The 65,905-nt window shown below is 49.1% G+C and overlaps 1 protein-coding gene across 1 annotated transcript; it reads right to left on the reverse strand.

The window, feature by feature from the left end:
- Positions 1–26,222: 26,222 nt before the first annotated feature.
- On the reverse strand, positions 26,223–55,246 carry LOC139230325 (tapasin-like). The gene is made up of 9 exons (XM_070862153.1): positions 54,967–55,246; positions 48,729–48,947; positions 47,361–47,633; positions 45,472–45,813; positions 43,376–43,699; positions 38,737–38,838; positions 34,700–34,737; positions 31,586–31,640; positions 26,223–27,141 (listed from the first exon to the last, which is right to left on the reverse strand). The coding sequence occupies exons 1-8, from the start codon at positions 55,025–55,027 to the stop codon at positions 31,626–31,628; spliced, it is 1,374 nt and encodes a 457-aa protein (XP_070718254.1). The 5' UTR covers positions 55,028–55,246; the 3' UTR covers positions 26,223–27,141; positions 31,586–31,625.
- Positions 55,247–65,905: the final 10,659 nt, after the last annotated feature.

The following is a 65,905-nucleotide window of genomic DNA, read 5'->3' on the forward strand; positions in this document are numbered from 1 at the left end:
AACAGCTGGGGCCCCAGCACAGAACCTTGCGGTACCCCACTAGTCACTGCCTACCATTCTGAAAAGTCCCCATTTACTCCTACTCTTTGCTTCCTGTCTGACAACCAGTTCTCAATCCATGTCAGCACACTACCCCCAATCCCATGTGCTTTAACTTTGCACATTAATCTCTTGTGTGGGACCTTGTCGAAAGCCTTCTGAAAGTCCAAATACACCACATCAACTGGTTCTCCCTTGTCCACTCTACTGGAAACATCCTCAAAAAATCCCAGAAGATTTGTCAAGCATGATTTCCCTTTCACAAATCCAAGCTGACTTGGACCTATCATGTCACCTCTTTCCAAATGTGCTGTTGCTATGACATCCTTAATAATTGATTCCATCATTTTACCCACTGCCGGTGTCAGGCTGACCGGTCTATAATTCCCTGTTTTCTCTCTCCCTCCTTTTTTAAAAAGTGGGGTTAAATTGGGTACCCTCCACTCCGTAGGAACTGATCCAGAGTCTATGGAATGTTGGAAAATGACTATCAATGCATCCGCTATTTCCAAGGCCACCTCCTAAAGTACTCTGGGATGCAGACCATCAGGCTCTGGGGATTTATCGGCCTTCAATCCCATCAATTTCCCCAACACAATTTCCCGACTAATAAGGAATTCCCTCCGTTCCTCCTTCTTACTAGACCCTCTGACCCCTTTTATATCCTATAGGCAGGTGTCTGCTACTTCACTGTAGCTGCTGATACATTACTATAAAGAAGGACATGATCAGGGCCCAGGAGAGGCGTGAGTTCGGGGCCCAGAAGAGGCGAGGGCCCAGATGCAGCATGGGCCAGCCCTCACTGCAATATGTGTGCGCACTAGGTCCATGCAGCAGAGCTGGTCTCCAGTCGTCTTGGTTAATCCTTGCCACTGGACCAAGACCTAGCTTTGTCAAGCCCGTGTGGTGACTGGTGTGCAACGGCCACCACACGTTAAAAAAATCCACGCACAGGCATCTTCCACCCTTCAGCATGTAGTTCAGGACCTGGAATATCAGGTCCTTCATCGAAACACCTGTGAACTCATCCTTTTTTGACGTAGAAGCAAGTCATCCTCGTTTCGAGGGTCTGCCTATGATGATGAGTATGTACAGATTTATAGTCGTGATTGGAAGTCCCAAGTGTTATGTTGAAACTCTGCTGCCAGGGTGAATGACATCCTGAAATGGTGGAACATCAGGAACAGTGGTAGACCATTCAGCCCTTCAAACCTGCTCTGCCATTCAATTAGATCATGGCTACTCTGCACCCCAACTCCATTTTCTCACCTTTGCTCCATATTTCTTAATTGATGTATACAAAATCTATTGGTGACTTTCACTGAAACCGAGGCAGAAATACCTTCCTGGACAGCTGGGAAAGGAAGCTATTTAAACATTTGCTTTCTGCCTGATTTGCTCAAGATGTTTTCACTTGAGTTTAGGGGCTTCAGGAAGCTATGTGCAGAGGTGTACACTGCTTTCTTAGGCCAACTAGCTTGACCCATGTAGCTACACTTTATCCTACCCATTCACTATTCTGCCTTGGTTTCATAGAAAAAACTATAAAAGCAAATATATATTCTCCAACCATTTAGCTAACAAAAATTGATCTCCAATTATCTCAACATCCACAACCTTTTAGGGATATTTTACGCTTTCTATTACGCTTTGAGTGAAAAAGTGCTTCCTGATTTCACAATTAAATGGCATCGCTCTAATTTTAAGATTTTGTCGTGTTCTTGATTCCCCAACTAAAGAAAATAGTTTTGCTCTACCTAACTGAGCAAATCCTTTTAACATTATAAACGCTAATTAGTTCACCGTTCAATCTCCTAAATTAAAGGGAATTCAAGCCAAGTTTATAGAAATATAGAAACATAGAAAATAGGTGCAGGAGCAGGCCATTCGGCCCTTTGAGCCTGCACCGCCATTCAATATGATCATGGCTGATCATTCAACCTCAGTACCCCTTTCCTGCTTTCTCTCCATACCCCTTGATCCCTTTAGCCGTAAGGGTCATATCTAACTCCCTTTTGAATATATCTAACGAACTGGCCTCAACAACTTTCTGCGGTAGAGAATTTCACAGATTAACCACTCTCTAAGTGAAGAAGTTTCTCCTCATCTCGGTCCTAAATGGCTTACCCCTTATCCTTAGACTGTGACCCCTGGTTCTGGACTTCCCCAACATCGGGAACATTCTTCCTGCATCTAACCTGTCCAGTCCCGTCAGAATTTTATATGTTTCTATGAGATCCCCTCTCATTCTTCTAAACTCCAGTGGATACAAGCCCAGTTGATCCAGTCTCTCCTCATATGTCAGTCCTGCCATCCCGGGAATCAATCTGGTGAACCTTCGCTGTACTCCCTCAATAGCAAGAACATCCTTCCTCAGATTAGGAGACCAAAACTGAACACAATATTCCAGGTGTGGCCTCACCAAGGCCCTGTACAACTGCAGTAAAACCTCCCTGCTCCTATACTCAAATCCTCGAGCTATGAAGGCCAACATGCCATTTGCCTTCTTCACCGCCTGCTGTACCTGCATACCAAACTTCAATGACTGAAGTACAATGACACCCAGGTCTCGTTGCATCTCCCCTTTTCCTAATCTGCCGCCATTCAGATAATATTCTGTCTTCCTGTTTTTGCCACCAAAGTGGATAACCTCACATTTATCTACATTATACACCTGCCATGCATTTGCCCACTTACCTAACCTGTCCAAGTCACCCTGCAGCCTCTTAGCATCCTCCTCACAGCTCACACTGCCACCCAGCTCAGTGTCATCCGCAAACTTGGAGATATTACACTCAATTCCTTCATCTAAATCATTGATGTATATTGTAAATAGCTGGGGTCCCAGCACTGAACCCTGCGGCACCCCACTGGTTACTGCCTGTCATTCTGAAAAGGACCCATTTATTCCGACTCTCTGCTTCCTGTCTGCCAACCAGTTCTCTATCTGTTCTGCACACTAATCTCTTGTGTAGGACCTTGTCAAAAGCCTTTTGAAAGTCCAAATACACCGCATCCACTGGTTCTCCCTTGTCCACTCTACTAGTTACATCCTCAAAAAATTCCAGAAGATTTGTCGAGCATGATTTTCCTTTCATAAATCCATGCTGACTTGGACCGATCCTGTCACTGCTTTCCAAATGCGCTGCTATTACATCTTTAATAATTGATTTCAACATTTTCCCCACTTTATGCAACCTGTCCTGATAATGTAACCCTTTTAACTGTTCTGCCTTGTTTAGCCCCTGTATCATTCAAGGTCACTATATCCTTACTGAGGTGCAGTGCCTAGAACTGAATGCAGTACTGAAGATTGGGTTTGACCATGTAATCTCATGGCTTCAGGTCAAGCTTGGGCAAGGAAACCGCCTGCTGATTACCACCTACTGCCCTCCCTCAGCTGATGAATCAGTATCATCATAGGCAGTCCCTCGGAATCGAGGAAGACTTGCTTCCACTCTTAAAATGAGTTCTCAGGTGGCTGAACAGTCCAATACGAGAACCACAGACCCTGTCACAGGTGGGACAGATAGTCGTTGAGGGAAGGGGAGGGTGGGACTGGTTTGCCGCACACTCCTTCCGCTGCCTGTGCTTGATTTCTGCATGCTCTCGGCAATGAGACTCGAGGTGCTCAGCGCCCTTCCGGATGCACTTCCTCCACTTAGGGCAGTCTTTGGCCAGGGACTCCCAGGTGTCGGTGGGAATGTTGCACTTTATCAGGGAGGCTTTGAGAGTGTCCCTGTAACGTTTCCTCTGCCCACCTTTGACTCGTTTGCCGTGAAGGAGTTCCGAGTAGAGCGCTTGCTTTGGGAGTCTCGTGTCTGGCATACGAACAATGTGGCCTGCCCAGCAGAGCTGATCAAGTGCCAGTATGCCTCCAAATTGAACACCACTTGGAAGAAGCACTGAGAGTAGAAAGGGCACAGAATGTACTGTGGGTGGGGGACTTCAATGTCTATTTCCAAGAGTGGCCCGGTAGCACAACTACTAACTGAGGTGGCTGAGTTCTGAAGGATATAGCTGCCAGACTGGGCCTGAGGCAGATGGTGAGAGAACCAACATGAGGGAAAAAAACCTACTTGACCGCGTCCTCATCAATCAACCTGTCGCAGATGCATTTGTCCATGGCAGCATTGATAGCAGCGACCACCACACAGTCATTGTGGAGACGAAGTCTTGTCGTCACACTGAGGATACCCTCAATTGTGTTGTGTGGCACTACCATCATGCTAAATGGGATAGATTCAGAACAGATCTAGCAGTTAAAGAGTGGGCATCCGTGAGGTGCTGTGGGCCATCAGCAGCAGCAGAATTGTATTCCACCACAATCTGTAACCTCATGGCCTGGCATATCTCTCACGATACAATTACCATCACCAGGAGACCAACCCTGCTTCAGTAAGGAGTGTAGAAGAGCATGTCAGGAGTAGCACCAGGCATATCCAAAAATGAGATGCCAACTTGGAAAGCTGAAACACAGGGTTCATCATTATAGGCAGTCCCTCGGAATCGAGGAAGACTTGCTTCCACTCTTAAAATGACTTCTTAGGTGGCTGAATAGTCCAATACAAGAACCACAGTCTCTGTCACAGGTGGGACAGATAGTCGTTGATGGAAAGGGTGGGTGGGACAGGTTTGCTGCATGCTCCTTCCGCTGCCTGCACTTGGTTTCTGCATGCTCTCGGCGACGAGACTCGAGGTGCTCAATGCCCTCCCGGATGCATTTCCTCCACTTAGGGCGATCTTTGGCCAGGGACTCCCAGGTGTCAGTGGGGATGTTGCACTTTATCAGGGAAGTTTTGAGGGTGTCCTTGTAATGTTTCCTCTGCCCATCTTTAGCTCATTTGCCGTGAAGGAGTTCCGAGTAGAGCGGTTGCTTTGGGAGTCTTGTGTCTGACATGCGGAGCTGATCAAGTGTGGTCAGTGCTTCAATGCTGGGAATGTTGGCCTGGTCGAGGACGCTAATGTTGGTGCGTCTGTCCTCCCAGGGGATTTGTAGGATCTTGCGGAGACATCGTTGGTGGTATTTCTCCAGTGACTTGAGGTGTCTCCTGTACATGGTTCATGTCTCTGAGCCATAGAGGAGGGCGGGTATTACTACAGCCTTGAAGACCATGAGCTTGGTGGCAGTTTTGAGGACCTGGTCTTCAAACACTCTTCCTCAGGAGGCAGAAGGCTGCACTGGCGCACTGGAGGCGGTGTTGAATCTCATTGTCAATGCCTGCTCTTGTTGATAAGAGGCTTCCAAGGTATGGGAAGTGGTCCACGTTGTCCAGGCCGCGCTGTGGATTTTGGTGACTGGGGGGCAGTGCTGTGTGGTCAGGACAGGCTAATGGAGGACCTTTGTCCTCCGGATGTTTAGCATAAGGCCCATGTTTTCATACGCCTCAGTAAATACGTCGACTATGTCCTGGAGTTCAGCCTCTTTATATGCGCAGATGAAGGCGTCATCCGTGTACTGTAGCTCGCGACAGAGGTTGGGGTGGTCTTGGACCTGGCCTGGAGATGGCGAAGGTTGAACAGGTTCCCACTGGTTGTGTAGTTTAGTTCCACTCCAGCGGGGAGCTTGTTGACTGTGAGGTGGAGCATGGCAGTGAGGAAGATTGAGAAGAAGGTTGGGGCGATGATGCAGCCCTGTTTGACCCTGATCCAGATGTGGATTAGGTCTATGTTGGATCCGTTGGTAAGGATCGTGGCCTGCATGTCATCGTAGAGCAGGCGGAGGATGGTGACGAACTTTTGGAGGCACCTGAAACGGAGGAGGTCACTCCATAGACCCTCGTGGTTGACAGTGTCAAACGTCTTTGTAAGGTCGAAGAAGGCCATGTATAAGGGCTGGCGCTGTTCCCTGCATTCTTCCTGCAACTATCGCACAGCAAAAATCATGTCCGTTGTGCCCCGTAGGGGATGAAATCTATACTGTGACTCCGGGAGGAGCTCCTCGGCCACAGGGAGAAGACGGTTGAGGAGGACTCTAGCAACGACTTTCCCAGTGGCTGATAGCAGGGAGATTCCTCTGTAGTTGCCGCAGTCGGACTTGTCCCCTTTTAAAAAATTATAATAATGAATTGTCAGCATAGATTTCAAAAAGGAAAGTCTTGCTTGACCAACCTCATTGAATTTTTTGAAGAGGTAACAAAGTTAATGTAGTACTTGTAATTTATCTCGATTTTCAAAAGGCCTGTGATAAGGTACCCCATAATAGACTGATGAACAAGATCAAAGCCTGCAGAGTCAGGGGACAAGTAGCAAATTGCATAGCTAGCTGGCTTTAGACAGAAAGCAAAGAGTACATAAGGACATAAGAAATAGGAGCAGGAGTAGGCAAGAGCCTGTTCCACCATTTAATAAGATCATGGCTGATCTGATTTTGGGCTCAGCTCCACTTCCCTGCCCACTCCCCATAACCCTTCACTCCCTTATCGTTCAAATATATGTCTGTCTCCATCTTAAATATATTCAATGGCCCAGTCTCCACAGGTCTCGGGGGCAGAGAACTCCACAGATTTATGACCCTCTAAGAAGAAATTCCTCATCTCAGTTCTAACTGGGCAGCCCTTTATTCTGAAACTATGCCCCCTAGTTCTAGATTCCCCTATGAGTGGAAACATCCTCTCTCCATCCACCTTGTCGAGCCCCCTCAGTATCATATGTTTCAATAAGATTATCTCTCATTCTTCTAAACTCCAATGAGTATAGGCCCAACCTGCTCAACCATTCTTCATAAGTCAATCCCCCTCATCTCCGGAATCAATCTCGTGAACCTTCTCTGAACTGCCTCTAATGCAAGTATATCCTTCCTTAAATAAAGAGACCAAAATTGTACACAGTACTCCAGGTGTGGCCTCACCAATACCGTGTACAGTTGTAGCAGGACTTCTCTGCTTTTATACTCCATCCCCCTTGCAATAAAGGCCAACATTCCATTGGCCTTCCTGATCACTTGCTGCACCTGCATACTAACGTTTTGTGTTTCATGCACAAGGACCCCCAGGTCCCTCTGTACTGCGGCACTTAGTAATCTCTCTCCATTTAAATAATAATTTTCTTTTTTCTTTTTCCTGCCTAAGTGGATACCCTCACACTTTCTCACGTTATACTCCATCTGTCAAATGTTTTCCCACTCACTGAGCCTGCCTATATTCCTTTATAGATTCTTTGTGAATTCCTCACAGTTTTGCTCCTTCTGGAAAGCTGCAAGGACAGAGATCTTCAGCTGCAAAAAGGTCAGACTTTTCCCAGTGCCCCCGCAAGGTATTTGAGGCGGTGCTTGAACGGGACACCGCTGGAGTGTTGCCGCGATTGGGGCCCTTCAGCAGGGAAATAGTTTTATTAATTTTAGTGTTTTTATTTCAGGTTCCAGCATCCACTGTATTTATCTTTCAATAGTTTTATTAATTATTAGTGTTTTTATTTAAGATTACATCATCCACTGTATTCATCTTTTCATAGTTTTATTAATTATTTATGTTTTTATTTAAGAACACATCATCCACTGTATTTATCTTTTCATACAATTTGATAAATTGTTTTGGCTCCATTCCAACTGCTGAGTGCTGCTCAGAGGTTTGCACATACCCCTGTACTTTTGTACAACTTTCAGGTCTGACTCTTTAGTGGAGTCCTGTGGGCTGCAGAGACCTGCTCAGCAGGGTTCACCTTGAGGATGGGAGGAGTGTTGGGAGGGTGACACCTGGTGCACCTGTTCAGCAGCAGGGCAGCACGCAGGACAAGGCATCGCCGTCAGCACCGTGCAGACAGGCAGCGGGCAAGGGAGGCAGCAGCCACGATTCGTTCATTCTGAGACAGACCAGTGTGCCCATCGTCTTGACCAAATCAGGATTGTGGTTGGCTGCTTGGGAACAAGGGCTATCCCCTGTACACTTGGCTGCTCACTCCACTGCAGAACCCCAGGACAACGTCAGAGCATGCCGACAATGATGCTCATTGTGCCTCAGGTGCATCATCGAGCAGTGCATAGGCATCCTTAAGCAGAGGTTCCGGTGCCTGGACCGCTCTGGTGGCAACTTGTAGTGCTCTCCTCAACGTGTCTCCATCATCATCATGGTCTGCTGCATGCTGCACAACCTGGCCCTCATGAGGTGACAGGCTCTGGAGGTTGAGCCAGCAGTATCACCTGAGGAGGAGGAGGAGGAGGAGGCGGAGGAACATAAGTGTTGTGTTTGGAGAAAGAGTCAGACTGAACACTGTGAGCTCAAAGTAAAGAGTGCCTCTCCAACCTGTGAAGCCTTCTTAAGTACCTGTGCTCTCAAGGGATTATGGGATCCCTTGGGACTCCGGGGGATGAGCCCTCTGGTAGCTGTACAGAGTAAATACAAGTCCACATATATAACAACATCCCCTCCCCCCAAAGTCAACAGTGTAACTATTTACAATGTGAGTCGATCTGGGGCCCCTCTTGCCCTGGTTGATCGTCTCGGTGTGAAAGCTGGTGTTGTTGAATCATTTGTTGGGCCCTCGCTGGGCTGCTGTGCAGCTGGCCTTGCTGGGCTGCCTGGTGTGTTGTGCCCTGCAGGGCTGCTGTGGATGATGGGTTCTGCTTCATGGTCAACCGTGGTGCTGGTTGCTACTGGTGTGTATGTTGGGGGATCAAAAAAGTTGGGGTCCAAGGTGGTTTGATCAGGATAGTCTGTAAATCTGAGTTTGATTTGGACCAAATGTTTCCGGTGAATGAGTCCATTTGAAAGTTTGACCAGAAACACCCTGCTTCTCTCTTTGGCCACAACAGTGCCGGGAAGCCACTTGGGACCTTGTCCATAATCTAAGACAAATACAGTATCATTGATTTCAATATCACGTGACACATTTGCGCTATCATGGTATGCACTTTGTGAAAGCCGCCTGCTCTCTCCACCTGTTTATGTAGATCAGGGTGAACTAACGAGAGCCTTGTCTTAAGAGCTCTTTTCATGAGCAGTTCAGCAGGTGGGATCCCAGTGAGTGAGTGGGGTCTCGTGTGGTAGCTAAGCAGGACTCGGGATAGGCGAGTCTGCAGTGAGCCTTCAGTTACTCTCGTCAAGCCTTGCTTGATGGTTTGCATTGCTCTCTCTGCCTGACCATTGGACGCTGGTTTAAAGGGGGCAGATGTGACATGTTTGATCCTGTTACGGGTCATGAATTCTTTGAACTCAGCACTGGTAAAACATGGCTCGTTGTCGCTCACCAGGACATCGGGTAATTTGTGGGTAAACATGGCCCGCAGGCTTTCAGTAGTGGCAGCGGACGTGCTAGCCGACATTATCTCACATTCAATCCACTTGGAGTACGTGTCTACAACCACAAGGAATATTTTACCCAAGAACGAGCCTGCATAGTCGACGTGTACCCTAGACCACGGTTTGGAGGGCCAAGACCATAAACTTAGCGGCGCCTCCCTGGGTGCATTGCTTAACTGCGAGCATGTATTACATCTGTGAACGCAGGAATATCAGTCCGCATCGATAACCGGGCTACCACCACACATGGAACCTGGCTATCGCTTTCATCATTACGATGCCTGGGTGAGTACTGTGGAGGTCATTGATGAAGGTGTCTCTGCCCTTATTGGGGACCACTACTCGATTGCCCCACAGAAGGCAGTCTGCCTGTATAGACATTTCATCTTTGCGCCACTGGAACAGCTTTATCTCTTCCTGCATTTCCACTAGGACACTGGACCGGCTCCCGTAAAGCACACAACTTTTGACTAGGGATAATAAGGGGACCTGACTTGTCCAGGTTTTGATCTGCCGGACACTGATGGGTGATTGCTCACTCTCAAATGCTTCCATAACCATGACTAGATCTGCGGGCTGCACCATTTCCATCCCCGTGGTGGGCAATGGCAGCCTACTGAGAGCATCGGCGCAGTTTTCTGTGCCTGGCCTGTGGCGGATGGCGTAGTTGTATGCGGACAACATGAGCGCCCATCTCTGGATGCAGGCCGATGCGTTGGTATTTATCCCTTTACTTTCGGAAAATAGGGATCTAAGTGGCTTATGGTCAGTTTCCAATTCGAATTTTAGCCCAAACAGGTATTGATGCATTTTCTTTACTCCATAGACACACGCTAATGCTTCTTTTTCAATCATGCTGTAGGCTCTCTCAGCCTTAGACAGACTCCTGGATGCATAAGCAACCGGTTGCAGTTTCCCAAAATCATTAGCTTGTTGCAATACACATCCAACGCTCTATGTGACACATCACATTATAGTACCAAACACTTACATGGATCATACATCAAGCAATTTGTTTGAACATAACAATTTTCTCGCTTTTGCAAAAGCATTTTCTTGGCTTTTGCCCCAAACCCATTCGTCCCCTTTTCATAGTAAGACATGCAGTGGTTCTAACAGTGTGCTGAGACCCGGTAAGAAGTTACCAAAGTAGTTCAAGCGTCCCAGAAATGACCATAGCTCCGTCACGTTCTGTGGCCTCGGTGCGTTCTCACTTGCCTCCGTCTTCGCGTTGGTGGGCCTGATGCCGTCCGCCACAATTCTCCTTCCCAGGAACTCCACTTCAGGCTACAGGAAAACGCACTTCAAGCGTTTTAACCTGAGCCCCACGCGGTTGAGTCGACTAAGAACCTCCTCCAGGTTCTGCAGGTGCTCGACTGTGTTCCGACCTGTGACCAAGATATCGTCCTGGAAGACCACGGTATGTGGGACCAACTTCAGTAAGCTTTCCATGTTTCTCTGGAATATCGCCGCCGCGGATCGGATTCCAAACAGGCATCTGTTATAAACAAAAAGACCTTTGTGCGTGTTGATGCAGGTGAGGGCCTTCGATGATTTCACCAGTTCCTGCGTCATGTAGGCTGAAGTCAGATCCAGCTACGTGAACATCCTTCCTCCCGCCAACGTTGCAAAGAGGTCGTTGGCTTTTGGTAGTGGGTATTGGTCCTGCAGGGAGAAGCAATTGATAATTACTTTGTAATCGCTACAGATTCTGACAGTGCCATCTCCCTTGAGGACTGGGACAATAGGACTGGCCCACTCGCTGAACTCGCTCGGTGAAATGATGCCCTCTCATTGCAGCCGGTCTAGCTCGATATCTACCCTTTCTCTCATCATGTACGGTACTGCTCTCGCCTTGTGATGGATGGGTCACGCCCCCAGAATTAGGTGGATCTGCACTTTTGCTTCTTGAAATTTCCCGATGCCTGGTTCGAACAGGGCACACAAAGTGTCATCAGCGGGCGATAGCGCTCGGATGTCGTCCCAGTTCCAGCGTATCTTTCCCAGCCAGCTCCTGCCGAGCAGCGTGGGACCATCGCCCAGTACCACCCAGAGTGGTAGCTTGTGCACCGCTCCATCGTAGGGGAGCTTTATGGTAGCACTGCCGATTACAGGAATCAGTTATTTTGTGCAAGTTCTTAGTTTCGTGCGAATTGGAGTTAAGACTGGCCTTGAGGCCTTGTTGCACCACAACCTTTCGAAAGTCTTTGCCCATGATGGACTGGCTCACGCCTGTGTCCAGCTCCATTGACACCGGGAGTCCATTTAGTTCAACATTCAGCATTATCAGGGGACAATTCGTGTGTACCCCATGTACCTCTGCCTCTATCTGAGGCTCTGGTTCGTCGTGATCCTCCTCTGCAACATAGTGGTTTTCAGGTTTAACAGGCTTAGCAGCTCGCCTGCACACTCATTGGAGGTGCCCCATTGTTCCACAGCCCTTGCAAACGTATTCTTTGAATCGGCATGAATCTAAATGATGATCACCCCCGCAGCGCCAACAAGGTGTTAAAGGCCTTGCATTCATCACCCTTGATGGTGGACTCAGACATCTGCAGACGTGTAGCTGCAGGTATGTGTGACCTGCCCTGTACTTTACGATTCGAAAACAACATCACTTTGTTCACAGTACTTGTAGCAGCACTTGTGTGCTGAGAGATTTGCTTCGTATTGTCACTGGTAGCTATGAACGCCTGGGCTATTGCTATGGCCTTACTCAAGGTTGGGGTCTCTACAGTCAAACGTTTGCGAAATATGGTTTCGTGGCCATTGCCAAGTATGAAAAAGTCTCTGAGCATGTGCTCCAAATGTCCTTCAAATTCGCAATGTCCTGCAAGGAGTCTTAGCTCGGCGACATAACTCGCCACTTCCTGGCCTTCAGACCTATTGTAGGTGTAGAACCGGTACCTCGCCATCAGAACGGAGCAGTGTGTACAAATCGTTGTACGATTTCTCCGTGGGTTTTGCTGGAGTGAGTAGATTCTTCATGAGGCCATACGTTGGTGCCCCACAGACGGTGAGGAGGATCGCCCTTCGTTTGGCAGCGCTCTCTTCCCCATTTAGCTCGTTGGCCACGAAGTATTGGTCAAGTCGCTCCACAAAAGTTTCCCAATCATCTCCCTCCAAAAATTTCTCCAGGATGCCCACTGTTCTCTGCATCTTTGGATTTGCTATCTGTATTACGTCGCCAGTTGTTGTGTATGGAGAAAGAGTCAGACTGAACACTGTAAGCTCAAAGTAAAGTGTGACCTTCGTCTTTTATTGCAGATCTCCAGAGTGCCTCTCCAACCTGTGAAGCCTTCTTAAGTACCTGTGCTCCCAAGGGATTATGGGATCCCTTCAGGCTCCAGGGGATGAGCCCTCTGATGGCTATACAGAGTAAATACAAGTCCACATATTTAACAAGAACATAAGAATTAGGAGCAGGAGTAGGCCATTTGGGCCCTCGAGCCTGCTCCGCCATTCAATAAGATCATGGCTGATCTGATCATGGACTCAGCGCCACTTCCCTGCCCGTCCCCTTAACCCTTCACTCTTTTATCGCTCAAAAATATGTATCTCCACCTTAAATATATTCAATGACCCAGCCTCCACAGCTCTCTGGAGCAGAGAATTCTACAGATTTACAACCCTCTGAGAGAAGAAATTTCTCCTCATCTCAGTATTAAATGGGCGGCCCCTTATTCTAACACTATATCCCCTAATTTTAGTTTCCCCTGAGTGGAAAATATCTTCTCTGCATCCACCTTGTCAATCCCCCTCATTATCTTATAAGTTTCAATAAGATCACCTCTCATTCTTCTGAACTCCAAAGTGTATACTCCCAACCTGTCCTCATATGTCAACCCCCTCATCTCCAGAATCAACCGAGTGAAACTTCTCTGAACAGCCTCCAATGCAAGTATATCCTTCCTTAAATACGGAGACCAAAACTGCACGCAGTACTCCAGGTGTGATTTCACCAATACGCTGTAGAGTTGTAGCAGGACTTCTCTGCTTTTATACTTTATCCCCCTTTGCAATAAAGGCCAACATTCCATTTGCCTTCCTGATCACTTGCTGTACCTGCATACTAACTTTTTGTGTTTCATGCACAAGTACCCCCAGGTCCCTCTGTACTGAAGCACTTTGCAATTTTTCTCCATTTAAATTATAATTTGCTTTTCTATTATTGCTGCCAAAGTGAATAACCTCACATTTTCCCACATTATACTCCACCTGCCAAATATTTGCCCACTCACTTAGCCTGTCCATATGCCTTTGCAGATTTTTTGTGTCCTCCTCACACATTGCTTTTCCTCCCATCTTTGTACCATCAGCAAACTTGGCTACCTCACACTCAGTCCCTTCTTCCAAGTCGTTAATATAGATTGTAAATAGTTGAGAACCCAGCATCAATCCTTGCGGCACCCCACTAATTACTGTTTGCCAACCAGAAAAAAAAACATTTATCCTGACTCTCTTTTTTCTGTTAGTTAGCCAATCTTCTATCCATGCTAATATAGTACCCCATCCCCATGAACTTTTACCTTGTGCAGTAACCTCTTATGTGGCATCTTATCGAATGCCTTCTGGAAATCCAAATACACCACATCCACTGGTTCCCCCTTATCCAACCTGCTTGTTACTGTTATGTATTGAATAAAGAGTCTGACCAGATACTGTGAGTTCAAAGTAAGGTGTGACTGCAGTCCTTTATTACAGGTCTCCAGAGTGCCACTCCAGCCTGTGAGGCCTCCTTAAGTACAGGTGCTCCCAAGGGATTGTGGGATCCCTTGGGACTCCAGAGGATGAGCCCTCTGGTGGTTAAACAAGGTATTTACAGGTTTACATATATAACAACACTCCCCCCCCCCCCCCCCCACCAAAGTCAATAGTGTAACTATTTACAATGTGAGTCAATCTGGGGCCTTTCTTTCCCTGGTTGATCATCTCGGTGCAAATGCTGGTTTTGGTGAGTCATTTATTGGGCCCTCGCTGGGCTGCTGTGCAGCTCGCCTTGCTGAGATACCTGGCGTGGTGAGTCCTGCTGGGCTGCTGAGGGTGATGGGTTCTGCTTCGTGGTCAACCGCTAGGTCGGTTGCCACTGGTGTGTGTGTTGCAGGGTCAAAAAAGGTAGAATCTATTGTGGCTTGCTCTGGATAGTCTGTGAATCTGAGTTTGGTTTGGTCCAAGTATTTCCTGTAGGTCCATTTGAAAGTTTGACCAGAAACGCCCTACTCCCCTCTTTGACCACGACAGTGCCGTGAAGCCACTTGAGACCTTGTCCATAGTTCAACACAAATACAGGATTATTAATCTCGATTTTGCGTGACACATTTGAGCGATCATGATATGTATTCTGTTGAAGCGCTTGCTCTCTACCTGTTCATATAAATCAGGGTGGACTAACGAGAGCCTTGTCTTAAGTTCCCTTTTCATGAGCAGTTCAGCGGGGGGAACCCAAGTGAGCGAATGGGGTCTTGTGCGGTAACTAAGCAGGACTCGGGATAGGCGAGTCTGCAGTGAGCCTTCAGTTACCATCTTCAAGCTCTGCTTGATTGTATCCACTGTTCTCTCTGCCTGACCATTGGATGCTGGTTTAAACGGGGCAGATGTGACATGTTTGATCCCATTACGTGTCATGAGCTCTTTGAACTCGGCACTAGTGAAGCACGGCCCATTGTCACTCACAAGGACGTCAGGCAGGCCGTGCGTGGCAAACATGGCCCGCAGGCTTTCAATGGTGGCAGCCGACGTGCTTGCCGACATTATCTCACATTTCATCCATTTGGAGTACGCATCTACAACGACGAGGAACATTTTTCCCAAGAACGGGCCTGCATAGTCGATATGGACCCTACACCACGGTTTGGAGGGCCAAGACCATAAACTTAGTGGCGCCTCCCTGGGTGCATTGCTTAACTGTGAACATGTGTTACATTTGTGAACGCAGGACACTTAAGTCTGCATCGATACCGGGCCACCACACGTGGGATCTGGCTATCGCTTTCATCATTACAATGCCTGGGTGGGTGCTGTGGAGATCACTAATGAAAGTGTCCCTGCCCTTTTTTGGTACCACTACCCGATTACCCCATAGGAGGCAGTCTGCCTGTATAGACATTTCATCTCTGCGCCGCTGGTACGGCTTTATTTCTTCCTGCATTTCTAACGGGACACTAGACCAACTCCCGTGGAGCACACAGTCTTTTACGAAGGACAGTAAGGGGTCCTGGCTCGTCCAGGTTCTAATCTGTCAGGCGGTAACAGGTGATTGCTCATTCTCGAATGCTTCCATTACCATAACTAAATCTGCGGGCTGTGCCATCTCCACCCCTGTGGTGGGCAATAGCAGCCTACTGAGAGCATTGGCACAGTTTTCTGTGTCTGGCTCGTGGCGGATGGTGTAGTTGTATGCGGACAACGTGAGCGCCCATCTCTGGATGCGGGCCGATGCATTCATATTTATCCCCTTACTTTTAGAAAAGAGTGATATCAGTGGCTTACGCTTCTTTTTCAATCATGCTGTAGGCCCTCTCAGCCGTAGACAGACTTCTGGATGCATAAGCAACCGGTTGCAATTTCCCAGATTCATTAGCTTGTTGCAATACACACCCGACATCGTATGACGACGCACCACATGCTAGTACCAAACGCTTACATGGATCATACACCACAAGCAATTTGTTTGAGCACAACAGTTTTCTAGTTTTTACAAAGGCATTTTCTTGGCTTTTACCCCATACCCATTCATCTCCTTTATGCAGTAAAGAATGCAGTGTGCGAAGACCCGGTAAGAAGTTACCAATGTAGTTCAGGGGTCCCAGAAATGACTGCAGCTCCGTCAGGTTCTGTGGCCTTCGTGCATTCTCGATTGCCTCCGTTTTCGAATCGGTGGGCCTGATGCCATCCGTCTCCCTAGGAACTCCACTTCAGGTGCTAGGAAAACACACTTCAAGCGTTTTAACCTGAGCCCCACGCGATTAAGCCAACTAAGAACCTCCTCCAGGTTCTGCAGATGCTCGACGGCTCGACCTGTAACCAAGATATCGTCCTGGAAGACCACAGTGCGCGGGACCGACTTCAGTAAGCTTTCCATCTTCCTCTAGAATATCGCCGTGGCCGATCGAATCCCAAATGGGCATCTGTTGTAAATGAAGAGACCTTTGTGCGTGTTGATGAAGGTGAGGCCCTTCGATGATTCCTACAGCTCCTGTGTCATGTAGGCCAAGGTCAAGTCCAGCTTCGTGAACGTTTTTCCTGTCGCCAGCATCGCAAATAGGTCATCTGGCTTTGGTAGCAGGTATTGATCCTGCAGGGAGAAACGATTGATAGTTACTTTGTAATCTACTCAGATTCTGACAGTGCCGTCTTCCTTGAGGACTGGAACAATCGGACTGGCCCACTCATTGAATCGATCAGTGAAATGATGCCCTCTCGTTGTTGCCAGTCCAACTCGATCTCCACCCTCTCTCTCATGTACCGTACTGCTCTCGCCTTGTGATGGATGGGTCGGGCCCCCGGAATCAGGTGGATCTGCACTTTTGCTCCTTGGAACTTCCCGATGCCTGGTTTGAACAGCGAGGAGAACTTGTTTAGGACCTGGGCACATGAAGTGTCGTCGACGGACAAGAGCGCTTGGACGTCATCCCAGTTCCAGAGTATCTTTCCCAGCCAGCTCCTACCGAACAGTGTGGGGCCATCGCCCAGTACCACCCAGAGTGGTAACCTGTGCACCGCTCCATTGTAGGAGATCTTTACAGTAGCACTGCCGATTACGGGAACCAGTTCCTTTGTGTACGTTCTCAGTTTAGTACGAATGGGAGTCAGGACTGGCCTTGAGGCTTTGCACACAATTTATCAATAGTCTTTTTGCTCATTATGGACTGGCTTGTGCCCGTGTCCAGCTCCATTGACACCGGGAGTCCATTTAATTCAACCTTCAGCATTATCGGGGGACATTTTGTGGTAAATGTGTGCACCCCAAATACCACTGACTCCTCGACCTAAGGCTCTGGTTCATCATGATCCACCGTGGATCTGTTCTCCTCTGCAACATGGTGGTTTGCAGGATTAGCAGAGTTTGCAGCTCCCCTTTGCATGCATTGAAGATGTCCCATTGTTCCACAGCCCTTGCGAATGTATCCTTTGAAGCGGCATGAATGCAAACGATGGTCTCCCTCGCAGCGCCATCAAGGTTGTGAATGACCTTGCATTGAAATAGCAGTGACAGGATCGGTCCAAGTCAGCATGGATTTATGAAAGGGAAATCATGCTTGACAAATCTTCTGGAATTTTTTGAGGATGTAACTAGAAGAGTGGACAAGGGAGAACCAGTGGATGTGGTGTATTTGGACTTTCAAAAAGATTTTGACAAGGTCCCACACAAGAGATTAATGTGAAAAATCAAAGCACATGGTGTTGGGGGTAATGTGGATAGAGAACTGGTTGGCAGACAGGAAGCAAAGAGTCGGGATAAACGGGTCCTTTTCAGAATGGCACACAGTGACTAGTGGAGGCCGCAGGGCTCAGTGCTGGGACCCCAGCTCTTTACTATATACATTAATGATTTGGACGAAGGAATTGAATGTAGTATCTCCAAATTTGCAGATGACATTAAACTGGGTGGCGGTGTGAGCTGTGAGGAGGATGCTAAGAGGCTGCAGGGTGATTTGGACAGCTCAGGTGAGTGGGCAAACGCATGGCAGATGCAGTATAATGTGGATAAATGTGAGGTTATCCACTTTGGGGGCAAAAACGCAAAGGCAGAATATTATCTGAATGGCAGCAGATTAGGAAAAGGGGAGGTGCAATGAGACCTGGGTGTCATGGTACATCAGTCATTGAAAGTTGGCATGCAGGTACAACAGGCGGTGAAGAAGGCAAATGGTATGTTGGCCTTCATAGCTAGGGGATTTGAGTATAGGAGCAGGGAGGTCTTCTTGCAGTTGTACAGGGCCTTAGTGAGGCCTCACCTGGAATATTGTGTGCAGTTTTGGTCTCCTAATCTGAGGAAGGACGTTCTTGCTATTGAGGGAGTGCAGCAAAGGTGCACCAGACTTATTTCCGGGATGGCTGGACTGACATATGAGGAGAGACTGGATCGACTGAGCCTGTATTCACTGGAGTTTAGAAGGATTAGAGGGGATCTCATAGAAACATATAAAATTCTTGACAGGACTGGACAGGTTAGATGCAGGAAGAATGTTCCCGATGTTGGGGAAGTTCCGAACCAGGGGACACAGTCTTAGGATAAGGGGTAAGCCATTTAGGACCGAGATGAGGAGAAACTTCTTCACTCAGCGAGTTGTTAACCTGTGGAATTCCCTGCCGCAGAAAGTTGTTGATGCCAGTTCATTGGATATATTCAAGAGGGAGTTAGATATGGCCCTTACAGCTAAGGGAATCAAGGGGTATGGAGAGAAAGCAGGAAAGGGGTACCGAAGGAATGATCAGTCATGATCTTATTGAATGGTGGTGCAGGCTCGAAGGGCTGAACGGCCTACTCCTGCACCTATTTTCTATGTTTCTATCTTTTCCAGCATTATCGGAGGACTTTTGTAAGAATGTACCCCATACACTTCTTCATCCTGTACCTCAGGTTGAGTTGCCTGTGCCGCTTGATCCACGCTGGATCGATCATTCTCAGCCACGTGGTGTGTCGCAGCACGCTTGCTCAGTTACGGACACATTCGCTGAAGGTGCCCCATTGTTGCACAGCCTTTGCACACGTATTGCTTGAATCAGCATTGATGGGCCCGATGATAGCCCCCACAACGCCAACAAGACGAGATTTGATTCACCCTTGATGCCAGACTTTGAGGTCATGATGTTAAGAGTGGAAGCAAGTCTTCCTCGTTAAGAGTGGAAGCAAGTCTTTCTCGATTCCGAGGGACTGTCACATCATCATCATCATCATAGGCAGTCCCTCAGAATTGAGGAAGACTTGCTTCCACTCTTAGTATGAGTTCTTAGGTGGCTGAACAGTCCAATACGAGAGCCACAGTCCCTGTCACAAGTGGGACAGACAGTGGTTGAGGGAAGGGGTGGGTGGGACTGGTTTGCCGCACGCTCCTTCCGCTGCCTGCGCTTGGTTTCTGCATGCTCTCGGCGACGAGACTCAAGGTGCTCAGTGCCCTCCTGGATGCACTTCCTCCACTTAGGGTGGTCTTTGACCAGGGACTCCCAGGTGTCAGTGGGGATGTCGCACTTTATCAGGGAGGCTTTGAGGGTGTCCTTGTAACATTTCCTCTGCCCGCCTATGATATTATCCTTAGACGAGGTGCAATGCAGATTCACCAGAATGATAGCTACCAGTGCCATGTGCTGGTCAGAGTAGGAATCGCAGGACAGCACAGATGAATACGTGGCTTGAGGAGTGATGCACAAGGCAGGGATTCAAATTCCTGGGACATTGGAACCGGTTCTGGGGGAGGTGGGACCAGTATAAACCGGACGGTCTGCACCTGGGCAGGACCGGAACCAATGTCCGAGGGGGACTGCTTGCTAATGCTGTTGGGGATGAGTTAAACTAATATGGCAGGGGGCTGGGAACCTATGCAGGGAGAGAGAGGGAAGTAGAATGGGAGCAGAAGCAAAAGATAGAAAGAAGAAAAGTAAAAGTGCAGGGCAGAGAAACCCAAGACAAAAAGCAAAAAGGGCCACGTTACAGCAAAATTCTAAAGGGGCAAAGTGTGTCAAAAGACAAGCCTGAAGGCTCTGTGCCTCAATACGAGGAGTATTCAGAATAAGTTGGAGAATTAACTGCGCAGACAGCAGTTAATGGGTATGATGTAATTGGCATCATGGAGACGTGGCTCCAGGGTGACCAAGGCTGGGAACTCAATATCCAGGGGTGTTCAACATTTAGGAAGGATAGACAGAAAGGAAAAGAAGGTGGGGTGGCGTTGCTGGTTAAAGAGGAAATTATTGCAATAGTAAGGAAGGACATTAGCTTGGATGATGTGGAATCGGTATGGGCGGAGCTACAGAATACCAAAGGGCAGAAAACTCTAGTGGGAGTTGTGTACAGACCACCAAACAGTAGTAGTGAAGTTGGGGACAGCATCAAACAAGAAATTAGGGAAGCGTGCAATAAAAGTACAGCAGTTATCATGGGTGACTTTAATCTACATATTGATTTGGCTAACCAAACTGGTAGCAATGCGGTGGATGAGGATTTCCTGGAGTATATTAGGAATGGTTTTCAAGACCAGTATGTCGAGTAACCAACTAGAGGGCTAGCCATCCTAGACTGGGTGATGTGTAATAAGAAAGGGCTAATTAGCAATCTTGTTGTGCGAGGCCTTTTGGGGAAGAGTGACCATAATATGGTAGAACTCTTTATTAAGATGGAGAGTGACACAGTTAATTCAGAGACTAGGGCCCTGAACTTAAGGAAAGGTAACTTTGATGGTATGAGACGTGAATTGGCTAGAATAGACTGGCGAGTGATACTTAAAGGGTTGACGGTGGATAGGCAATGGTAAACTTTTAGAGATCACATGGATGAACTTCAACAATTGGACATCCCTGTCTGGAGTAAAAATAAAACAGGGAAGGTGGCTCAACTGTGGCTAACAAGGGAAATTAAGGATAGTGTTAAATCCAAGGAAGAGGCATATAAATTGGACAGAAAAAGCAGCAAACCTGAGGACTGGGAGAATTTTAAAATACAGCAGAGGAGGACAAAGGGTTTAATTAGGAGGGGGAAAATAGAGTATGAGAGGAAGCTTGCTGGGAATGTAAAAACTGACTGCAAAAGCTTCTATAAATATGTGAAGAGAAAAAGATTAGTGAAAACAAACATAGGTCCCTTGCAGTCAAATTCAGGTGAATTTATAATGGGTAACAAAGAAATGGCAGACCAGTTAAACAAATACTTTGGTTCTCTCTTCACGAAGGAAGACACAAATAACCTTCCGGAAATATTAGGGGACCGAGGGGCTAGTGAGAAGGAGGAACCGAAGATGCAGGAAATCCTAATTAGGCGGGAAATTGTGTTAGGGAAATTGATGGGATTGAAGGCCGATAAATCCCCAGGGCCTGATAGTCTGTATCCCAGAGTACTCAAGGAAGTAACCCTAGAAATAGTGGATGCATTGGTGATCATTTTCCGAATGTCTATCAACTTTGGATCAGTTCCTATGGACTGGAGGGTAGCTAATGTAACACCACTTTTTAAGAAAGGAGGGAAAGAGAAAACAGGTAATTATAGACCGGTTAGCCTTACGTCAGTAGTGGGGAAAATGTTGGAATCAATTATTAAAGATGAAATAGCAGCACATTTGGAAAGCAGTAACGGAATCGATCCAAGTCGGCATGGATTTATGAAAGGGAAATCCTGCTTTACAAATCTTCTAGAATTTTTTGAAGATGTAACTGGTAGAGTGGACAAGGGAGAACCAGTGGATGTGGTGTATTTGGACTTTCAAAAGGTTTTTGACAAGGTCCCACACAAGAGATTGGTGTGCAAAATTAAAGCACATGGTATTGGGGGTACTATATTGACGTGGATAGAGAACTGGTTGGCAGACAGGAAGCAGAGAGTCGGGATAAACGGGTCCTTTTCAGAATGGCACAAAGTGACTAGTGGGGTGCTGCAGGGCTCAGTGCTGGGACCCCAGCTATTTACAATATACATTAATGATTTGGATGAGGGAATTGAGTGTAATATCTCCAAGTTTGCAGATGACACTAAACTGGGTGGCGGTGTGAGCTGTGAGGAGGATGCTAAAAGGCTGCAAGTTGACTTAGACAGCTCAGGTGAGTGGGCAAACGCATGGCAGATGCAGTATAATGTAGATAAATGTGAGGTTATCCACTTTGAGGGCAAAAACACAAAGGCAGAATATTATCTGAATGGTGGCAGATTAGGAAAAGGGGAGGTGCAACGAGACCTGGGTGTCATGGTACATCAGTCATTGAAAGTTGGCATGCAGGTACAACAGGCGGTGAAGAAAGCAAATGGTATGTTGGCCTTCATAGCTAGGGGATTTGAGTATAGGAGCAGGGAGGTCTTCCTGCAGTTGTACAGGGCCTTGGTGAGGACTCACCTGGAATATTGTGTTCAGTTTTGGTCACCTAATCTGAGGAAGGATGTTCTTGCTATTGAGGGAGTGCAGCGAAGGTTCACCAGACTGATTCCCGGGATGGCAGGACTGACATGTGAGGAGAGACTGGATCGACTGGGCCTGTATTCACTGGAGTTTAGAAGGATAAGAGGGGATCTCATAGAAATATATAAAATTCTTGACGAGACTGGACAGGTTAGATGCAGGAAGAATGTTCCCGATATTAGGGAAATCCAGAACCAGGGGACACAATCTAAGGATAAGCGGTAAGCCATTTAGGACTGAGATGAGGAGAAATCTCTTCGCTCAGAGAGTTGTTAACTTGTGGAATTCCCTACAGCAGAGAGTTGTTGATGCCAGTTCATTGGATATATTCAAGAGGGAGTTAGATGTGGCCCTTACGGCTAAAGGGATCAAGCGGTATGGAGAGAAAGCAGGAAAGGGGTACCGAATGGCCTACTCCTGCATCTATTTTCTATGTTTCTATGTTGTTATACCGTAGCTTAGAGGGTTGAATTCTGAGGACAGATTGCATCGACTAAGCTTACATTCCCTTGAGTATAGAACATGAAAGGGTGATCTAATTGAGGTGTTTAATAAAGTTAAAGAAGTTGATAGGGTAAATAGAGAGTAACTATTTCCTCTGGTGGGGTGGGGGGAGTCCAGAATAAGGGGGCAGAACCTTAAAATTCGAGCGAGGCCGTTCAGAGTGATGTCAAGAAGCACTTCTTCACACAAAGGGTAGTGGGAATCTGTAACTCTCTCCCCCAAAAGGCTGGGGGTCTCCATTGACAATTTAAAAACGAATTGATAGTTTTATTGGGTAAGATATTAAAGGTTATGGAAGAAGGTGGGTTAATGTAAGATACAGATCAGCCGTGATCTAAATGAAAGGTGGAACAGGCCTGAGGGGCTGAATGGCTTCCTCCTCTTCCTATATTCCTATTATTCAAGGCAAGGTAGTGGAGAACTTAGAGAGATAATACATGAATTAAACTGTCACCAATCTAAAGATAATTCGTTGCACAAGTCACTTGCGAAAGTATCTCTCAAACACACAGCCATGTCTCAGGCTGTTGTAACCATCAGGCGAGGGAGATTGAGCAAGAGAGTGCAAAGTAATAAAGTTAAGAACTCTCACTACACAATTCCCTCAGCACTACCACCTACTGGTCACCAGTTCTTACCCAAACTTCAGTCATAAGACTTACCGGTCTCTCGCTCTTTGCTAAACCCTCAGTCATAAGATACTGGTTGAAAATTGTTATCCAAGTATTTTGTCGTTACACCTAATGCTTCCTTTTATGTTATGCTGATCTTATCGAAACGTATAAGATTATGAGGGGGGCTTGACAAGGTGGGTGCAGAGAGGATGTTTCCACTGATGGGGGAGACTAGAACTAGAGGGCACAACCTTAGAATAAGGGGCCGCCCATTTAAAACCGAGATGAGGAGAAATTTATTTTCTCAGAGGATTGTAAATCTGTGGAAGTCGCAGGCTCGGAAAGCTGTGGAAGCTGGGATATCAAATAAATTTACTACAGAAATAGACAGTTGCTTAATTGATAAGGATTTAAGGGGTTATGGGGAGCGGGCAGGGAAGTGGAGGTGAGTCCATGATCAGATCAGCCATGATCGTATTAAATGGCGGAGCAGGCTCGAGGGGCCACATGGCCTACTCCTGCTCCTATTTCTTATGTTCCTTTTATCTTACCCATAATGCACATATGAATAACTCCACAAGGCAATGTGTTGTACTCAAACTGTGGTGACCTTGGTCCTTTATTCATAACTCCAGAGTGAGGCACAAGCATGGTGGGCAGCCTTTTATACTGGGCCCTGCACACCTATGCAGGTGACCCTCAGGTCTCCCACCGCAGTGCCCTCTGGTGGACAGTCTCTGCCACAGGAGCAGGAAACCCCGGTCTCCACCAGTTGACCCTCTCGTGGTGCCAGCATAGTATATACACAGTGTAAACCTTATTGATAGTACATCAGGTAACAAGTCTCCATCTTATGCAACTATACAGTGACTGCACAGAGTGTATATCTACAATTTGCATATATAACACAAACACCCCACCACCCCCACCCAAAACAATCCTGCCTTGGACACTGTTCTTACACCTGAGCCCTTCATTGCTGCCATAATTTTTGTCATGTATGTAATAACTCGATAGACTGAATATTGTAAACTAACACAGATACAAACCTGGCTCTGCTTTATTAGGGTCCAAAGTGATTACATTACATGATGGCTTGCCTTTTATACCTGGGTCCACGCACACGTGCGTACAGCCCAATGACCTCCGACAGTGGCGCCATCTGGTGGCTAGTAACTCCAAGCATACATACATGACAGTTTTCTCCCTACCTATCCGAGCGCTGCCAAGAGTGAGAATCCTTCGGAGTGTCTTAGCAACCAGTCGCCTGCAGATCACAAGACACAGAGACAGGTGGAGGGAGAAGCAAACCTTTATTTTTTTTTTTTAAAAACATACTTTCTTGTTGCTTGATTTACATGTTTGAAATTTCTCCACAGCTGACTTAAAAACCACCAAAGAGGGACGTAAAAAAAAAAATTATTGCAAAGGTTGGGAATCTAAAATAAGCATAAAACGACATGAACATCTTCTGGACACTCAGCAACCTCGCTTCGGAGCATAGCCTTTAGTACCTTGAAACTTTACCTGTTTAACCCTCCCCTGGCCTGCTGGCCTCCACATAATGTGGGTAATCCATATCCCTTAATACATTTACCTAAAAAAAATCCATCTATCTCCGTCTTGAAAGCTCCAATTGACCCCCAGCACCGACAGCCTGTTGGAGGAGCGAGCGAGCATGCTGAAATACCAGTTCGACCCCTGCCACCTACTTGCTCTCCCCCTCTCAGCTTAAGGGTACTTCATCGATGCTGGTACAAGATCTGATTGGGGGAGAGGATTGTCTCTGGTCACCACTGGTTACTAACATTAAAGACAGTAGCCAACAAGTATCTTGTGCTTGAGACCTCCAGTACAATCAGAATAGTGAAAGAAAGAGAGGGCTAGTATTTATACCGCACATTATCATGTTCTCTGGGTATCCCAACCAATGGATTACTAATAGTGCAGTGTTCTAAGTAAAACTGTCCCTGATCCTGATTTCACTCAAAAGAATGACTTGACAAAAATCCCCCCACTATGTTTACAGTGTCACGAACACACAGACACACAACATCATCATCATTATAGGTGCTCCCTCGAACGAGGATGACTTGCTTCCATGAGAGTTCACAGATGTTTCAATGGAGGGCCCGATATTCCAGTCCTGAACTCCAATTGAAGGGTGGAAGATGCCTGAGCCTGGATTGTTTTAACGTGTGGTGACCGTCACACATCAGCCACCACACGGGGCTTGACAGAGCTCGGCCTTTATCCATTGGCAAGGGTTAACCAGGACGGCTGGAGACCTGCACTGCTGCTGGGACCCAGTGTGCTCACATATCGCAGTGTGGGCTGGGCCCGTGCTGCCCCTGGGCCCTCGGCTCTTTATATTTACAGTGTCATTAACTCACACACACACACACACCCCCCAGAGGGAATCTCCCCACTGTGTTTACAGTGTCACTAACACACACACCCCCCCCCCCCCAGAGGGAATCTCCCCCGTGTTTACAGTGTTACTAAAACACACTCACACACACACACGAGGGAATCTCCCCCCGAGTTTACAGTGTCACTAACACACACACACACACTCACAACCCCCCCAGAGGGAATCTTCCCCCCCCCGTGTTTACAGTGTCACTAACACACACACACACCACCCCCCCGAGGGAATCTCCCCCCTGTGTTTACAGTGTCACTAACACACACACACACCACCCCCCCGAGGGAATCTCCCCCCCGTGTTTACAGTGTCACTAACACACACACACACCCCCCCCAGAGGGAATCTCCCCCCTGTGTTTACAGTGTTACTAACACACACTCACCCCCCAGAGGGAATCTCCCCCCCGTGTTTACAGTGTCACTAACACACACACACACACACACACAACCCCCCCAGAGGGAATCTCCCAGTGTTTACAGTGTCACTAACACACACACACACACACACCCCCCAGAGGGAATCTCCCCCCCGTGTTTACAGTGTCACTAACACAGACACACACACACACACACACACACACAACCCCCCCAGAGGGAATCTCCCCCTGTGTTTACAGTGTTACTAACACACACTCACCCCCCAGAGGGAATCTCCCCCCCGTGTTTACAGTGTCACTAACACACACACACACACACACACACACACACAACCCCCCCAGAGGGAATCTCCCCAGTGTTTACAGTGTCACTAACACACACCCCCCCCAGAGGGAATCTCCCCCTGTGTTTACAGTGTTACTAAAACACACACACACACGAGGGAATCTCCCCCTGTGTTTACAGTGTTACTAAAACACACACACACACGAGGGAATCTCCCACTTGTGTTTACAGTGTCACTAACACAAAGAGACTGGGAGAACTGCCTTCCCAACATTTTGAATTTTCAGCAACTAAGCCTAAAACAGTACAGAGCAATGTGGCGCAGAGCAGTTTCAATCACAATTATTTCAAGTTTTCAACACAATCTTCAGAGAGTTATTTACATGATCCAATCAGAAAGCAACTGCACCCAATGTAAATGTTTTATAAATCCAAGCCACACACAAGCAAGTGGAAAGAGACAAAAACCAAGATACAGTGAGTCTTGCTTCTGTACAGAAAAGCATCGGGCTGGGACTGAGGAGTTGAGTGGCCCCATTGCAGCTCCAGCTGGACCTGTAAAAGGAACAAACATTGCTTACTACTGAGGTTCAAGTAGAAGGCCCACCACCACATTCTCCAGAGCAAGTAGGGACTACAATAAATGTGGCCATCCCAGCGATGAACATAAAAACAGAAGAAATAGGAGCAGGAGTAGGCCATGCGGCCCCTCGAGCCTGCTCCATTTAATACGATCATTGCTGATCCGATCATAGACTCAGCTCCACTTCCCTGCCTGCTCCCCATAACCCCTTTATTCCCTTATACCTGTTGATGAATGCATCATAACAAAGCTGGTCTATTTACATCACTGCTGTACACTGATCACAGAGAACACATCTTGGTGGTGAGGGGCATACAGACCTGCATTCCTCAGTCTATCTCACACTGTCCCTTCTGCACACAGTAAGTATACAGCCCACAGTGAGCTTGGTCTAGTATAGACCCACAGTGAGCTACTACAGAGATCAACTAATGCAAATTACTTGATAAAGCGACTGAAGATATGGGTGAGGGGTGAGGCATTGATAAAAATCATTACTGTCACCAATCTAAAGATAATTCGTTACACAAGTCACTTGCGAAAGTATCTCTCAAACACACAGCCATGTCTCAGGCTGTTGTAACCATCAGGTGAGGGAGATTGAGCAAGAGAGTGCATTATATTGGTAACAGAGTGAAGAACTCTCACTACACAATTCCCTCAGCACTACCACCTACTGGTCACCAGTTCTTACCCAAACCTCAGTCATAAGACTTACCAGTTTCTCGTTCTTGGCTAAACCCTCAGTCATAAGATACTCAGCCCTAAGTCGTTAGGCTCGAGGGGCCGTATGGCCCAATCCTGCTCCTATTTCTTATGTTCTTACCTAATGCTTCCTTTTATCTTACCCAAGACCAAGAAACAAGTCTTTTATTGGATCAAGTGGCAGTTCACTGCATGTAGAAGCCAGTGATGTTGACCAAACACTGAGGATATTAACCTCTTTTGTCCAGTCTGGAAAGCTCATATCCAAACACCCGCCATCCCAACAAGTCCAGTCTAGTATCGAGTTCTGCTTGTGCTCGGCTTCGCTCTCTCTCTCTCTGTCTCTCTCTCTCTCTGTCTGTCTGTCTGTCTGCCTCTCTCTCTCTCTCTCTCTCTCTCCGTCTCTGCCTCTCTCTGCCTCTCCAGTGGTGTACATTTAAGGAGATATTTCACAACTCTCAAGAAAAATATATTACAGTGAGGAGGAAAGGGTGTAAGAGAAAAGATAGCCATCCGTGGCTAACTAAAGAAATAAAGGACAGTATCCAATTAAAAACAAGGGCATACAAAGTGACCAAAACTAGTGGGAGGACAGAGGGGAGTTAGATGTGGCCCTTACGGCCAAAGGAATCAAGGGGTATGGAGAGAAAGCAGGAAAGGGATACTGAAGAAATGATCAGCCATAATCTTATTGAATGGTGGTGCAGGCTCAAAGGGCCGAATGGCCTACTCCTGCACCTATTTTCTATGTTTCTATGTTTTTATGTAGCTTTTAAAAGCCAGCAAAGAACAATTAAAAAAATGATTAAGAAAGGGAAGATAGCCTATGAAAGTAAACTAGCACAAGATATAAAAACAGATAGCAAGAGTTTCTATAGGTATATAAAAAGGAAAAGAGTGGCTAAAGTAAATGTTGGTCCCTTAGAGGATGAGACCGGGGAATTAGTAATGCGGAACATGGAGATGGTAGAAACTCTGAACAAATATTTTGTATTAGTCTTTACGGTAGAGGACACGAATAATATTCCGACAGTGGATAGTCAAGGGGCTATAGGGGGAGAGGAACGTAACACAATCACAATAAGGAGGTGGTACTCAGTACTCTAATGGGGCAAAAGGCAGATAAATCCCCTGGACCTGATGGCTTGCATCCTTAAGAGAAGTAGCGGCAGGGATTGTGGATGCATTGATTGTAATTTACCAAAATTCCCTGGATTCTGGGGAGGTCCCAGCAGATTGGAAAACTGCAAATGTAACGCCCCTATTTAAAAAAGGAGGCAGACAAAAAGCAGGAAACTATAGACCAGTTAGCCCAACATCTGTGGTTGGGAAAATGTTGGCGTCAATTTGTCATGTATTTCACCATCTTGCAATGACAATAGTTATGTAACTGTATCTCATGTACACTTTACCTGTACCCTTGTAATGCACACCCTGACCACAGGGGGTGAGCTTGCAGGAGTGAGCTCCTCACCTGGGCTTCCAGGTATAAAAGGGGAGGTCCCACCCAGGATCAATGCTCTTTAGTCCTGGGAATAAAGTGAAGGTCACAGAGTGACCGTGTCTGATATATCCATGCCTCGTGTGAGTTTGTAACAAGGTGCAGAGACACTACACAATTATTAAAGAAGCAGTAGCAGGACATTTGGAAAAGCAAAATTCAGTCAGGCAGAGTCAGCATGGATTTATGAAGGGGAAGTCATGTTTGACAAATTTGTTGAAATTCTTTGAGGATGTAATGAACAGGGTGGATAAAGGGGAACCAGTGGATGTGCTGTATTTGGACTTCCAGAAGGCATCTGACAAGGTGCCACATAAAAGGTTACTGCACAAGATAAAAGTTCACAGGGTTGGGGGTAATATATTAGCATGGATAGAGGATTGGCTAACTAACAGAAAACAGAGAGTCAGGATAAATGGTTCATTCTCTCGTTGGCAACTAGTAACTAGTGGGATGTCGCAGGGATCAGTGCTGGGACCCCAACTATTTACAATCTATATTAACGACTTGGAAGAAGGGACTGAGTGTAACGTAGCCAAGTTTTCTGACGATACAAAGATGGGAAGAAAAGTATTGTGTGAGGAGGACACAAAAAATCTGCAAAAGGACAAAGACAGGCTAAGTGAGTGGGCAAAAATTTGCAGAAAAAAATCAAAGAGCAAGTTATTATTTAAATGGAGAAAGATTGCAAAGTGCCACAGTACAGCGGGACCTGGAGGTACTTGTGCATGAAACACAAAAGGATAGTATGCAGTTACAGCAAGTGATCAGAAAGGCCAATGGTATCTTGGCCTTTATTGCAAAAGGAATGGAGTATAAAAGCAGGGAAGTCTTACTGCAGCTATATAATGTATTGGTGAGGCCACACCTGGAATACTGCGTGCAGTTTTGGTTTTCATATTTACAAAAGGATATACTTGCTTTGGAGGCAGTTCAGAGAAGGTTCACTCGGTTGATTCCGGGGATGAGGGGGTTGACTTATGAGGAATGGTTGAGGAGGTTGGGCCTCTACTCATTGGAATTCAGAAGAATGAGAAGTGATCTTATCGAAACGTATAAGATTATGAGGGAGCTTGACAAGGTGGATGCAGAGAGGATGTTTCCACTGATGGGGGAGACTAGAACGAGAGGTGATCTTAGAATAAGGGGTCACCCATTTAAAACTGAGATGAGGAGGAATTTCTTCTCTCAGAGGGTTGTAAATCTGTGGAATTCGCTGCCTCAGAGAGCTGTGGAAGCTGGGACATTGAATAAATTTAAGACAGAGATAGACAATTTCTTAAACGCTAAGGGATTATGGGGAGCGGGCAGGGAAGTGGAGCTGAGTCCATGATCAGATCAGCTATGATCGTATTAAATGGCGGAGCAGGCTCGAGAGGCCGTATGGCCTACTCCTGCTCCTATTTCTTTTGTTCTTTTGTTCTCTCTGTCTCACTCACTCTGCCTCTCTCTCTCTTTCACTCACTCTCCCTCTGCCTCGCTCTCTCTCTCTCTCTCTCTGCCGCTCACTCTCCCTCTGCCTCACTTTCTCTACCCCTCTCTCTGTCCCTGCCTCACTTTCTCTACCCCTCTCTCTGCCCCTCCCTCTGCCTCACTTTCTCTACCCCTCTCTCTCTGCCCCGCACCCTCCCTCTGCCCCTCTCTCATTCTCCCTCTCTGTCCCTCTCTTGCTCTCTGCCCCCTCCCTCTCTCTCTCTCTGCCCCTCTCTCGCTCTCTCTCTCTCTGCCCCTCTCTCGCTCTCTCTCTCTCTGCCCCTCTCTCGCTCTCTCTCTCTCTCTGCCCCTCTCTCTCTCTCATGCTGTCTCAGTCTACCGCCCCACACCCCCCTCCCTCCCCCCCGCTCTCTCTCTCTCTCTCTCTCTCTCTCTGCCCCTCTGTCGCTCTCTCACGCTGTCTCAGTCTACCGCCCCACCCCCCTCCCCCCCGCTCTCTCTGCCCCTCTCTCGCTCTCTCAGCCTACTGCCCCACCCCCCCTCCCCCCCGCTCTCTCTGCCCCTCTCTCTTGTGAAATTGGAACTGGAAATCTAGGTAATGGGGAGGCAGCGCAGTTTGTCAAGTGATGGTACTCGCCACAGCTTGGTGTCACGGTGTAGACAGATGGTCTGTGGAGCAACGCCTGCCATTTACTGACTGTGAAATGGAGAGGTGAATGGTAACAGGGGCTTACATCATGCACTGGAGACGGGAGGGATTCTCAGCTTATACGTACCGTCAATGCTTCAGCTCCTCACTGACCGCAGTCCAAGGGTTTATTCACTTTTCCCCTGGAATAGAGAGGGAAGAAAAGACCAGAATGTAGTGACAAGTAACAGACAGTGTTTGACCTCTCTGCCTGAGACTAAGAGTCCATTTCCACTTGCTGCACCTTGACCTGAGAGTAAAGCAGACACACCAGTCTCTTGCTAACCCAATTTCTCCCTTTTACTTGCTTTGGAGGTGAGAAGGAGGAACTGAAGGAAATCCTTATTAGGTGGGAAATTGTGTTCGGGAAATTGATAGGATTGAAGGCCGATAAATCCCCGGGGCCTGATAGTCTGCATCCCAGAGTACTTAAGGAAGTAGCCCTAGAAATAGTGGATGCATTGGTGATCATTTTCCAACAGTCTATCAACTCTGGATCAGTTCCTATGGACTGGAGGGTAGCTAATGTAACATCACTTTTTAAGAAAGGAGGGAGAGAGAAAACGGGTAATTATAGACCAGTTAGTCTGACATCAGTAGTGGGGAAAAATATTGGAATCAATTATTAAAGATGAAATCGCAGCACATTTGGAAAGCAGTGACGGGATCGGTCCAAGTCAGCATGGATTTATGAAAGGGAAATCATGCTTGACAAATCTTCTAGAATTATTTGAGAATGTAACTAGTAGACTGGACAAGGGAGAACCAATGGATGTGGTGTATTTGGACTTTCAAAAGGCTTTTGACAAGGTCACACACAAGAGACTGGTGTGCAAAATTAAAGTACATGGCATTGGGGGTAATGTACTGACATGGATAGAGAACTGGTTGGCAGACAGGAAGCAGAGAGTCGGGATAAACGGCTCCTTTTCAGAATGACAGGTAGTGACTAGTGGAGTGCCGCAGAGCTCAGTGCTGGGACCCCAGCTATTTACAATATACATTAATGATTTGGATGAGGGAATTGAGTGTAATATCTCCAAGTTTGCAGATGACACTAAACTGGGTGGCGGTGTGAGCTGTGAGGAGGACGCGAAGAGGCTGCAGGGTGACTTAGACAGGTTAGGTGAATGGACAAACGTGTGGCTGATGCAGTATAATGTGGATAAATGTGAGGTTATCCACTTTGGTAGCAAAAACACGAAGGCAGAATATTATCTGAAGATGGCAGATTAGGAAAAGGGGAGGTGCAACGAGACCTGGGTGTCATGGTACATCAGTCATTGAAAGTTGGCATGCAGGTACAGCAGGCGGTGAAGGCGGCAAATGGTATGTTGGCCTTCATAGTGAGAGGATTTGAGTATAGGAGCAGGGAGGTCTTACTGCAGTTGTACAGGGCCTTGGTGAGCCCTCACCTGGAATATTGTGTTCAGTTTTGGTCTCCTAATCGGATTTCTTGCTATTGAGGGAGCAAAGGTTCACCATACTGATTCCAGGGATGGTAGGACTGACATATGAGGAGAGACTGGATCAACTGGGCCTGTATTCATTGGAGTTTAGAAGGATGAGAGGGGGTCTCATAGCAACATATAAAATTTTGACGGGACTGGACAGGTTAGATACAGGAAGAATGTTTCTGATATTGGGGAAGTCCAGAACCAGTGGACATAGTCTTAGGATAAGGGGTAAGCTATTTAGGACTGAGATGAGGAGACACTTCTTCACTCAGAGTTGTTAACCTGTGGAATTCCCTACCGCAGAGAGTTGTTGATGCCAGTTCATTGGATATATTCAAGAGGGAGTTAGATATGGCGTTTACGGCTAAGGGGATCAAGGGATATGGAGAGAAAGCAGGAAAGGGGTACTGAGGGAATGATCAACCATGATCTTATTGAATGGCGGTGCAGGCTCGAAGGGCCGAATGGCCTACTCCTGCACCTATTTTCTATGTTTTTATGTTTCTATGTTTCAGAGAAGGTTCACTTGGTTGATTCTGGAGATTAGGGGGTTGATTATGAGGAAAGGTTGAGTCGGTTGGGCCTCTACTCATTGTAATTCAGAAGAATGAGAGGTGATCTTATCAAAACATATAAGATTATGAGATGGATGCAGAGAGGATGTTTCCACTGATGGGGGAGACTAGAACTAGGGGGCATAATCTTATAATAAGGGGCTGCCCATTTAAAACTGAGATGAGGAGGAATTTCTTCTCTCAGAGGATTGTAAATCTGTGGAATTTGCTGCCTCGGAGAGCTGTGGAAGCCGGGACATTGAATAAATTTAAGACCGAAATAGATATTTTCTTAAATGGTAAGGGAATAAGAGGTTATGGGGAGCGGGCAGAGAAGTGGAGCTGAGTCTATGATCGGATCAGCAATGATTGTATTAAATGGCGGAGCAGGCTCCAGGGGCCGTATGGCCTACTCCTGCTCCTATTTCTTATATTCTTATGAAGGCAATGATTTCATTGTGGGCTCCACAAGCACGGTCGACCCCTTACCCAGATGGTTACTGTTCATGTGGGCATCTTGACAGTGACTGACTATCCAACCAGTTGATTCTGACCCAGTCAGAACCACAGGGGTCACAGTCTCAGAATAAGGGGTCGGCCATTTAAGACTGAGATGAGGAGAAACTTTTTCACTCAGAGGGTGGTAAATCTTATCGAAACGTGTAAGATTATGAGGGGGCTTGACAAGGTGGATGCAGAGAGGATGTTTCCACTGATGGGGGAGACTAGAGCTAAGGGGCATGATCTTAGAATAAGGGGCCACCCATTTAAAACTGAGATGAGGAGAAATTTACTTTCTCGGAGGGTTGTAAATCTGTGGAATTCGCTGCTCCAGAGAGCTGTGGAAGCTGGGTCATTGAATAAATTTAAAACAGAAATAGACAGTTTCTTAACCGATAAGGGAATAAGGGGTTATGGGGAGCGGGCAGGGAAGTGGAGCTGAGTCCATGATCAGATCAGCCATGTTCGTATTAAATGGCGGAGCAGGCTCGAGGGGCCATATGGCCTACTCCTGCTCCTATTTCTGATGTTCTTATGCTCTAAGAACTGCCCCAACCAGAAGGATCGCCCCACACCATCTCTGCTCCCTTCTCTCCAAACGGCGAGTTGGAGGGAGCTACTGTTAGCCCTGACTGCCCGACCTGCTGCCTCAGTTAATGGAAATATTTGGAGCTTGTGTCGATCTTTTACCTTGGTTTCTTCCATTGAGCCAAATACAAGAGGATAAACTGTTGGAGAGAAAAGAAACAGTGGTGATTTTCAGATGTGATCCCTTCTCTCAACAACATACACCGCTTTGAAGCTGACGGCCCAGAAATCCCGGCCTCCCCAGGTCTGTACGGCGTGTGTAGGGACCCGGGAAAGCATCGCAAAAGTCGTTTTCAACGCACAATGCGCATGTGCTGAAAACCAGCTTTTCCCATTTGTCAAGTTTCTGGCTCAACAATCATCCACATCTCGGGAGCGAGGACATTCGGTTGGGCAAGATTGCGGGATTTACTCATATCTTGCCGGGCAAATGTCCTTAAAACTCTGCGCCTGATAAAAGCAGGCGTATAGCCGCCTGTTACAGGTGTAAGAGTTTAAAACATACAAAATACAATTAAATTACATTTTAAAAACACACATTTTTAAAAATCCTGCCCACTACGTTGCATTTATTTTTAACCATAATTAAAACTTTTTTTAAACATCAGCATTTTTTTTCTTTAAAAAACATTTCTATCAACTTTAATTTCGATAGTGTATTTATGTGAGGTGTTTTTTTTAATGTTTTATGTAGTATTTGGGTGTTTCTCATTCACAGTAATAGGAGTTTCGGATTTACAAAACTCCTATTACTGCGAATGAGAAAACTTTACCGTGATTGGGTGCCCAGGCCCACGTGACTCCTGCGGAAGTCCCGACATGAACGCGCTACGTTGCGCAAGAAGAGGAGGCCTCGAATCCGGGATCTCGGGCAGGCGTTCGACCAAAAGGTAAGTGTGCAAAACTACCACCAAGCTCATGGTCTACAGGGCTGTAGTGATACCCGCCCTCCTGTATGGTTTAGAGACATGGACCATGTACAGTAGGCACTTCAAGTCACTGGAGAAATACCACCAACGATGTCTCCGCAAGATCCTACAAATCCCCTGGGAGGACAGACGCACCAACGTTAGCGTCCTCGACCAGGCCAACATCCCCAGCTTCGAAGCACTGACCACACTCGATCAGCTCCGCTGGGCAGGCCACATTGTTCGAATGCCAGACACGAGACTCCCAAAGAAAGCGCTCTACTCGGAACTCCTTCGCGGCAAATGAGCCAAAGGTGGGCAGAGGAAACGTTACAGGGACACCCTCAAAGCCCCACCGACACCTGGGAGTCCATGGCCAAAGACCGCCCTAAGTGGAGGAAGTGCATCCAGGAGGGCGCTGAGCACCTCGAGTCTCGTCGCCGAGAGCATGAGAAACCAAGCGCAGGCAGCGGAAGGAGCGTGCGGCAAACCAGTTCCACCCTCCCCTTCCCTCAACCACTGTCTGTCCCACCTGTGACAGGGACTGTGGTTCTCGTATTGGACTGTTCAGCCATCGAAGAACTCATGTTAAGAGTGGAAGCAAGTCTTCCGCGATTCCGAGGAACCGCCTATGATGATGATGATGATGATGAAGTGTGCATCTTTACTTTACTTTTAGTCGAATGCCCGCGGGAAGAAGAAACAGGGATCTCTGTGCCATCGAAACTGCCCCAAGGCACCTCCCAGCAGCACAATCAGACACAGCACATATGGAGATACTGGGACCGATGACCAGAAGTCTGGCCAAAGTCGGAGGGCCGGAAATACATTACCGCCCGTTTTGAAGCGGTACTGGTGGCGGGGCGGTAAATCTAGCGCCGGGAAATGGTTTGCGTCTTCAGCCACAAAATTGGGCCCCGAGTGTGGGGCGGGGCGGGGCGCTAAGGGAGGCGTTCCACACCTCTGAGGGGGCTAGGCCGGCTGAGCATGGGAAGATCCCGAGCTAAAGATTCAGCCTCCGAGCGCCCAGGGAGGCTTCCCTGGGGAAAAAGAAAATCGGCAAAAAACAACATTCCCAATACCTTACTGACGCCACATAAACATAAATTGCAAACAATAAAAAGAATTACACTTACCTCGGGTGGGCCTTCCTTCCCTTTCGGTACAGCTCGGACCGCCCGCTTTCCCAGGCGGACCTCCAGAAATCAAATATCAGAGCAGTGTCACAACCAGGGGGTGTTGCACACCGACTCGCCTCTCCCGGGTGGTACTGCTCCACGCACCCCCCCACCCCACCGTATTCCCAGCACCGGATGTCCCGGCGGGGAGCTGGGAGCTGGCCACACGCCCAGAAATTATTTCTGCCTCCATTACCGCCCATCAGACAGAGGCGGCGACTAATGAAATTTACACCCCCCCATCCCCGCTCCTCCTCGAGGGGCTTTATGGAGCAGCTTAACGGAGGATCGAGAGGTGGAAAGGTTTAGGGAGGGAATTCCATGGCATGTGGCCTCAGCAACTGAAGGCACGCCAACCAACGGTGCAGCGATTAAAATCAGGGATGTTCAAGAGGACAGAATTGGAGGAGAGTAGAGATCTCGGAGGGTTGTAGGGCTGGAGGAAGTTACAGAGATAGGGAAGGGTGTACGGACTGGAGGAGGTTACAGAGATAGGGAGGGTTGTAGGGCTGGAGGAGGTTACAGGGACAGGGAGGTTTGTGGGGCAGGAGGAGGGTACAGAAATAGGGAGGGGTGTAGGGGCTGGAGGGGATTGCAGAGATAGGGAGAGTTGTAGAGGCTGGAGGTTAGAGAGATAGGGAGGGTTGTAGTGCTGGAGGAGGTTACAGAGATAGGGAGGGTTGTAGGGCTGGAGGAGGTTACAGAGATAGGGAGGAGTGTAGGGCTGGAGGAGGTTACAGAGATAGGGAGGGGTGTAGGGGCTGGAGGAGGTTACAGAGATAGGGAGGGTTGTAGGGCTGGAGGAGGTTACAGAGATAGGGAGGGGTGTGGGGCTGGAGGAGGTTACAGAGATAGGGAGGGGTGTGGGGCTGGAGGAGGATTACAGGGATAGGGAGGGGTGTAGGGCTGGAGGAGGTTACAGGGATAGGGACGGATGTAGGGGCTGGAGGAGGTTACAGAGATAGGGAGGGTTGTAGTGCTGGAGGAGGTTACACCGATAGGGAGGGTTGTAGGGCTGGAGGAGGTTACAGGGATAGGGAGGGGCGAGGCCACGGAGGGACTGAACGATCCCCAGCCTGTTCCGTGCTCCGGGACGGAGAAACAATAGAACCACCTGTGCAACCATCGTCTCCCTGTCCGCTCTGCAGACTCCTGGTCAGAACCGAGGGCTCGCTGTGCTGCCGTGGTCCGATGAAAGAGCGCGCGACAAAGCAAAGCAAGCGCTCTACTCGGAACTCCTATACGGCAAGCTATCCCCAGATGGGTAGAGGAAACGTTTCAAGGACACCCTCAAAGTCTCCCTGATAAAGTGCAACATCCCCACCGACGACCTCGGGACGTCCCAAACAAGCATTGAAGTACTTTCGAAGTGCAGGCCCTGTTGAAATTGTGCACAGCAAGCTCCCACAAACAGCAAAGTGATAATGACCAGATAATCTGTTCGTTATTTAATGATGTTAATTGAGGGATAAACATTGGCCCCAGGACACTGGGGATAACTTCCCTGCTCTTCTACAAAATAGTGCCACGGGGTCTTTTACGTCCACTTGAGAAAGGTTTAACATCTCATCTGAAAGACAGCACCTCCGACAGTGCGGCACACCCTCAGTCCTGCCCCTCCGACAGTGCGCCGCTCCCTCAGCACTGCCCCTTCGACAGTGCGGCACTCCCTCAGTACCACCCCTCCAACAGTGCGGCGCTCCCTCAGCACTCCCTCAGCACTGCCCCTCTGACAGTACGACTCTCCCTCAGTACTGCCCCTCCGACAGTGCAACACTCCCTCAGTACTGCCCCTCCGACAGTGCAACACTCCCTCAGTACTGCCCCTCCGACAGTGCGACACTCCCTCAGTACTGCCCCTGCGACAGTGCGCCGCTCCTTCAGCACTGCACTGGGAGTGTCAGCCTAGGTTTATGTACTCAAGTCCCTGGAGTGTGGGACTTGAACCCACAACCAGCGGCGAGGGTGCTGCCCACTGAGCCACTGCAGAACAGAAAGCACTTATAGACTAATCGGCAAAGCAGTTTAAAGCGCATGCGAGTGAGGTGATTACCTTTGGCAGCAAGTAACCAGCATAACAGTTTCAGTATTCCGTACAGGATAAAGGCACAAATAAACATCCCAATCGCATCTTCGATGGTAGGACCAGCAGCTCCTGCAGGGAGATGGAGAAACCCTGTTACTGACCTTTTGGTCCCGGCACTTGTGCCCGTCAGCTATATCCTAATCTTAACATAAGAACATCAGAAATAGGAGCAGGAGTCGGCCATACGGCCCCTCGAGCCTGCTCCGCCATTTAATACCATCATGGCTGATCCAATCATAGACTCAGCTTCACTTCTCTGCCCACTCCCCATAACCTCTTAATCCCTTATCAGTTACAAAACTGTCTATTTCTGTCTTAAATTTATTCAATGTCCCAGCTTCCACAGCTCTCAGACAGCGAATTCTACAGATTTACAACTCTCGGAGAGAATTTCTTCTCATCTCAGTTTTAAATGGGCGGCCTCTTATTCTAAGATTATGCCCCCTAGTTCTAGTCTCCCCCATCAGTGGAAACATCCTCTCTGCATCCAACTTGTCAAGCCCCCTCATAATCTTGTAACTTTTCAGCAAGAATCCTCCTGGGTCCAGAACCCGATTTGGAGAGTCTCGCCATTGTCAGTGTCAGCATTGCCTTTTAACAGATTTTTGAACGATAGGAGAGTTGAAGGTTATGGTGAGCGGGCACGGAAGTAGAGTTGAGGCCAAGATCAGATCAGCCATGATCTTATTGAATGATGGAGCAGGCTCGAGGGGCCAAATGGCCAATTCCTGCTCCTATGGCTTTTGTTCCCGTGTCCCGTGATGCCAGGTGTGGATGTATCGGGGTAGGTCTGGGGGCCAATTTGCATGTCATCCGCTCCTTACAGAATCAGCTGCTTCTCAGAGTAACACCCCTCGAACTAATCATCCACTCGGCCAAAATCCACACTCTGCCCAGCAATCAGCTCCCAGATAGGCAGGGGTGTAGGGGCGGGAGGAGGTTACAGAGAGATAGGGAGAGTGTAGGGGCTGGAGGAGGTTACAGAGAGATAGGGAGTGGTGTAGGGCTGGAGGAGGTTACAGAGATAGGGAGGGGTGTAGGGGCTGGAGGAGGTTACAGAGATAGGGAGGGGTGTAGCGGCTGGAGGAGGTTACAGAGATAGGGAGAGGTGTAGGGCTGGAGGAGGTTACAGAGATAGGGAGGGGTGTAGGGGATGGAGGAGGTTACAGAGATAGGGAGGGGTGTAGGGGCTGGAGGAGGTTACAGAGATAGGGAGGGGTGTAGGGCTGGTGGAGATTACAGAGATAGGGAGGGGTGTAGGGGCTGGAGGAGGTTACAGAGATAGGGAGGGGTGTAGGGGCTGGAGGAGGTTACAGAGATATGGAGGGGTGTAGGGCTGGAAGAGGTTACAGAGATAGGGAGGGATATAGGGGCTGGAGGAGGTTACAGAGATATGGGGGGATGTAGGGGCTGGTGGAGGTTACAGAGATAGGGAGGGGTGTAGGGCTGGGAGGGTTTGCAGAGATAGGGAGAGGTGTAGGGCTGGAGGAGGTTACAGAGATAGGGAGGGGTGTATGGCTGGAGGAGGTTACAGAGATTGGGAGAGTTGAACGGCTGGAGGAGGTTACAGAGATAGGGAGGAGTGTAGGGGCTGGAGGAGGTTACAGAGATAGGGAGAGGTGTAGGGCTGGAGGAGGTTACAGAGATAGGGAGGGGTGTAGGGGATGGAGGAGGTTACAGAGATAGGGAGGGGTGTAGGGGCTGGAGGAGGTTACAGAGATAGGGAGGGGTGTAGGGCTGGTGGAGATTACAGAGATAGGGAGGGGTGTAGGGGCTGGAGGAGGTTACAGAGATAGGGAGGGGTGTAGGGGCTGGAGGAGGTTACAGAGATATGGAGGGGTGTAGGGCTGGAAGAGGTTACAGAGATAGGGAGGGATATAGGGGCTGGAGGAGGTTACAGAGATATGGAGGGATGTAGGGGCTGGTGGAGGTTACAGAGATAGGGAGGGGTGTAGGGCTGGGGGGGTTTGCAGAGATAGGGAGGGGTGTAGGGCTGGAGGAGGTTACAGAGATAGGGAGGGGTGTATGGCTGGAGGAGGTTACAGAGATTGGGAGGGGTGAAGGGCTGGAGGAGGTTGCAGAGATAGGGAGGGGTGTAGGGCTGGAGGAGGTTACAGAGATAGGGAGCGGTGTAGGGGCTGGAGGAGGTTACAGAGATAGGAAGGTGTGTAGGGCTGGAGGGGGTTGCAGAGATAGGGAGGGGTGTAGGGCTGGAGGGGGTTACAGAGATAGGGAGGGGTGTAGGGCTGGAGGGGGTTGCAGAGATAGGGAGGGGTGTAGGGCTGGAGGGGGTTACAGAGATAGGGAGGGGTGTATGGGCTGGAGGGGGTTACAGAGATAGGGAGGGGTGTAGTGGCTGGAGGGGGTTGCAGAGATAGGGAGGGGTGTAGGGCTGGAGGGGGTTACAGAGATAGGGAGTGGTGTAGGGCTGGAGGGGGTTACAGAGATAGGGAGGGGTGTAGGGGCTGGAGGGGGTTGCAGAGATAGGGAGGGGTGTAGGGGCTGGAGGGGGTTGCAGAGATAGGGAGGGGTGTAGGGGCTGGAGGGGGTTGCAGAGATAGGGAGGGGTGTAGGGGGCTGGAGGAGGTTACAGAGATAGGGAGGGGTGTAGGGGCTGGAGGGGGTTGCAGAGATAGGGAGGAGGCCGTCCCATTGAAACACTCCTGTTATATGTGGCTGGAATGCACACAGCCGCAGCTAATAGTATTTTTAACAGGGTGATCCCGTTATTAACAGGGGTCCTTATCAAATCACAGAATGATGGCTGCTGAGGGCACAGAAGGCCTTTCAGCTCATCATGTCCATGCTAGATATTGCGATTCGCTTTAATCAGGGTGCCAGAGGCAAGGCCTCCTGTTTAAACTGCTGCAATGTACAAAATGCTCGTCACCAGATTGGGTCAATAAGCTGAGGCGGGGTGGGGGGAGCGTGGGGTGGGCGAATCCCCTCACGAGCCCGCGCCCCCAATGCCGAGACTCTCAGGGCAGGCATACGATGGAATATCGAAGCCTGATTGGCAGCGGCTAATCTGCACATAGACCGGTGACGTGGGTCCTCGGGTCTTGACCACGGACTCTGTAGTTCAAATCGAGTCCAGGTCAACCACTCGTTCAAGCACTCAGTGTGTTACCTCCTGTTTCACCTTTCCGGCCACATATCCACAGCATAACTAAGACCGCCTATTTCCACCTCCTGGAATATCGCCCAGCTCCGCCCCTGCCTCAGCTCATTCGCTGTTGAAACCCTCATCCATGCTTTTGTTACCTGTAGACTTGAGTATTCCAACGCACTCCTGGCTGGCCTCCCACATTCTACCCTCCGTAAATAGAGGTGATCCAAAACTCGGCTGCCCCTTGTCCTAACTCACACCGAGTCCCGCTCACCCATCACCCTCTGTGCTCCCCGACCCTCATTGGCTCCCGGTTAAGCAACGCCTCGATTTCAAAATTCTCCATCCTAGTTTACAAACCCCTCCATGGCCCTCACCCCACCCTATCTCTGTAACCTCCTCCAGCCCCACAACTGCGCCCCCCCCCCCCCCCCACTCCGAGATATCTGCGCTCCTCTAATTCTGCCCTCCTGAGCATCCCTGATTATAATCGCTCATATGAACATAAGAAATAGGAGCAGGAGTAGGCCATACGGCCCCTCGAGCCTGCTCCGTCATTTAATACGATCATGGCTGATCCGATCATGGACTCAGCTCCACTTCCCTGCCCGCTCCCTTATCCCCTTATTCCCTTATCGGATAAGAAACTGTCTATCTCTGTCTTAAATTTATTCAATGTCCCGGCTTCCACAGCTCTCTGAGGCAGTGAATTCCACAGATTTACAACCCTCTGAGAGAAGAAATTCCTCCTCATCTCAGTTTTAAATGGGCGGCCCCTTATTCTAAGACCATGCCCCCTAGTTCTAGTCTCCCCCATCAGTGGAAACATCCTCTCTGCATCCACCTTGTCAAGCCCCCTCATAATCTTATATGTTTCGATAAGGTCACCTCTCATTCTTCTGAATTCCAATGAGTAGAGGCCCAACCTCCTCAACCTTTCCTCATAAGTCAACCCCCTCATCCCCGGAATCAACCGGGTGAACCTTCTCTGAACTGCCTCCAAAACAAGAATATCCTTTCGCACCTCGAGTCTCAACGCTGAGAGCATGCAGAAATCAAGCGTAGGCAGCGGAAAGAGTGTGTGGCAAACCAGTCCCACCCTCCCCTTCCCTCAACAACTATCTGTCCCACCTGTGACAGAGACTGTGGTTCTCGTATTGGACTGTTCAGCCACCAAAGAACTCACTTCAGGAGTGGAAGCAAGTCTTCCTCGATTCCGAGGGACTGCCTACGATGATGATCCTTTCGTAAACCATCGGTGGCCGTGCCTTCAGCTGCCTGGGCTGCAAGCTCTCCCTCCCTCAACCTCTTCGTCTCTCTGTCTCTTTCCTCCTTCAAGATGCTCCTTAAAACCTCCCTGTTTGACCAAGCTTTTGGTCATCTGCGCTAATTTCTCCTTAAAAGGCTCGGTGTCAAATTTTTATCTCCTGTGAAGCGCCTTGGGACGTTTCGCTGCGTTAAAGGTGCTATATAAATACAGGTTGTTGTTGTCGTTACCTGCCACCTTCAGAGTGACACTCTTCCTGACCGCTGACTGCACAGACACGTGGTCGGCGTGGCAGGTGTAGACCGTGTCGTGGTCGCCCGGCCCGGATCTGATGGTGATGTAGCTCGTGGTGTTGTATGTGCCTGTGGGGTTCCTGCGGTGGCCACTCAGCCAGCTCTTGGTGATTTGTTCCGCGCTGCTGTTGCCGGCCGTCTTTCTGATCCACGTGACGATGACGTCCAGGGGGTAGTAGTCACTGACCTCGCACAGCAGCGTCTGTTCCTGGCCGGGTGTCAGGTACAGGGGATCGGGGCTCAGTGAGAGTCTGGGCGGCTCTGTCAACACAAATTACATCATCTAATAACCAGCGCCTTCCGCGCACGCAAGCTGCACACCGATATCTATCACCCCGCAGCTGGCAAGTACTGGCTCGGGGTAGCACTCTTGTCTCTGCTTCGGAAGGTTGTGGGTTCAAGTCCCACGAGTGAGAGTATGAGAGTATGAGAGTGTGAGAGTATGAGTGTATGAGAGAGTGAGAGAGTGAGTGTGTGAGAGTGAGTGTGAGAGAGTGAGTGTGAGAGAGTGAGTGTGAGAGAGTGAGTGTGAGAGAGTGTGTGTGAGAGAGTGTGTGTGAGAGAGTGTGTGTGAGAGAGTGTGTGTGAGAGAGTGTGTGAGAGAGTGTGTGTGAGAGAGTGTGTGTGAGAGTGTGAGAGTGTGAGAGACTCTAGACTAAGGGGAGGGGTGTATGGGGGACTGAGGGGAGGGGTGTATGGGGGACTGAGGGGAGGGGTGTATCAGCGAGGAGGCACAGAGGTGTATGGGACTGGGGGAGGGGTGTATCAGGGACTGAGGGGAGGGGTGTATTGGGGAGGGGGTGATGGGCGAATGGGACTAAGGGGAGGGGTGCATCAGGGAGGGGGCACAGGGGGAATTAGGACTGAGGGGAGGAGAATGGGTGGAGGTGGATACTCTTGTTGAGAACCAGCACGGGCACAAGGGGTCAAAGGGACTCCTTTTTGTGCTGCCTGAATCCACGGACTGTGATACACTCACCGTACCACAGCAAGTTAATGCCCTGTACCTGGGCGGTGAATGATGAATGGGTGCGAGAGTCAGGTACTGAAGGCAAGGAGCACGCTCAGCACTGTACCCCAGCAGAGGGCAACACCTTCAGGGGGCAATGGGGCCAACAGACAGGCCAACATATGAACCTAAGAACATAAGAAATAGGAGCAGGAGTAGGCCATTCGTCCCCTCGAGCCTGCTCCGCCATTCAATAAGACCATGGCTGATCCGATCATGGACTCAGCTCCACTTCCCTGCCTGCTCCCCTTATCGTTTAAGAAACTGTCTATCTCTGTCTTAAATCTATTCAATGTCCCATTCCACAGCTCCCTGAGGCAGTGCATTCCACAGATTTACAACCCTCAGAGAAGAAATTTCTCCTCTTCTCAGTTTGAAATGGGCGGCCCCTTATTCTAAGATCTTGCCCCCTAGTTCTAGTCTCCCCCATCAGTGGAAACATCCTCTCTGCATCCACCTTGTCAAGCCCCCTCATAATCTTATACGTTTCGATAAGATCACCTCCCGTTCTTCTGAATTCCAATGAGTAGAAGCCCAACCTCCTCAACCTTTCCTCATAAGTCAACCCCCTCATCCCCGGAATCAACGAAGTGAACCTTCTCTGAACTGCCTCCAAAGCAAGTATATCCTTTCGTAAATATGGAAACCAAAACTGCACGCAGTATTCCAGTGGCCTCACCAATACCCTGTATAACTGGAGCAAGACTTCCCTGCTTTTATACTCCATCCCCTTTGCAATAAAGGCCAAGAGACCATTGGCCTTCCAGAATGGCCTAATGCTGCTCCTATTTTCTATGTTTCTAAATGATACTTTGTCCTTATGTTTTTCCGACCAAAGTGGATAACTTCACATTTATCCACGTTATACTGCATCTGCCACGTGTTTGCCCACTCACTCAACCTAAGTAAATCGCCTTGCAGCATCTTTGCATCCTCCTCACAACCCCACCTAGTTTTGTGTCATCGGCAAACTTGGAAATGTTACATTTGCTTCCCTCATCCAAATCATGAATACATGGTTTACCTGAGACCTCCAGGTCCACGGACTGCTGGGCGTGCAGGTTGGGCATGTAGATGGTACAGATATAGGTGCCCTCGTGTCGCATGCCGACGTCGCGGATCAGCAGAGAGGCGTTGCCGCGACTGTGGAGCTGGTAGAAAAACATCTCGGTGCCCTCCTGCGCCACATCCACCCGGTCCCGCGCCCCGTTGTAGGCATACACCAGGTGCCCGCTGCCCTTGAACTGGTAGCGCCACTCCACCGCAAAACCAGTCTTCCTGTCCATGGCAAAGTTGCAATCCAGCAGCAGGTCCTGCCCCAGCTTCGAGCGCATGGACGGGGTCCGGGTGAAAACATTCAGCACAACTGCGACAGGAGAAGGAATCACAGAAAGAAAGACTTGCATTTGTATAAGAACATAAAGAAACAGGAGCAGGAGCGGGCCATGCGGCCCCTCGAGCCTGCTCCTCCATTTAATACCATCATGGCTGATCTAATCCATTGACTCAGCTCCACTTCCCTGCCCGCTCCCCATAACCCCTTATTCCCTTATCGGTTCAGAAACTGTCTATCTCTGTCTTAAATTTATTCAATGTCCCAGCTTCCAGAGCTCTCTGAGGCAGCGAATTCCACAGATTTACAACCCTCTGAGAAAAGAAATTCCTCCTCATCTCAGTTTTAAATGGGCGGCCCCTTATTCTAAGACTATGCCCCCTAGTTCTAGTCTCCCCCATCAGTGGAGACATCCTCTCTGCATCCACCTTGTCTGCATCCCAGGGTCTTAAGAGAAGTAGCGGCAGAAATTGTGGATGCATTGGTTGTAATTTACCAAAATTCCCTGGATTCTGGGGAGGACCCAGCAGATTGGAAAATTGCAAATGTAACGCCAATATTTAAAAAAGGAGGCAGACAAAAAGCAGGAAACTATTGACCAGTTAGCCTAACATCTGTGGTTGGGAAAATGTTGGAGTCCATTATTAAAGAAGCAGTAACAGGACATTTGGAAAAGCAAAATTCGGTCAGGCAGAGTCAGCATGGATTTATGAAGGGGAAGTCATGTTTGACAAATTTTCTGGAATTCTTTGAGGATGTAACGAACAGGGTGGATAAAAGGGAACCAGTGGATGTGGTGTATTTGGACTTCCAGAAGGCATTTGACAAGGTGCCACATAAAAGGTTACTGCACAAGATAAAAGTTCACGGGATTGGGGGTAATATATTAGCATGGATAGAGGATTGACTAACTAACAGAAAACAGAGCGTCGGGATAAATGGGTCATTCTCTGGTTGACAATCAGTAACTAGTGGGGTGCCGCAGGGATCAGTGCTGGGACCCCAACTATTTACAATCTATATTAACGATTTGAAAGAAAGGACCGAGTGTAACGTAGCCAAGTTTGCTGACGATACAAAGATGGGAGGAAAAGCAATGTGTGAGGAGGACACAAAAAATCTGCAAAAGGACATAGACAGGCTAAGTGAGTGGCTGAGACTCGGTGAGAGATTGTGGTGGAGGTGCAGCGAGTGTTTTGTGGCACAGGAGCGGTGAGAGATCGTGGCGGAAGTGCGTTGAATGAGGGTACAGGGCCCAGAAGAGGCGAGGGCCCAGGGGCAGCACGGGCCCAGCCCATACTGCGATATGTGAGTGCACTGGGTCCGTGCAGCAGAGCAGGTCTCCAGCCGTCCTGGTTAACCCTTGCCACTGGATAAAGGCCGAGCTCTGTCAAGCCCGTGTGGTGGCTGATTTGTGACGGTCACCACACGTTAAAACAATCCAGGCTCAGGCATCTTCCACCCTTCAATTGGAGTTCAGGCCTGGAATATCGGGCCCTCCATTGAAACATCTGTGAACCCATGTGGAAGCAAGTCCTCCTGGTTCCAGGGACCGCCGATGATGAAGATGTTGCTGGTACCTGATGTTTGATGTGGGGAGCTGTCCTCCAGCCCACTGGGACCCGAGATGACCCGATGGATGCTGGCCACACTGAACAAACGGTCAAATGTGCGTAGGTGGCTGGCAAACCAGGTGCTCGAGTCGTAGGCAGGGGTCCTCTCGTCCTCAGTGAGGTGCGTGGCCCAGTTGACCTCCGTCTCTTGTGGGATGTACCTGTTGATCTCACAGTGCGGCTTCTCGGACGGATTCGGGGGCTTTTTGAAACCGGGGTGTGTGATGATTCTGGAGTAATCTATTTCAGAAAATAAAAAGGTGGAGAAAAGAAAACAAACTGCATGAAATAACTGGGTAATTCTTGTCAATCATTTGTCTGTTACATCACTGGAGAAATACCACCAACAATGTCTCCTGCAAATCCCCCGGGGGGACAGACGCACCAACGTTAGCGTCCTCACTCAGGCCAACATCCCCAGCATCGAAGCACTGACCACACTCGACCAGCTCCGCTGGGCGGGCCACATTGTTCACATGCCCGACATGAGACTCCCAAAGCAAGCGCTCTACTCGGAACTCCTTCACGGCAAGCGAGCCCCAGGTGGGCAGAGGAAACGTTACAGGGACACCCTCAAAGCCTCCCTGATAAAGTGCGACACCCCCACCGACACCTGGGAGTCCCTGGCCAAAGACTGCCCTGAGTGGAGGAAGTGCATTCGGGAGGGCGCTGAGCACCTCGAGTCTCGTCGCCGAGAGCATGCAGAAACCAAGCACAGGCAGCGGAAGGAGCGTGCGGCAAACCAGTCCCACCCTCCCCTTCCCTCAACCTGTGGCAGGGACTGTGGTTCTCGTATTGGACTGTTCAGTCACCTGAGAACTCACTTTAAGAGTGGAAGCAAGAATTCCTCGATTCTGAGGGACTGCCTATGATGATGATATTATTGTGTGAGTATGTATGTGTGTGTAATTGTGTGTTATTATGTGAGTGTGTATGTGCGTATAATTGTGCATGTGTGTGTTACTATGTGTGTGTGCGTGTGTATATGTGTGTTGTGTGTGCGTGTGTAAGTGCGTATAATTGTGTATGTGTTTGTTATTATGTGTGAGTGCGTGTGTGTGTGCGTGCACACATACGTGTGAGGCTTAAGATAGAAACTGTAACATTGCACGAACGATTGCTTCGTTCAATCTCTGGTTTATAAGAAATATTTTGTAGCCATTTAGCACACGGGTTATGGGAGCACCTTCACCACACGGACTGCAGCGGTTCGCAAGCGTGGCTCACCACCACCTTCTCCAGCGCAGTCAGGGATGGGGCAATAAATGCCGGCCTTGCCAGCGATGCCCACATCCTGTGAACGAACGAAAGGAAAAAAATGCTGTGAAATCTCACCGAGAACATCCAGAAACAGGCTGAGCTTTGGATCCGAGGGCAGGGCCAGGTCCCGGGGCAATTCTGTCTCCTCCCCATTTCGGTACGCGACTTGGCGGAGCAACATCAAGGCCGGCTCCTGGACAATGGAGCTGGGGAAAGAGCTCTTCGCACCCCCTTCCTCCACAAACCAGCATTCCACCACCATGCCAAGGTCCAACAACCTATCCAGGCTGATCACTGTGTAGAGAAAGGGCTGATTCGTTACCCCGACACTGACGAACATAGTACATACAAACATAGAAAGTAGGAGCAGGAGTAGGCCATTCGGCCCTTCGAGCCTGCACCGCCATTCAATATGATCATGGCTGATCCTCTATTTCAACACCATATTCCCGCTTTCTCCCCATTCCCCTTGATGTCTTTTGTTTCTAGAAATCTATCTATCTCCCTCTTAAATATATTCAGTGCCTTCTGTGGTAGAGAATTCCACAGGTTCACCACCCTCTGAGTGAAAACATTTCTCCTCAACTCGGTCCTAAATTTCCTGCCCCGTATCCTGAGACTGTGACCCCTTGTTCTAGACTTCCCAGCCCGGGGGAAACATCCTCCCCGCATCCAGTCTGTCCAACCCCGTCAGAATTTTATACGTTTCAATGAGATCCCCTCTCATTCTTCTAAACTCTAGTGAATACAGGCCCAGTCGACCCAATCTCTCCTCATACCACAGTCCTGCCATCCCAGGAATCAGTCTGGTGAACCTTCGCTGCACTCCCTCTGTGGCAAGTATATCCTTTCTTAGGTAAGGAGACCAAAACTGCACACAATACTCCAGGTGTGGTCTCACCAAGGCCCTGTATAACTGTAGTGAGACATCCTTGCTCCTGTACTCAAATCCTTTTGCAATGAAGGCCAACATACCATTTGCCCCTAACTGCTTGCTGCACCTGCCTGTTTGCTTTCAATGATTGGTGTACATCGGCACTTCCCGAGCCATCACAACAACAACTTGTATTTCTATAGAGCCTTTAACGCAGAGAAACGACCCAAGGTGCTTCACAGGAGTATTATACAATAAAAATTTGACACCGAGCCGCATAAGTAGAAATTAGCGCAGGTGACCAAAAGCTTGGTCAAAGAGGGAGGTTTTAAGGAGCGTCTTGGAGGAAAGAGAGAGAGGCGGAGAGGTTTAGGGAGGGAGTTCCAGAGCTTGGGGCCCAGGCAGCTGAAGGCACGGCCACCGATGGTGGAGCGATTATAATCAGGGATGGTCAGGAGGGCAGAATTAGAGGAGCGCAGACATCTTGTGGGGCTGGAGGAGATTACAGAGATAGGGAGGGGCAAGGGCCATGGAGAGATTTGTAAGCAAGGATGAGAATTTTGAAATTGAGGCGTTGCTTAACCGGGAGCCAATGTAGGTCGGCGAGCACAGGGGGTGATGGGTGAGCAGGACTTGGTGCGAGTTAGGACACGGGAAGCCGAGTTTTGGAACACCTCTAGATTACGGAGGGTAGAATGTAGGAGGCCAGCCAGGAGTGCGTTGGAATAGTCAAGTCTAGAGGTAAAAAAGCCATAGATGAGGGCTTCAGCAGCGGATGAGCTGAGGCACGGGTGGAGACGGGCGATGTTACGGAGGTGGATATAGGCGGTTTTAGTTATGCTGTGGATATGTGGCTGGAAGCTCATTTCAGGGTCAAATATGACACCTGGGTTGCGAACAGTCTGGTTCATCCTCAGACAGGAGTTGGGCAGAGGGACATCATTCTAATCTTGTTGGTGATTTCCAGGAAAGATCGCTATGTTGGTTCCTGCCTATTGCCAGTGACAGGAGATTGGTCCTGTTCTCCAGTTACAATCTATACAAATATATTCAACATCTTAAAGCTGCCCATTTGCTGGTTTTCCCATTATAAATTCCCATGGCCACATTTACAATGGGATCTGCCTGTGTAAATTTGTCACCTTCTCCCTGTATCTGTGCTCCAGCCCCACCACTGGTGGGAGGGTGTCATTACAGAAACGTACACTTACACAGGCCAAAGGTGGGCAGAGGAAACGTTACAGGGACACCCTCAAAGCCTCCTTGATAAAGTGCAACATCCCCACTGACACCTGGCAGTCCCTGGCCAAAGACTGCCCTAAGTGGAGGAAGTGCATCCGGGAGGGTGCTGAGCACCTCGAGTCTCATCGCCAAGAGCATGCAGAAATGAAGCGCAGGCAGCGAAAGGAGCGTGCGGCAAACCAGTCCCACCCTCCCTTACCCTCAACGACTATCTGTCCCACCTGTGACAGGGACTGTGATTCTCAAATTGGATTGTTCAGTCGCCTAAGGACTCATTTTAAGAGTGGATGCAACACCACGGGAGGTCGACTGGTCAACGCATCTGGTGTAACCCAAAAGCACACAACTGACTATTTCCATCGCTTATATAGATACAGCCCAGTGCAGTACAATTAGAGTAATTGGCAGAACTTAAGGCAGGAGGCTCAGATGTGTGTCAGTATTTACAGAGGATCCCCGTAAGTGTGTCAGTATTACAGGGGGTCACCGGGAGTGTGTCAGTATCTACACAGGGTCCCCTGGAGTGCGTCAGTATTTACAGGGGGTCCCCAGGGAGTGGATGCAACACCACGGGAGGTCGACTGGTCAACGCAGCTGCTGTAACCCAAAAGCACCCAACTGACTATTTCCATCGCTTATATAGATACAGCCCAGTGCAGTACAATTAGAGTAATTGGCAGAACTTAAGGCAGGAGGCTCAGATGTGTGTCAGTATTTACAGAGGATCCCCATAAGTGTGTCAGTATCTACACGGGGTCCCCGGGAGTGTGTCAGTATTTACAAGGGGTCCCCGGGGAGTGTGTCAGTATTTACAGGGGGTCCCCGGGAGCGTGTCAGTATTTACAGGGGGTCCCCGGGAGTGTGTCAGTAGTTACAGGGGGTCCCCAGGAGTGTGTCAGTATTTACAGGGGGTCCCCAGGTGTGTCAGTATTTACAGGGGGTCCCCGGGAGCGTGTCAGTAGTTACAGGGGGTCTTTCCAACATTATACTCCATCTGCCAAATTTTCACCCACTCACTTAGCCTAGCTATGTCCTTTTTCAGATTTTCTGTGTCCTCCTCACACGTTGCTTTTCCTCCCATCTTTGTATCATCAGCAATCTTGGCTACGTTACACTCGGTCCCTTCTTCCAAGTCATTAATATAGATTGTAAATAGTTGGGGTCCCAGCACTGATCCCTGCGGCACCCCACTAGTTACTGATTGCCAATCCGAGAATGAACATTTTATCCCGACTCTCTGTTTTCTGTTCGTTAGCCAATCCTCTATCCATGCTAATTTTACCCCCAACCCCGTGAACTTTTATCTTGTGCAGTAACCTTTTATGTGCCACCTTGTCAAATGTCTTCTGGAAGTCCAAATACACCACATCCACTGGTTCCCTTTATCCACCCTGTTCATTACATACTCAAAAAATTCCAGAAAATTTGTCAAACATGACTTCCCCTTCATAAATCCATGCTGACTCTGCCTGACCGAATTTTGCTTTTCCAAATGTCCTGCTACTGCTTCTTGAATAATGGACTCCAACATTTTCCGAACCACAGATGTTAGGCTAACTGGTCTATAGTTTCCTGCTTTTTGTCTGCCTCCTTTTTTAAATAGGGGCGTTACAGGTTAAATAGGTTAAAGGGTCCAAATATAAATTTGGAAAAGGCAGCAAGTATTCGCTTGTGTTTAGAACACTATGGATTGATCTGCTTGAGGTGTTTCAAGATGATTGATTGAAAGATTTGATGGGGTAGTTAGTTTCTATTTGCTATGTTGGGAGAATCCAGGACAAATGGGCACAATCTCCAAATTACAGTTCAGGAGTGAAATCAACAAGCACTTTTTATCCACACAAAGAGTCGTGGAAATCATAGAATCATAGAAGTTTACAGCACAGAAGGAGGCCATTTCGACCCATCGTGTCCGTGCCGGCCGACTAAGCACTACCCAGCCTAATCCCACTTTCCAGCTCTCGGTCCGTAGCCCTGTAGGTTACAGCACTTCAGGTGCACATCCAAGTACTTTTTAAATGTGGTGAGGGTTTCTGCCTCTACCACCCTATCAGGCAGTGAGTTCCAGACCCCCACCATCCTCTGGGTGACAAATGTTCCCCTCAAATCCCCTCTAAACCTTCCCCCAATTACTTTAAATTTATGCCCCCTGGTTGTTGACCCCTCTGCTAAGGGAAAAAGGCCCTTTTTATCCTTTCTATCCAGGCCCCTCATCATTTTATACACCTCAATGAAGTTTCCCGTCAGCCCCCTCTGTTCCAAGGAAACAAACCCAGCCTATCCAATCTTTCCTCATCGCTAAGATTCTCCACTCCCAGCAACATCCTCGTAAATCTCCTCTGCACCCTCTCCAGTGCAATCACATCCTTCCTGTAATGTGGTGACCAGACCTGCACGCAGTACTCTAGCTGTAACCTAACTAGTGTTTTATACAATTCAAGCATAAGTTTTTGTATTCTATGCTTCGGCTAATAAAGGCAAGCATTCCGTGTGCCTTCTTAACCACCTTATCCACCTGGCCTGCTACCTTCAGGGATCTGCACTCCACGATCTTAGTGAACAAATGTCCCCTCCAATCCCCTCTAAACCTCCCCCCAATTACTTTAAATCCTGCCAATTACTTGAAATATGGAACCCTTTCCCGCAGAAGGCTGTGGATGCTGGGTCGGGGTGCGGTCAATTGCTTTTTTTCAAAACTGTGATTGATAGAATTGTCAGGTCAGGGTATTAAGTCGGGTTGCCCGCTGCATGAATTCCCGGAGGCAGCATCCTCTCACCGACTCCCTCCAACAGCCCCGTCCCCACACTCCTGTCATTGGTCGCCAGACATGTCCATCTGTGCAAAGCCCTGCCTTCCCAGGGCCAATCACAAAGCTTTACCCGATTGGCTGGTCCTTAACTGTCAGTCAAAAAAAAACTTGCATTTATATAGCGCCTTTCACGACATCGCAAAGCACTTTACAGCCAATTAAGTCGTTTTGGAGTGTAGCCATTGTTGTAATGTGGGAAACTTGGCAGCCAATTTGTGCACAGCAAGCTCCCACACACAGCAATGTGATAATGACCAGATCATGTTTTTTTTTTTAGTTATGTTGATTGAGGGATACATATTGGCCACAGGACACAGACATATAAGATTATGAGGGGGTTTGACAAGGTGGATGCAGAGAGGATGTTTCCACTGATGGGGGAGACTAGAACTAGGGGGCATAATCTTAGAATAAGGGGCCGCCCATTTAAAACTGAGATGAGGAGGAATTTCTTCTCTCAGAGGGTTGAAAATCTGTGGAATTCACTGCCTCAGAGAGTTGTGGAAATTGGGACATTGAATAAATTTAAGACAAGAGCAAAGAGCTAGACAGTTTTCTTAACCAATAAGGGAATAAGGGGTTATGGGGAGCGGGCAGGGAAGTGGACCTGAGTCTATGATCAGATCAGCCATGATCGTATTAAATGGTGGAACAGGCTCGGGGGGCCATATGGCATACTCCTGCTCCCATTTCTTACGATACCGGGGATAACTCCCCTGCTCTTCTTCGAAATAGGGCCATGGGATCTTTTACAAAAGGGCAGACGGGTCCTCGGTTCAACGTCTCATCCGATAGACGGCACTTCCGACAGTGCAGCACTCCCTCAGCACTACCCCTTCGACAGTGCGGCGCTCCCTCAGTACTGCCCCTTCGACAGTGTGGCTCTCCCTCAGTACTGCCCCTTCGACAGTGCGGCACTCCCTCAGTACTGCCTCTCCAACAGTGCGGCACTCCCTCAGTACTGCCCCTCCGACAGTGCGGCGCTCCCTCAGTACTGCCCCTCCGACAGTGCGGCGCTCCCTCAGCACTGCCCCTCCGACACTGCGGCGCTCCCTCAGCACTGCCCCTCCGACACTGCGGCGCTCCCTCAGCACTGCCCCTCCGACACTGCGGCGCTCCCTCAGTACTGCACTGGAAGTGTCGGTTAGATTTTCGTGCTCGATTCCCTGGAGTGTGGGGCTTGAACCCACAACCTTCTGACTCAGAGGGGAGAGTGCTGGGCAGTCCGGGAGGGTATCAAGGGGCAGGAATCAAAGGCTGGAGATCAGCCGACTGGCCTGAAGAGGGGCCGAATGGCCTCCTCCTGTTCCTTGCGGTGCTCGCAGGGTAAAAGTTAAAGCAGACACTTGCAGCTGTGCGGGGCTGAAAGGAGGCGAGAGGTGCTTACCTGGGAGGGAGCAGAGTGCGACCAGGGTCGACAGCTTGTATATGGTGCTGATTTCCCCCATCACCGGCAACAAACGCGTCCTGCAGGGTCAATTGTTACAAGAATCTCCCTCGGACCAGCGCTGCTTGGAGCCTGTAGTCGCTGCTGAACTCAACCTTGTCCCTTTCACTTTCGTTTGTGTTTCCTGGAATCACCCTGTACCAAGTGAGAGGCGGGGAGGGGAGAGACAGAGGGACAGAGGGTTACCCCGGGGCTCCGGCTTACCCGCACCTCCCACCCACTGACACAAGCGGCCCCTCGCTCTTTGCCTGGGCCCTGGTATCTTGCCGTGCTCCAGGTGCGGGCCAAGGCTCCCGTTTCAGCCGGCAGCGGAATTCGCTCCTCCCTCTTTGCAGCAAGTGAGCTTGTCCTAAACCGCTGCTAGGGACTTTACAGCAGAATTCCCCCATTATCTGCCCTTTCACCACAACAGGAGCAGGCCATTCGGCCCCTTGAACCTGCACCACCATTCAATAAGACCATGGCTGATCTGCCACCTCAACTCTACTTTCCCCATTATCCCTTGATTCCCCCCACCAAGAAAGAAAGACTTGGATTTATATAGCGCCTTTCACAACCATCGGATGTCGCAAAGCGCTTTGCAGCCAATCAAGTACTTTTGGAGTCACTGTTGTAATGTGGGAAACGCGGCAGCCACTTTGCGCACAGCAAGCTCCCACAAACAGCAGTGTGATACTGACCCAGATCATCTGTTTTTTTGTTATGTTGCTTGAGGGATAAATATTGGCCCCAGGACACTGGGGATAACTCCCCTGCTCTTCTTCGGAATAGTGCCCTGGGATCTTTTACATCCACCCGAGAGGGCCTCGGTTTAATGTTTCATCCGAAAGACGGTACCTCCGACAGAGCAGCGCTTTCTCAGTACTGCCCCTCCGACACTGCGACACTCCCTCAGTACTGCCCCTCTGACAGTGCGGCGCTCCCTCAGTACTGCCCCTCTGACAGTGCGGCGCTCCCACAGTACTGCCCTTCTGACAGTGCAGCACTCCCTCAGCACTGCCCCTCCGACAGTGCGGCACTCCCTCAGTACTGCCCCTCCGACAGTGCGGCGCTCCCTCAGTACTGCCCCTCCGACAGTGCGGTGCTCCCTCAGCCCTGCCCCTCCGACAGTGCGGCACTCCCTCAGCACTGCACTGGAGTGTCAGCCGAGATTGATGTGCTCAAGTTCCTCGGAAGTGGACTCGGAAGCTAGAGTCCCACCCACTGAGCCACAGGTCACACCGTTGGAACAGAGAATTGGAGAAGGGTTTGAAAATGAAGACTATCAAAGGGTATAGGGAAGGTCAGGGAAATGTGATCAGAACCAGCCAGCGTGTGTGGTGGGCCGAGTGGCCTTGTTATGCTACAATTATCATGGCTCCCTATTTATAGAAATCAGACTGCAAGGAGATTTTCTTGGAAATGATTTTATTAAATTGCATAAAAATTGAAAGTGGTTAAATATTAAACAGATGAAAAAAGTTGCAAGTATCATTCTAAATCAACATGTATCGAAATCCATCTGTTCAACAACAACAACTACAACAACATGTATTTATGTAGCGCCTTTAATGTAGTAAAACGTCCCAAGGTGCTTCACAGCCATGGTAAAAGAAAAAAAAATGACACTGAGCCACATAAGGAGAAATTATCGCAGGAGCTTGGTCAAAGAGGGAGGTTTTAACGAGCGTCTTGAAGGAGGAAAGTGAGGTGGAGAGGCTTAGGGAGGGAGTTCCAGAGCTTGGGGCCCAGGCAGCTGAAGGCACGGCCACCGATGGTGGAGCGATTATAATCAGGGATGGTCAGGAGGGCAGAATTAGAGGAGCGCAGACATCTCGGGGGGTTGTGGGGCTGGAGGAGATTACAGAGATAGGGAGGTGCGAAGGCCAAGGAGGGATTTTTAAACAAGGATGAGAATTTTGAAATCGAGGCGTTGTTTAACCGGGAGCCAATGTAGGTCAGCGAGCACAGGGGGTGATGGGTGAGTGGGACTCGGTGCGAGTTAGGACACGGGGTCAGTGAGCACAGGGGGTGATGGGTGAGCAGGACTCGGTGCGAGTTAGGACACGGGGGCAGTGAGCACAGGGGGTGATGGGTGAGCGGGACTAGGTGTGAGTTAGGACACGGGCCTGGTCATGCAAACATCCCTGTAGTACTAACAGCCACTGGCTGATACATTCTGCACATTTATTGAAGGAGGGAGACGATGTCCATGTTGTGTAGGAAGGTCCTCACACTAGGGCGACCATATTTTCTAAACCCAATCCGGAGGTTCACGGAGTGTTAGCACAGCAAGGTTGCCAGAACAGTAAATGTGGGAGGCGTACCGTAGCACTGAAATATTTTATCAGCCTGTAGTTTAACAGTTGCACACACGCACTATTAATGCAAAACACATGTGCATATAATCATTGTGACGTCAAAATATTGAAGCACTTTCAGACACCTGACTCCTCCCCCAGTAAGTGAGGTCACACCCTCCCCCTCCCCCAGTGAGTGAGGTCACACCCTCCCCCAGTGAGTGAGGTCACACCCTCCCCTTCCCCCAGTGAGTGAGGTCACACCTTCTCCCCCTCCCCCAGTGATTGATAGTAAGAAAGACTTGCATTTATATAGCACCTTTCATGACCACCGGACGTATCAAAGCACGTCACAGCCAATGAAATACTTTTGAAATGTAGTCACTTTTGTAATGTGGGAAAGGCGGCAGCCAGTTTGTGTACAGCAAGCTCCCACGTACAGCAATGTGATAATGACCAGATAATCTGCTTTTGTTTTGTTGATTGATGGACAAATAGTGTCCAGGACACCTGGGATAACTCCCCTGCTCTTCTTCACAATAGTGCCCTGGGATCTTTTACTTCCACCTCAGAGAGCAGACGGGGCCTCGGTTTAATGTCTCATTCGAAAGACGGCAGCTCCAACAGTGCAGCACTCCCTCAGTACTGCCCCTCCGACAGTGCGGCGCTCCCTCAGTACTGCCCCTCCGACAGTGCGGCGCACCCTCAGTACTGCCCCTCCGACAGTGCGGCGCTCCCTCAGTACTGCCCCTCCGACAGTGCGGCGCTCCCTCAGTACTGCCCCTCCAACAGTACAGGGCTCCCTCAGTACTGCCCCTCCGACAGTGCGGTGCTCCCTCAGTACTGCCCCTCCGACACTCCCTCAGTACTGCCCCTCCAACAGTGCGGCTCTCCCTCAGTACTGCCTCTCCGACAGTGCGGCTCTCCCTCAGTACAGCCCCTCCGACAGTGCGGCTCTCCCTCAGCACGGCCCCTCTGACAGTGCGGTGCTCCCTCAGTACTGCCCCTCCGACAGTGCGGCTCTCCCTCAGCACTGCCCCTCCGACAGTGCGGCTCTCCCTCAGCACTGCCCCTCCAACAGTGCGGCTCTCCCTCAGTACTGCCCCTCCGACAGTGCGGCTCTCCCTCAGCACTGCCCCTCTGACAGTGCGGCTCTCCCTCAGCACTGCCCCTCTGACAGTGCGGCGCTCCCTCAGTACTGCCCCTCCGACAGTGCGGTGCTCCCTTTCGACGTGGCCTGGAGCGTGCGGGAGGGGAGAGCCGCCGGAAAGCGCCTGCCGACGTTAGCGGATGGCCGAGTGGGGCGTAAGTGGACTAGTGCCCACTGAGATGGCAGATTCCGGCGGGCGTGTGAGTCGGCAGCAGAACTGGGGAAGGGCCACTGGCTGGAGGCAGGTCTGTCCCCGACGGTAAGAAGGAAGATCGTGGAAAAAAGATAAGTGGACATTTTTTATTTGTTTTTCCCACAGTGACTTGCCTGGATGAGGTCCCCTTGAAAGTCTTCGTTTATTTTTCAGGTCGTCAACCCTCCGTGGGCCCGATTCCATCCTCGGCGGCACTTGGGTGGCAAATGCCACTGCCCGCCGTGAATGAGGCCTCCCGCCCACTGCCGCCCAGAATGGCGGTATATGTTGTCCAGTTGCTGCCTGCCGACCTTCGAGGGACCTTAGGGATGAAAACTCCACCGAAAATACCGTCCGGTACATCGGCAGCACCTTGGGCGGCACTTGGCCGTGCGGAGGCCTTGACCAAAATCGGCCCCCGAGAAACAAAAAATATAATAATGGATTTCAAAAGGGAAAGTCTTGTTTGACCACCCTCATTTAATTTTTTGAAGAGGTGACTATTGTGTTCCAAACACAGATGAGACTGCACACAGGGAGGTTAAAGTAACAGTGACCCAGGCTTAAATAAGACACTCCAGAGTGAGGAACAGGCCTTAGGGGCCGGCTTATATACAGTGTTCCCAAGGGATGCTGGGATCCCTTGGGACTTCAGGGGATGCGCTCCCTGGTGGCGGAACATGGGAGTGCATGCTTTACAGATACACAACATCACTGCCCCCACCAAAGTCAAAGTGAAAACTATTTACAAGGTGAGGCGGTCGGGAGCCTTTCTTTCCCTGGTGGACCGCCTCGGTACAAATGTTTGTTCTGGTGCGTTGGCTGTGCCCTCACTGGGCTGGCGTGTTGTTGGCCCTGCAGGGCTGCTGGGTGAGCCTGGCCTTGCTGGGCTGTTGGGCGTGATGGGTTTGATTTCCTGGTCCGAGGTGGTGTCGTTGATCCTTTGGGTGTGTGTTGTGGGCTCGAAAAAGGTGGTGTCTGCTGTGGGTTGTTCAGGGCAGTCTGTGAACCGTAGCCTCGTTTGGTCCAGGTGCTCTCTGCAAATTTGTCCATTGTCTAGTTTGACTACAAACACCCTACTCCCTTCTTTAGCTATCACCGTGCCCGCGATCCACTTGGGACCATGACCATAGTTTAGCACATACACAGGGTCATTCAGATCAATTTCCCGTGACACAGTGGTGCGACCATCATTTACGTTTTGTTGCTGCCGCCTGCTCTCTACCTGATCATACAGGTTGGGGTGAACCAGCAAGAGTCTGGTTTTAAGTGTCCTTTTCATGAGTAGCTCAGCCGGGGGCATCCCTGTGAGCAAGTGAGGTCTCGTGCGGTAGCTGAGCAGTACTCGGGACAGGCGGGTTTGGAGTGAGCCTTCTGTGACTCGTTTAAGGCTCTGTTTGATGGTTTGTACTGCCCGCTCTGCCTGCCCTTTGGAGGCTGGTTTAAACGGGGCTGAGGTGACATGTTTGATCCCATTGCAGGTCATGAATTCTTTAAATTCGGCACTGGTGAAACATGGCCCGTTGTCACTGATCAGTATGTCAGGCAGGCCGTGGGTGGCAAACATGGCCCTCAGGCTTTCAATGGTGGTGGTGGCTGTGCTTCCCGACATTATTTCACATTCAATCCATTTTGAAAAAGCATCCACTCCCACCAAGAACATTTTACCGAGAAACGGGCCCGCATAGTCGACATGGATCCTCGTCCATGATCTGGAGGGCCAGGACCACAAACTTAGTGGTGCCTCTCTGGACGCGTTGCTCAACTGAGCACATACGCTGCATTGCTGTACACAGGACTCTAAGTCAGAGTCGATACCCGGCCACCACATGTGGGATCTGGCTTTTGCTTTCATTATTACTATACCAGGGTGTGTGCTGTGGAGATCCGAGATGAACATCTCCCTGCCCTTTTTTGGTAGCACTACGTGGTTACCCCACAACAGTCAGCTCGTCCTTTCGTCGCTGGAACGGCTTGATTAGCTCTTGCATTTCAACGGGGATGCTGGCCCAGCTCCCATGCAGTACACAGTTTTTTACTAGGGACAGCAGAGGATCTTGGCTGGTCCAAGTCCTAATCTGGCAGGCCGTGACAGGTGATTTATCATTTTCAAACGCTTCCATCAACAAGTCTGCGAGCTGCGCCACCATTAACAAGTTTACAGGCTGCACCATTTCCACCCCCTTGGTGGGCTCTGTGGCGGATGGTATAGTTGTACGCTGATAGCGCGAGTGCCCACCTTTGTATGCGGGCTGAGGCATTAGTATTTATCCCCTTGTTTTCAGCGAACAGGGAATGAGGGGCTTGTGATCGGTTTCCAGCTCAAATTTGAGGCCATTGAGGGCATTTTCTTTACCCCGAACACACACGCTAATACCTCTTTCTCAATCATGCTGTAGGCCCTCTCAGCCTTAGAGACAAGCTCTTGGAAGCATAGGCGAAAGGTTGCAACTTCCCCGCAACATTAGCTTTTGTAATACACACCCGATTCCGTACGACGACACGTCACATGCGAACGTCACATGCGAGCACAAGTCTTTTACACGGGTTATACAATGCAAGCAGCTTGTTGGAGCATAAAATGTTTCTGGCTTTCTCAAAAGCAATTACTTGTTTTTTTCCCCATACCCAGTTCTCACTTTTGCGCAATAACACATGTAGGGGCTCTACAAAGGTGTTTAACCCCGGTAGGAAGTTACCAAAATAGTTGAGGAGTCCCAGGAATGACCGCAGCTCCGTGACGTTCTGTGGCCTGGGCGCGTTCCTGATAGCCTCTGTCTTGGTGTCTGTGGGCCGAATGCCGACCGCCCCGATCTTTCTCCGCAAAAACTCCACTTCTGTTGCCATGAAGACGCATTTCGACCTCTTCAGCCGCAGCCCTACGCGATCCAGTCGCTGGAGGATCTCCTCCAGGTTTTGTAGGTGCTCGGCGGTGTCCCGACCCGTGACCAATATGTTGTCCTGAAAGACCATCGTGTGTGGTGCCGACTTGAGTAGGCTCTCCATGTTTCTCTGGAAGATCGCTGCAGCCGACCGAATTCCAAACGGGCATCTGTTGTAGATGAACAGTCCCTTGTGCGTGTTGATGCAGGTGAGGCCCTTCGAAGACTCCTCCAGCTCTTGCATCATGTAAGCTGAAGTCAGGTCGAGCTTGGTGAATGTCTTGCCTCCTGTCAGCGTCGCAAATAGGTCGTCTGCCTTAGGTAGCGGGTATTGGTCCTGTAGCGAGAAACGATTAATAGTTACTTTATAATCGCCACAAATACTGACCGTGCCATCACTTTTGAGTGCTGGAACAGTTGGGCTGGCCCACTCGTTGAATTCCACTGGGGAGATGATGCCCTCGCGTTGCAGCCTGTCCAGCTCGATTTCAACTCTCTCCCTCATCATGTGAGGTACCGCTCGCGCCTTGTGGTGAATGGGTCGTGCCTCTGGGACCATGTGGATCCGCACCTTCGCCCCGGAAAAGTTTCTAATGCCTGGCTCAAAAAGGGAAGGAAATTTGTTCAGAACCTGGGTACATGAGGCCTCATCGACATGTGATAGCGCTCGGATGTCATCCCAGTTCCAGCAGATTTTACCCAGCCAGATCCTTCCAAGCAGTGTGGGGCCATCGCCCAGGACAATTCAGAGTGGCAGTCCATGCACCGTGCCCTCGTAGGTGACCTTGACCATAGCGCTGCCCAGGACAGTGATAAGCTCTTTGGTGTACGTTCTCAGTTTCGTGTGGATGGGGCTCAGGGCTGGTCTGAATGCCTTGTTGCACCACAGTCTCTCAAACATCTTTTTACTCATGATGGATTGGCTAGCACCAGTGTCCAGCTCCATGGCTACGGGTAAGCCATTCAATTTTATGTTTAGCATTATAGGTGGACATTTTGTCGAAAATGTGTGCACCCCGTGTACTTCAGCATCTGCCTCCTCTCTCTGAGGCTGGAAATTGCCTAGATGCACCATGGACTGATCTTCCTCTGCCACGTGGTGGTTAGCCGGTTTTGCAGAGCTTGCAGCTCGTTTGCAAGCTCGTTGGAGGTGCGCCATTGTTCCACAGCTCTTGCAAACATACCCTTTGAAGCGGCATGAATAGGCTGAATGGAAGCCTCCACAATGCCAACAAGGTGTGAATTGCCTTGCATTCATCCTTTGTTGGGGACTCTGAGTCATCTGGGTCACCTGAGGCATGCTGGCAGTTGCAGACTCGTGGTTTCTGCCCTGTACATTTCTGATCGCAAACACAGTTACAGTTAATTTATGAACATTGCTAGCACTTGTGTGCTGAGAGATTTGTTTGGTGTTATCACTGGTGGACATAAACGCCTGTGCTATCGCAATGGCCTTACTGAGGGTCGGTGTCTCTACAGTCAAAAGTTTTTGTAGGATGGTCTCGTGGCCAATGCCCAGTACAAAAAAGTCTCTGAGCATTTGCTCCAGGTAGCCATCAAACTCACATTGTCCTGCAAGTCGCCTGAACTCGGCGACGTAGCTCGCCACTTCCTGACCTTCAGATCGCTGGCACGTGTAGAACCGATATCTCGCCATCAGCACGCTCTCCCTCGGGTTAAGATGCACCCGAACCAGTGTACACAGCTCCTCATACGACTTATCTGTGGGTTTCACTGGAGCCAGAAGATTCTTCATGAGGCTATAGGTCGGTGCCCCGCAGACTGTGAGGAGGACCGCTCTCCTTTTTGCAGCGCTTTCTTCTCCGTCCAGCTCGTTGGCTACAAAGAACAGATCTAGCCGTTTGAATTAGGCTTCCCAGTCCCCACCCTCTGAGAACTTCTCCAGGATACCCACAGTTTGCTGCATCTTTGCATTGGATTCGTATTCTCGTCGCCAATTATTGTGTTCCTAACACAGATGAGGCTGCAAACAGGGAGGTTAAAGTAACAGTGACCTAGTCTTTAATAAGACACTCCAGAGTGAGGAACAGGCCTTAGGGGCCGGCTTATATAGAGTGCTCCCAAGGGATGCTGGGATCCCTTGGTATTTCACGGGATGAGCTCCCTGGTGGCGGAACATGGGAGTGCATGCTTTACAGATACACAACAGTAATGGAGAGAGTAGACAAGGGCAATGCAGTAGATGTAACCTATCTAGGTTTTCAAAAGGCCTTCGATAAGGTACCCCATAATAGACTGATGGACAAGGTCAGAGAATGCGGAATTAGGAGACAGGTAGCAGAATGGATAGTTAACTGGCTTCAAGACAGAAAGCAGAGCGTTGCGGGGGAGCGGGGGGGTAGGGGGCGCGCTTAAAAGGTAGCAATTCACAGTGGCAAAAGGTGGGTGGTGGTGTTCCACAAGGATCAGTGTTGTTCACAATTTATATTGACGATTTAGACTTTGGACTCAAAAACAAAATTTCTAAATTTGCAGATGACACCAAATTGGGAGGGGGGGGGCGGGATAATAGTCTTAACTGAGGAGGACTTGCAACAAATTACAGAGAACAGCGAGTCAGGATAAATGGTTCATTCTCTGATTGGTAACCAGTAACTAGTGGGGTGCCGCAGGGATCAGCGCTGGGACCCCAACTATTTACACTCTATATTAACGACTTGGAAGAAGGGACTGAGTGCAATGTAGCCAATTTTGCTGACGATACAAAGATGGGAGGAAAAGCAATGTGTGAGGAGGACATGAAAAATCTGCAAAAGGACATAGACAGGCTAAGTGAATGGGCAAAAATTTGGCAGATGGAGTGTAATGTTGGAAAGTGAGATCATGCACTTTGGCAGAAAAAAAATCAAAGAGTAAGTTATTTAAATGGAGAAAGATGGCAAAGTGCTGCAGTACAATGGGACCTGGGGGTACTTGTGCATGAAACACAAAAGGTTAGTATGCAGGTCCAGCAAGTGATCAGGAAGGCCAATGGAATCTTGGCCTTTATTGCAAAGGGGTTGATTCCAGAGATGAGGTGGTTGACTTATGAAGAAAGGTTGAGTAGATTGGGCCTCTACTCATTGGAAGTCAGAAGAATGAGAGGTGATCTTATCAAAACGTATAAGATTATGAGGGGGCTTGACAAGGTGGATGCAGAGAGGATGTTTCCACTGATGGGGGAGACTAGAACTAGGGAACATGATCTTAGACTAAGGGGCCGCTCATTTAAAACTGAGATGAGGAGAAATTTCTTCTCTCAGAGGGTTGTAAATCTGTGGAATTCACTGCCCCAGAGAGCTGTGGAAGCTGGGACATTGAATAAATTTAAGACGGAGATAGAGAGTTTCTTAACCGATAAGGGACTAAGGGGTTGTGGGGAGTGGGCAGGGAAGTGGAGCTGAGTCCATGATCGGATCAGCCATGATCATATTAAATGGCGGAGCAGGCTCGAGGGGCCGTATGGCCGACTCCTGCTCCTATTTCTTATGGTCTTATATTCTTATTAATAAACTTGCAGAATGATCATATAATTGGCAAATGAAGTTCAACACAGATAAATGTGAGGTATTACATTTTGGTTGGAAGAATAGGGAGGTCACTTATTACTTGGTGGGAGCGTGTCTAGGTGGGGTGGAGGAACCCTCTTCTTCTTAGGCAATCCAGGATGATTTAGAGGTAGAGAAACAAAGGGATCTCGCAGTACAAATACACAACTCACCAGAAGTTGCGTCACTGGTTAGCAAGGCCATAAAAAAAAAGCAAACCAAGATCTCGGGTTTATTTCTGGAGGGATAGAATTGAAAAGTAGAACCGTTATGCTAAACCTGGATCAGACCTTGGTTAGACCACACTTGGAGCACTACGCACAGTTCTGGTCGCCATATTATAAAAAGGATATAGAGGCACTGGAGAGGGGGCAGAGAAGATTTACAAGGATGATACCAGAAATGCGAGGGTGTACCTATCAGGGAAGGATGAACAGGCTGGGTCTCGTTTCTCTTGAAAAAAGAAGGATGAGGGGTGACCTAATAGAGGTCTTTAAAATTATGAAAATTTTTGATGGAGTGGATGCAGAGAGAGTGTTTCCACTTGTGGGGAAGAGCATAACTAGAGGCTATCAATATAAGATAGTCAGCAAGAAATCCAATCGGGAATTCAGAAGAAACGTCTTTACCCAGAAAGTGGTGAGAATGTGGAACTCGCTGCCACAGGGAGTGGTTGAAGCGAATAGTATCGATGCGTTTCCGGGGAGACTAGACAAGTATATGAGGGAGAATGGAATAGAGAGTTACGCTGACTGATTTAGATGAGGAAAGATGGGAAGGCTTGAGTGGAGCATAAACACCGGCATGGACTGGTTGGGGCGAATGGC

This window comes from Pristiophorus japonicus, chromosome 19 (assembly GCF_044704955.1).
Source record: "Pristiophorus japonicus isolate sPriJap1 chromosome 19, sPriJap1.hap1, whole genome shotgun sequence".
Taxonomy (NCBI): Eukaryota; Metazoa; Chordata; class Chondrichthyes; family Pristiophoridae; genus Pristiophorus; species Pristiophorus japonicus.

Coding starts and splice junctions, on each gene's coding strand:
- LOC139230325 (XM_070862153.1), bottom strand. CDS start 55,027: ATGGGGGAAATCAGCACCATATACAAGCTGTCGACCCTGGTCGCACTC. Junction 48,948..54,966: donor CGCACTCTGCTCCCTCCCAG/GTAAGCACCTCT, acceptor TTCTCTACACAG/TGATCAGCCTGGATAGGTTG. Junction 43,700..45,471: donor CGTGGACCTGGAGGTCTCAG/GTAAACCATGTA, acceptor TTGTGTTGACAG/AGCCGCCCAGACTCTCACTG.